This window comes from Mixophyes fleayi, chromosome 3, assembly GCF_038048845.1.
Source record: "Mixophyes fleayi isolate aMixFle1 chromosome 3, aMixFle1.hap1, whole genome shotgun sequence".
Lineage (NCBI taxonomy): Eukaryota > Metazoa > Chordata > Amphibia > Anura > Limnodynastidae > Mixophyes > Mixophyes fleayi.
Window position 1 is genome coordinate 77,344,451 of NC_134404.1, and position 72,089 is coordinate 77,416,539.

The following is a 72,089-nucleotide window of genomic DNA, read 5'->3' on the forward strand; positions in this document are numbered from 1 at the left end:
GCCTCTCAGCACTGGCTGTGGAAGTCAACAGGCTAAACCAGAGGATACCAAACTTTTTCAGTTCAAGGCCCCCTTAGGGTCTCCATAACTTTTTCAAGGCACCCCTAAGCCAAAATTATTACCAAGTGGTCCCCCGCGTTGCTTACCACTGGCCCTGGCCAAGGCACCCCTGTGAGATCGCCGAGGCACCCCAGGGAGCTTAGGCGCACAGTTTGGGAACCACTGGGCTAAACTGAAAAATACCAGGGATAAATGTATAGAATACTTATTCAAATAATTAAATACAATACAGAAGAATAAATCTACAGGGGTATTGTCATTTTGTCATTACATTTTAATTTCAATGAAATTTCAGGCAAATAGAGTTTTCCTGTGTAGAAGGCCATTTTGTTGAGGTGCCAAGTTCCAGTGATACAATATTAGAATGCTGCCTTTGCTTTGCCATTCCGCACTGCGCTTTGTAAATTCACATTTTGTAGAATTTATAGTCTATGAATAGAGCTGGAGTGACTATGGTCAATTGATTCTGCTGTGTGGAATAGTTGGATAGTACTGGGAAGGAACACATTATGGCAGGCCTAGCCAACCTGTGGTTCTCCCGTTGTTGTGAAACTACAAGTCCCAGCAAGCTTTGTAGATAGGCAGTTGATAGCTGGCAGGGCATGCTGGGACTTGTAGTTTCACAACACCTGAACAGCCACATGTTGACCAGGTCTGACTTAAGGCCAAATTCTACAGGAGAAACATTCACAGACAACAAGGCGAATATTTTTTATGCTCATATCTAATATTTTTGTATGCACTGTTCACTGGAACACACAACCAAACTCATGACCCCAACAAAACTTTAAAATGGACATTGAATAATTGTAAATGTTGGCCTTCAAAATATGTAATTGTGACAAAGAACAAATGAGACTTAATTAAACTGATTGCTAGTCATCATCCTATTGAATCAGCATTACTTCTCTTGGTGAATTATTAGTTCACATCAAGCTGGCTCGGTTCTCATTCCCTCTGTCTTTTGACGTGTGCAAGTGAATAGGTTAATCAACAAAGGCTTTATCAGCACTTAAGCAAGTATTCATAATAAAGCCCCATGATGGATATTGTTACGGGTAAAAAAAAAACAGCATGTAAAGAGCCGAGTCTTGGATCCCTGAGCCTACCTTTTAAATTGGGAAGGTGACAGAGAAAGGAACAGACAGAGAAAAGATTAGGCTGGTGTTTTGTGATAACAAATTACATCAACAGATTTCCTGACTAAAACATGACTCTCCAGACATCAAGTGAAGATCTGAGAACAAAACACTATTACACAGTGTTCCGCTGGAAGGCTTGCAGGGTGCTGCACATAGATATCCGTATGAATAACATTTATTTACAGCTAGAAATTACCCATCTGTGAATAGTTCTGTGTCCTTCTAGCTTACACAACAGTCATACCTTATCTGTGGAGGGAAAGCAGCCTAGGTCTAAATTATATATACTGGCATGTACTGGAGAGCATGTATACCTTGTGATGGCAGAGTGTATTATACAGGATGGACAACGGGCCTTTACAGTAACAAACCGTGTCTTTTCTTCTATGTCTGTTGGTTTCCTTGTCCATTCATCTGTATTTCTGTCTGCTCCTTGCTCCGAGGTGAGAAAACAGCATCATCGGTAAAGATAAACATTTTATACTGTAGAACATACTTGCCAACTCTCCCGGAATGTCCGGGAGACTCCCGCATTTTGCGAGAGTCTCCCGGACGAGTGTGGCAATCTCCCTGATAGGAAGTGGGCAGAATTCGGTTTAAACGCCGCGATTCACCCGGAATCTCGGCGTTTAGCCTCGCCCCCACTGTAAAATGACGCGATTTGCGTCATTTTGTCACGGGGGCGGAGCCAAAATGACACGATTTCGGCGCCCCACCCCCTGCACGCCCACGTCTCAGCCGGCATCTCCCGGAAAAAGAAATACAAATGTTGGCAAGTATGCTGTAGAACCTCTTTAGAATGTTAAAATAGTGCCCCAAGTTCTCATATAAAGCTTTCATGCCAAATAATTATTTTTCTATAGTGGAGACTCCTATCTGGAGATGTCCAAGTCATTCAAAACCTGATATGTGATTGGTTTGCTGAATTTGGTCAGGATTAGTAAATTCGCAAATTGATTAGTTGATTTGCCAGTTTAAACAGCATTTCTTACAGGAGGCTCCTGTCCAGCTCGGTTTTACACCGTCAAAATCATCTTTCCTTCTAGTTGGCCTAATGTGAATGGAAGCTACAGATCCTGTCTTTCAGTTTTTTATGTTTAAATCTGTACTTGTAATGTTTTTGCACTTCACAGATTATTTTTATTAGCAGTCATATTTGTTTATATTTAGAATATTGATTATATTAAAAGATCTCAGTCATACATACTGCAATATTTGAGTACAAAAAAAAGGCATTTATAAAACAAAGGATTGTCTGTGACCTTTACAATACAGTAAATTCCAATATTCTGAACTCTTTTTATACAACCAGGAAAATAAGAAACACATTTTCTGCATGACCATTATTTGTATTATTTAAATCTCATCTGAACCAAAGACAATTAAAAAATTTATTCATTGGACCCAAAATGAGGGATTTTTTTATGGACTTTTACTTCAGACAAGCTGGTTCGCTCACCTCTACTCTGAAGGAACTATGGGGTCTATTTATGAACCATCGTATTTTCCTCACGTTAGTTATCATCTCTTATCGCATTGATAAGAAATGATATAACATGCCTACTTATTAAGGCACACACAGAATTGCCAAGTAAGAAAGCACCAATATCCTCTCATAGCCATGAATGTTTAATGTCATAAAGGGGGTTAAGCTGAGCAAAGAGAAAAGTTTATTGTATTGAAAGGGAGGGATGTAAAATGGTTGGAGGTTGGACTTTTGAGGTAACTTTGATGTACTTTTTGCACAGTATGTCCCTTACTGAAAACTATGCATTATTTTTCACATATAAAGCAACACATCAATTGTTATGGAAAACCCATGTGTCTATGTACGAACATAAAGCGATCATTCAGGGGAACATAAAACTTGGCAAAATAGTGGATGGGTCATTGATAGATCATGGACATAGCCTGTAATATTCATGGTTTGATGGTTTGTTTCTACAACCTATATATATATATATATATATATATATATATATACACATATATATATATATATATATATATATATATATATATATATATATATATATATGTATATACGTATACACACACACATATATGTATATATACACATACACACATATGTATGTAAATACATATACACACATGTACACAAACACTGTAACACAATATTTACATGAGTTGATCTGCATAGAGAGATGTGTTCTGTGTAAAGGTGATTTGACAGAATTATTAATGGAAATGAGCAAATCTGAGTATATAGTTTTGTAATTCATACCAATATTTCACGCTATCCATTACCATTTGAATGTGAAGAAAGAACATGGTTGAATAGGAATTGATTATTCAGGAAAAACATTATACTCCCATCATTTAATCTGTGCATCCCCCAACCAGGTAGTTTTAATTCTCCACCAAGCATAGAAACCACACTGTAATTGTAAGCTTGTCTTTCCTGAATAGTTCCACAGCACTCACGAGGCAAGAACTGCCCTAAGCATAGGGTTAATACCTTGAAGGCCCAAAAAGTTGATCAAACATTACACCAATCTCATTTTACATTGTTGGGTTTTATACAGCTATTTATTAAGCTGAAATCAGTTTACTTACAGAGCAAGCTGAGAAGGCTATGTTAATCTCTCAGACATTAGTCACGCTGTACTAAGTAAGCGTACGTTGAAAACAGGCACTAATTGTGAGCTGTAACAGGCCTCACATTGGAAGCAAAGGGCTGCAAAATATTTGCATAAAATGCTCGACTCAAGTGCAAAGTCATTATATGGATTTTCCACTTCATGGATAGGTAATATTGGATGATTAATCATTACAAGTTTTTCTGTGCCTGGATTTAGTTTATTGTTCAGAGCGACAAGTGGGCTGCCTGTAACCCTTTATTAAGCCAATGCATTTGGATCAAAAGTGATCAGAGCCACAGGAAGATAAATAATTGTGGAACACATAATTGGTAATTGATAATATAATCTAATGCCCTCAGCTGTCTCAGATATGTATTAAACCTTGTCTCTTACATACTCTTATGATACCATGGACAAAGAAAGAGACCCCTCAACTATTGTTTCCTAAATATATCAAATGATGGTGCGCTCATGTAAATATAAATGTATTATATTTTGCCAAGTGAACAAATTAGTGATTGTCAGCAGTCAAATGCGGTGTTATGTTAGGCAGTAAATACAGTGAATCACAGGCTTCCTTAATAAACAGTAAATACTATATGATGCACTACATTTTTCTGTGTATATTAAAGAATAGAGCAATCAGTTATATCAACCATGTTTTTTTTCTTTTTCTTTCAAAGAGCTGTATTAAGCCACAACAGAGTGACTAAATCCCAGTCATCATCCAAACACAGGATTTGGAGTTCACTTGCAGCCTCAGCCGCATAATTTGACCTTGAACAAATCACTTCATCTCCCCATGTCTCCGATCATGAACAGATTACTTTATCTCCCAGTGTGTGACCTTAGCTGCTTGCAACTGAATGAGGATAAGGATATCATAGCTCTCTTGCTAGAATTATCCCCACCAGATGGCTGACCAATCTGGAAATAGATTTAGATTCCAACATCTTCCATACTAATAAGCTATTCTGGCCAAAGATACATACATATATATATATATATATATATATATATATATATATATATATTTCTAGAATTTATTTTACAGTCATTTGTTTGCTGACCTAACTTGGCATTTTGTTCTGCAATGTTCTGGATCTGAGCATCAGTAATGGCACACTGCTTCGCTGCTAGTTCATGGTGACAAATAGTAATGATCCAGAACAATGCTGTACAACAGGACTCTGTTGCAGTATGTGCCCATAGGTTTTATTGAAGTGCTTGCTATTACCTAGAACAGCACAGTATAGGATACACTCATCTATGTTCTATTCTATTATTCATAACCTTTCTACTGTTTCAATGTTTCTATTTTATATGCAAAGCATTATTTTCATTAAGATGCAATGATTTACATAAATACATAAATAAATAGTTATATGAATGCGCCCTGAATGGGAAACAATCTCATGATGTATTTTCAATCTTATGTCACTTAATAACCATCCACCACACAATCTTATTGGGGGAAAAGGCTGCACACTTTATTAAAAAAATATTGTCTTCATTTTTATTTATTAAAGTTAAATTAAAATGATATAACACATGCAACATAAATGACATTACAATTCACAACACTTAGAAAAGGTAATGGTTTAAGCAATATATAAACAAGAAAAGAGACTACCAAGGTAATTAGCAGAGCGTGCGCTTTTAGCGCTCTGTTAAAATTCCACTGCGATTACCATCCCCATGTCTGCGTGGGTTTCCTCCGGGTGCTCCGGTTTCCTCCCACACTCCAAAAACATACTGGCAGGTTAATTGGCTGCTAACAAAATTGTTCCTAGTCTGTCTGTCTCTGTCTGTGTATGTGTGTGTGTGTGTGTATGTTAGGGAATTTAGACTGTAAGCCCCAATGGGGCAGGGACTGATGTGAGTGAGTTCTCTGTACAGCGCTGCAGAATTAGCTGTGCTATATAAATAAATGGTGATGATGATGATGATGATCCCTGACCTGTAAGAAGTACAAGGGCAGGGAGAGGAGGTAATTTGCAAACATTTTAAAATGGTTCCCTGAAAAATGTCTATAGGAAGCCGAACTATTAGTCTAACCCCTAGCATGCCTCTTAACCCTAATTACCCCATTCCCAACCCAGTGAAGCCATCCCTCCTCATAGCTGGACTGAGTCCCAGTGATTTCTTTATGGGTTTCTTCTTTAATACATCAACTTCCCCAAAATAACAGGACAGTGGGTACACCACCCTTGGGTATCAGTCTTTTCCTACAGTTGATAACACTAATTCCAGAATTATGAAGGCTACCATGCCTGGAGAATTATTAATCAAATGCATGTTGATTTATAATAGTGTATAATACCCAATTAGATACATACAGTAGCTGCACCAATAAGGACATTAGTAAATTTGAAAATACATGTTATTTGCTATGTAAAAAGCTACTACAACAAGAACAGGGGCAATATGACTATTACTTCTAGAGTGCTTGCTGAATCTGTCCCTTCTGTGCCTAAAATGCCACATGCATTAGAGAGAGGACGGCACCAGATAAACTGCCATGGTTATACCAAGATTTCATTTTTCTAAGCTCACTTGGATAAACATTTCTCTGTGACAACATGGAGTAAATAGTTAATTTCCCATAAGCCCATTTTATAATCTCAGTTCAAACCATTGTGCATTCCAGAGCCCAATCAGCTTGCGCCCAGCTAGACCCTGATCTAATCATAACAACATGCACAAAAAGCTCTTAAAATAGACAGCTTTTAATACATTAACAGACATTAAAGATTGTGACATTTTGTTCTCTGATACAGGTAGTATGAGGTAAACATCTCTCTAATCTTAGACAGTCTATAACATTACCAGACGGTTAACACTTGATAGACTTCTCTCCACCATTTTCAGTACTGTCATTTACCCATAATCCCTCAGAAGATATACATATACATATATATACATGCCTCCATGCCTGAAAACTCTGGTCCCAATTAACTTTAGCTCGTTAGGGAATGTTTCTGCTGATGAAGCTCTGACTGTCAATAGGAATAAAAATAACCACAGCACATCATAATATTTAATCAACACTGAGATATTGTTGAAAAATGTTGTCTTGAAGTATCAGGTGTAAAACCTGCTGCAAGCGGCTTGTTGAAAAGACGTAGCTGACAAGGCATGAACGTGTAATACATGTTATAATGTAATCTAATGAGAAGGTAAAGTCTGCCTTCTGTACCTGGTTAAATATATTACATGCTCAAATAAATGTGTTAGTTACTATGTGCACAGTAATCATCTGGCAGCGTATATTCATACAAGGTACTGTCAAAGTTCCATTTTAGTCTGTAAAATAGATTTAGATATCGTAGATAATAAAATGTGTACTTAGCCTACCAAGACTAATGTTCTGAAGTGATGGGTAGCATAGGAGTATAAGGCACAAGTTTATCTTTATTCAATGAATCGTTAATAATCTGATGCATTCTATAAAAAAAATCTAATGGACCTACACGTCTTTCCATGTGAATATACATAGGGGCAATGTACAGCACTGTGTAATCATAGAAAACAGACCATAATGTGAGTCCAAGAGATCCAATTTCTTGCCATCCTGTGTCCCATGCATACCTTACATAGAGCCAGAAATGTGCCAAGCAAGTATAAAGGGTGTTACTACTTTTATACCCAGATTATCCTGGATCCACATAAACAGGTGTCAATCCAGTTCCTGCAACCACCGCATGATGAGCGGGAATCTAATACTCTGTTTCATTGCATGACACACCAGTGGTACTTAACCTTTTTTTAGCTGGGACATCAAGTGTCAATTTGTCGTTGTTCTAGAAGCCCAAGTGTTTTGGTTCTGCCAAAAGAGGTGGTTCACAAAACCGTGTACTGACAAAAAACGGACCCCAAAAATGGATTCTGGAAACCCCACCAGTTGATATGTGATGGTGAATTATCTGGAATGTTTAGACTTTTCTGCATTTTCTATAATTTGGAGAAACATTAATTTTATTTCGTTTTTCACCTTTATTTCAAGCCTAAAATATTGTAAATTACCTTTGTAATTTCCCCCATTGCCCATGAAATTCCCATCTATAATAAGCTGTTTAGCAGTGCTCCTCACAGTGACTACAGAAAGAGGCACTTTGTAGTTATTTACAGAATGTCTGTAAGACATATCACACAGACAGCAGCAATTTGTTGGTCCTCTGATCTTTCTAGATAACAGGTTTCTGAATAATAGATCATATACCTGTTTATATTTATTTGACAAACATTGCCATGATTGTGCCTTCACTTATCTTCTCTTATATTATTATTATTATTATTATTATTATTATTATTATTATATTTCTAATAAAGTCCAACAGTTGACACTACAGTACTTTATAATAAAGAGAGGGGTGTATTTTGTTTTCAATTACTTTCCTTAACTAAAGATTCTACTTTTGATTTTACTATTGAGTTGTATTTTTTTCTATGTTTTCATTATTTCTGTTTCCAGGTAAAAGGGATTTTGCTGTATAACCTAAAAAGTAGCCAGGCATCTAAGGTAAGAGCAAGTTGTATCTGTCATTGTCATTAACCGAAAAAAAAATCCTATTTGACATATAAATGAATGTATTGATAAAATACACATATACCTATGTGTAATCACATTGTGCAAACAGTATGCAGGGCTATAACAAAGAGGACTCATGGCAGCAAAATGTGGGACAGAAGATGTAACAGATGACTGTAGCACCCGAATGGACCATCCTCTGGCTTTACATCTGTTCCATCAGGCAACATGCAGATCTACATTAAGCCAATGATCGCACAGCTACTGCCTGCAGCCTGCACCTTAAATCATAGAATGGCTGTATGTTCACATTCTGTCTGTTCAAATACTGTATCAGGTACCTGGCAGAGAATACTGAGCTTTTATATTAACCACTTGGCTGCAAGATGGGAAATGAACATTTTATGCAGCTAAGGGGATTAGCTCAGACTACAGATCACCACCGCTGTGAAATTCACCCAGCCAAGGTACACTGGAAAAGAGGGGATACAGTGCCCTCCACTGGACTGCAACAGGAATTCCAAAACGTCCTTGAATTATCCTGGGAATAAAAATAAAAAAAAAATAAACTTGAGTCGTCCTTGTGTAAATTAGAATTTTATCATTAGAAATTACTCTTAATGTCCATGGCAGAGCTATCAGAAAACTGTATTTAGCTTGTTACCCTACATAGCCTCAGCTTGGTATTGAAATATGGGAGTACAGTGAGGGTAGAAAATAAAGTGTATGAGGACAGGAAGCGCGTGAGGATTGTATTTGTCATTGGATTAATTATTATTGAAGAGCATAATAGAGGCAGCCATTGTGCATGTTCATGAGATAGCAACTGACTAGATTCCAGGCTTGGGAACAATATATAATTTGAGCTGCTTTGATATATTCCACAGGGCTACATCAGATATTCCGCAGAGCTTTACAACATATCCCACAGAGCTATAAAATATATTCTGCAGAGTTTTAGAACATAAACCCCAGGGCTATACAACATATTCTTGGAGATAAAACAAACACATATTGGAACCCCTATAACATAACTTTAGACAAATGGTGTGAAGGCCCAGAGCTTACAATCAAATCTCTCTCTCAAATTCAATGATAAATGTAATGCTTTAACACGTGCACATTTTGTTGGACACATATGTTTGTTTTCATTATTCTTTACTACCACAGTAAAGTTTATATTCTTTCTCTCAGGGGTGACTTGACTTTTTTTCCCGTCAGAGTGAAGGAGGAACTACAACCCCCACATGAATATTGATGGGATTTATTACCATATAGGGTGCGCACTCTCCTCCATTGTCTGCATCAAATCACTTTATTAAACAAATTTCACATTTAGAGTATTTTTGGAGCACGACCCTGTTCCAAAAAATGGACAATTTTGTTAAAAAACTGACTCCTATCATAGGTCAGTACCACAAATGTCTGCATTTGCTGGATATGACTGTACATAAAGATATTGAACGCAGGGCCATCTTTTCCATTGGGCACGATGGGCAGCTGCCCGGGGGTCCCACGGGCAAGGGGGCCCCATAGGCACGGCTCTTAATGAGAATAAATAATCCTGCAAAAGAAAAAGACCTGCAAAAAAAACCTTCAAGGGTCACTAAGTACATCTATCTATTTCTATATATCTATATCTGTATATATCTATATATCTATATCTATATCTAGGGGCCCCGATGCACTGCTTTGCCCGGGGGCCCATAATGTTGTTAAGATGGCCCTGATTGAACGCAGCATTCCCACTTACTCGACGCATTTACTTCCCACCAGTGGAGGCACCCTACATTCAGTCCTACAGTACTTGCAAATCTATTTTGTAGACCACTTTAAAATGGCTACAGAGGGGGTTGGGACCTTGAGGACTAAGAACTAGCTCTAGTGTCTGTGATTGCAGCTGCTGATTGGTCTTTGGTCTGTGTGGTCACACCCTCTCCTGTCCCCACATAGCTCCTGGTACTTAGATGGTGCTGTGGGACAAACAACTGGGCCCCAGGAGAACTGACTGCATGAAGGAGGGGAATTCTTGTGTTTTGTGATTTCTTTCATTTATGTTTCCTCCTCTATAGATTATTGAAGACTAATATTTTCTAATTGCATGGTTTTTTTAGCATATAACTTATAATGATTACATTGTTTCCTATTAAAAGTATTAGAGAGTTTAGTTTTACAATGAATGAGCAGCAGGGTTTGTAGCCACCTGTGACTTTCTTTTATCTTAAATGCAAATAACAACTATTCCAAAATAGAACTTGCAGCAAAGCAGTCGGTAGACTCTGAACGCTTTGTCTCTATGCAGTGTTACAGTATCATGTTATAGCATCCGCCATAGTGTACGGTATAAATAATTATATGGCTTGGGATAAATGATAGCTTTGTAAGAGTTGCAGCGTGATTAATAGAAAAAAAAAAAAAAAAAACAACAACTTTTTTATCCATGGCTGTTGATTTTTCCCTTTCAACTCCAAAGCCAATGGATTCTTGCTATGCCCCAGATTACAGTACTAAATAGAATAAATTGCAGTAAATGTACTTGTTTCACATTAGGGGGCATCTCTAGTGTGTGATAGATATGTGTCAGATGCTGAAAGGAACGCTGGGGCATGAAACATACTGTAATTGAAATAAAAATAGTGACTAGGACTTCGATATACTGCATATTGTGGAGCAGCAAGTACACACGTCATTGGTTTAGTTATCAGTTGCTTTGTGAAACTTTAATACAATGCTTTCTTAAATTAATCATATTAAGTAATGAATTCTTAATTAGTTGCAACACCAGCTATTCTGTATACAATATAGCAGATATAACTTCTAGATTAGTGTATTATTGATGACATCATACACAGATGACCTAAAACATATGGCGGCCTCCAGTACTTATTGTCATGGAATTGGCTTTTATCATTTTGCAGCTGAAGTGCCCCCAAGTCACTTCTGAATGTAATTTCTGTAATAGCTTCAAGTCTCCACCCTGATGAGTTACCTCCAATAGTCTGATCTCCATAGAACAATACATCAGTATTAAAGTGGATAGCTAACACACACGTCCAAAACAGATTGTGGACATGTCATAGTGTATTGGGGTATAGCCTGTGAGGATCCGGCTTGGCCTATTTTGTCACAGTTTTTGAATAAGGAGAGGTATTATTTGCTGGTGGAACTGATGGTGCTTTGCCTTTGAGGGGCAAACTAGAGCTTTTTAGAAAATAAAGAGGAAGTGTAATTTGAGTCATAAAAATAAAATTTAAATATGAGGGATTGTAAGTGCCTATACCTTTATCCTAGCGAATGATGGGAACCTATAATCTAGTATCCGTGCTGTCACCTATTTAGAGACTTTCACTGAATCTTTTAAGCCTTATCTGCCCCCTTGATGACGGTCCTGCCCCTTCACATCTTGATTCCTATATGTTCTATATTTTATATACAATTACTCTTCAGTTATGGCCATCAAATAATGCTGTTTATGGAATTTTTTCCTTTCATACATCTAGAAAGAAAAGTGGTATACAGTAGCAGCCCTCTTTCAGATCTATAATCACAAATATTGCAACAAAGCCTAGTGTTAAATATAATGTAAAAAAAATATGTGTTGATTACAAAAAAAAAGACAGATTTCGTGTTTAGCTATGGACACTTAAGTTAGTTTATGTTTTCAAGGGCTGCAAAAAAATCACAAATTAAAGACCAATTATAGGTTGGATATCCATTTAGCTTTACATAGGTATTTTTCACTAACCTTCTATCAGCGTCTATGTAATCAGGAATATGTTGTATGGAGCCATGGAAAGTCATAGATTACAAGGATTACCTGCCCTAGCTAGCAGATGGCTCTGCTTTGGGAGTAATTAGTCAGCAGGAATTCACGTATCTGGTTCTATCTCCTGATTTACTGTTTATAAGAATACGTATGTAATGTGAGCCTCTTTGAAAGTGAAACTTGTTGGAAACCATTTCAATTTGTTTGGTTTCTAATTAAAGCCCAGATAAAGCACTTTTTATCCCAAGTGCTGAGTGCAGCAGATACAGGATGTCAAACATCAGTTGACATCCGACACTATCATTCTCCAAGATAACCTTGAGCCATAGAAATTGAAATGGGAAATGATAAAAAAAAATCTTCAAAATACCACTAAGATTATAAAAGGTCAAAGAAATACAATAGGGTAAAGTCTATAAAAAATGGAATATATATTTTGTCTTAAAGGACTTACATTAAATATTTTAGGCCCAAATATACATATTTGCTAATACGGTATAGAACAGGGGAACTTCACTTTGAAAGCTCTTGCAGTGTCTGGTCTCTTGTAGAGTAATATTGTTTAGTTCATTTTCTATTGGTAAGAGACACTGCCGTGCAGCCTTATGTCCAGGGCTGGCACTACCACTAAGAAACCTAGGCAGTTTCCTAGTGTACCAGGATGTAGGGGGCTCCTAAAAGACTGATTGAGTGACCTAATGTCACTCATTCAGTGCCTTGGTTGTCTGGTTATAAACATAATTTCTGAAGGTTTTAATGCAGGAAAAATCATAGATTTCCTACTTTAGTTGGTTATCGTAGACCCCATAAAGCTGTATGGGGAATGTGATGTTAGTAATTTATGAAGCAGCAATAAGCATTGGTTTTGCTGCATATTAATGCCATACCAGGATGGGATTAATTTACCTGTTGCCATGGGGGTCAAGGAAGCCAGGAAGGCTGTGCTTGTTCCACCGCCGGGTCAGATTCTATGTGTTTTTTTTATTCTTCTTCTGACCGTCTTCTTCTGGCGTCTTCACTCTTCTGTTTTCTTCTTCTTCTCTCTGGAGCTCTTCTCTGCTGGCCTCCTGACAGGCTGAAACTACGTTGCACAGGACAGCTATATAATGGCTGAGTGAGAACGCATCAAGTCTTGATTGGTGTGCTGCAGCGCCTAAAATTTAAATGATCCAAATTCGCTCACACTCATTGGCTGGCAGCGATTCGCTTCATACCTGCTTCCTGCTGCTCAGGTAAGTCCCCCGCCAGACACTTCCTCACAACAACATCAGGTAAATCTTGAGATGACTTTAATTCAAATTGCACCCAAAAACATATCAGAAATCCCAAACATAAAACCTGTGCCACTACTCCATTGATGTATCACCCCAATCATATGATAACATCTTCACTTACCAGAGATGAGACAACTTTACCAAGGGGTACCACTGGACCCTGTGTGCTCAGCTGGAGCCTGCCCCATCTGTCTATTGCATGCTTGAATCTGCAGGATGCACCTCACAAAGCCCGCTGTAAAATACCAAACATTGACACCTGGGAGTAAACGGCATGCCGGGTCTTCCCTGCCTTCTTCCTTGAGGGCCAAACATCTGTCAAAAACGCCCTAGGCTGCGTCCTGCTCTTCATGAAAAAACAGGGAAGGAACAACTCTGTGCAAAGCACAAGGAACATACTGGGTGGGGGGCAGCTCAATGAGCACACCATTAGGATCATGCTGTAGAGAGGACATGGTAGCATGCTGCGTACTAACTTGCATTACACGCACAATGGAAAAAAGACAGGGTGAGGAATGAGGGGAGGTGGAAGGCTGTTCCAACAAGAGCATGCTATTAGTCAAAGCAGGGGAGGGAGCCACCATAACAATGGAGCTACAGAGTAACATGTGAGCAGACTTAAGAGAGAGTAGCAGGGGCATGGGGCTGCATCACTAGCAAAACTCTATGGAGCAACGGGGTCGAGATCTATTGGCAGCTTCTACCCAAGGACTAGACGCAGGTGTGTTTGCTGTGGAAGAGGAAATGCAGGGCATGCGTTCTACATAATGGGTAATTGGGGGGGGCGCACATGGAGGGGGAACTACAGAAGCCTCGATGAGGCAATTTTTTCTGATACATGCAATAAGGACTCACACATAAAACTGCAAGATAACTGTAGCCATCTTTAAAACAGGAACAGAACACAAAACACATCCAGATCAAAGGTAAAGCTTGGCAATATTAACCAATAACATTGCACCAATAACACTTTAAGGAGGCGCCACCTGTACAATATATTAGGCTTTCTAAGTAACATTGTACAGGCAGCGGCTCCTTAAAATAGCAGTTTAAGAACAGGAAACATAATGTGCAGCTTGAAAGTGACGTCATCGTTATCTGCCAGCTTCTTCATTCGTCACCATGGTTTCTGGTCACTGTTTCCATCTGTCAGTATTACCAGTGTGGCAGGGAATGCACCTTCCGTGTATTCCTGTCGGCGTATCTGGTATCAGCGCGATGGTCATCGTAAAAAGGTACCACACCCATATCTATGCAGAGTTCTGTGTAGATTTAATAGGTGTTGATTGGCTGTGCTGAGAAATCCCCCATGGTGTATGTAGAATACTGTCATAGTTGAATTTTCCCTGTTTTCGCTAAGACAGCTCTCTGGTATGATGACAGGTGATCTTTTACCTTCCTGACCTGACAGTGGTGCCATTGGAATGCATGGTGCAGAACATTCCCCGAAGTCTGGCATCGCTTACCGTTCTGCTACACGCAGGTCCACACGATTGTGCCTCTAAAGAGTACCGTCCACAATATAGGAACGTGATGCAACCTTCCTCACATAGGAACGTAGTCTCCAGAGGTCGGTGCGATCTCCAGGACGGGGCATCATCCAGATGGCTTGCCGATGTTAAGTTCAGGCAGTTCCTTTGCTGATGAATCATATCCCAATTTTGAAATCTGCTTCCTCTGCTGTCGTTTCTCCGGTTCACCTTGTATCACACTCGACTGAAGTAATGTGTTGGCAACTGGCAAATATATCATTGACATCAGGCACTGCGCTGGACTACTCCCCATACCCTCATCATCGATCCTACTTTCAGGCTATACTGCCCATCAGGACCTCAGCACTTCAGTTCTCTGCAGCTATCACCTCTCCGTTGTGCTCGCATTACCTGTTTCACAATCAAGACCTGTGGCTATTCTGCAGAACATTGCATATCAGCATTGATCCTGCTTCCAGACTGTACTGCTCACCGGGATCTCAGCGCTTCAGTACTCTGCAGTTCATCGTCTCACCGTCTAGTCCATGTCATCTACTCTTCAACCTAGATTGGGGCCTGTTCTGCAAAACACCGCGCATCTTCATCTATCCTGAACCTATGCTCTATTACCTATTAGGATCTCAGCGCTCCAATGCTCTGCTGCTCATCCTACCTCGTTCCTCAGATCCATCTATCGTTGAACTTACCATCCAGTGCTCCAGCTCAGCTTCTCATCTCCTTTGTATCCTGGTTGCCACATCCTAATCTGTGCTTCCTAGAGGATAGTGACCTGCGGTTACAGAACAGCCAAGCCCATATTCCCTTGTGGGGATCCCTGGTGAATACCTCTCTTTCCATTAGACTCTGCACATCTTGAAGGTTAGTCATCACCTGAGCAGGGTTCAAGGTCTATTCTAACATCTGATACTGTGACAGCCAATCTGTGCATGTTGACACTAGTCGGCTCCTGATTTCCCATTAGCAGCTGCTGCTAAACTGAGAGTGTCATTGATGTTCATCTCAGGGCCTGGCTTCTAGATTACATTGAGGCTGTAATGCTGCAATGTGAGCATCATGCTCTGAAGCCGTTTTGGTGCACATAGGAGAGGCTTCTTGAAGATGGTAATTAGCAGCTTAAGATCTGTCTCTGCTGTGATTATTTCCTGACCATACAGATAAGTATGAAAGCTGTGACAAGCAACCACAATGTTCAAGGGCTCCTTTTTAACCTGTGCATAATTCTGCTCGGTTGTGGTCAATGCCCTGGAAGCAAATGCTATAGAATGACCCTCTTGCATCAGGCAACCTCCCAGTCAAGTTTTGCTTGAATCGTTATGTATAGTGACTGACTTTATAACATCATAATACTTCAACATTAGTGTTACTGTGACCAAACATTTCATTTCCCTTCACCGCTTCATCATGTTTTGGAAGCCATTGCAAGATAGCTTCCTTGTCCAGCAGTCTGCGGAGGGGATCACACACCTCTGAAAGTCTAAATTGGCAGAAACTTCACAAACCCAATTAAATTATGCATTGACTTCACATCAAAGGACTTTGGCATCTCCAAGACTACTCGAATCTTTTCTGGGTCAACTTTCAAACCTATGACCATTGAAATGGATCTCTTTAAGCTTAAATTGAAGCTTCTTTACACTAAGGGCTAGATTTACTAAGCTGCAGGTTTGAAAAAGTGGGGATGTTGCCTATAGCAACCAATCAGATTCTAGCTTTCATTTATTTAGTACCTTCTACAAAATGACAGCTAGAATCTGATTGGTTGCTATAGGCAACATCTCCACTTTTCCAAAACCGCAGCTTAGTAAATCTAGCCCTAAGTCTTAGTTTTACTTGTCTGCGATGCTCCATCGGTGCTAGCAACTTATGGTCACGGTTGTCATCTGCATCTCTGCCTGTCTGGCTACAGCCAACCACAAGATTATAATCTGCTATTCGTTCAATGTCACTAAGCCCAGTCAAGAGCTCATGTTGCTTTCAGTGGTAGACTTTGAGTGCAACTGAGACTACAAACAAAAGTTTAAGCCACCTTTCCCTGCCCCAGAGAGTCCAAAAGGTTGTCATATAGCTGAATTTTTTCATCCAGCATGCACTGCAGGAATGCAGCTCGTGCATCAACCAGCGTGTTTTGCAGCTTGTACAAGACATGTTGGCATTATGTAGTGATATCTCTGCAGTAAATGGTTTAGATGTTTTGGAACAATACAGATTCTAAGCTTCTCAGGCTTTTCCACAATAATCATGTTGCTTATCTAGTCAGTTGGTTCTGTCACAGGGGCAATATAGCCATCTGCTTCATGCTGATCAAGAAGAGCCTTCACTCTAGGCTTTAAAGCTATGGACACAAGTGCCCCACTGAAATGGTGGAACACTTGGGTTGAGTTCAAAATGTACTTCCCCTGAGACAGACTCCACTGGCCCTTTGAATACATCATCATAGACATTTATTTGACACTCTTTTGTCAGTGGTATGGAAAGATTATGTTCCATCTTGTGAAGCTCAGCTGGAATAGTGAATTGCATTAGTCCCAGTTGCTCACATGTAGTTTCAGACAGTAAAACTTTTTGTTGTGCTTTCACAATCTCAAATGTAAGCACATCTATACATCCACGAACATCACATTCTGTTTGGACCCATCCTAATGATTTCATCAGCTCTCCAGAATAAAGCTTTAGTTTGGTATTACTTGGCTGTAACGGGGTTCTAGGTGCTAGATTCATCTTGTCTCTCAAACTCATCACATCATATGCTGCACCTGAGTCTAACTGTCAGGGTAGCCTCTGATTATTTAAGGTGAGATGTGCAAACCACTTTTGGCCCACTGATCTCACAGTTTCAATACATTCTGTTGGTTACATCACCTTAGCACTGTGGAGGTCTGCGTCAGCTGGATTTCTTTCTTCTAAAGAGTACAGATTTCCTGCTGAATTCTGTCTCTTGCTTGTCAAACACACTTTAGCAAAAAGTGATTTGTAATGCCTTAAAATCTATATGTTTTCCCAAACCATGGGCATTGTTCTTTCTTCTATGCATTTGGCCACAGTATTTGCATGCGGTATGTTTGGCCGCTGATGCACTTCCTTGATGATACTACGGCGCTTGTCTATTAAAGAAAACACCTTTGCTGCACTGTTGTTTTGCTGCTGAATTGACATTGTTGATCTGCTGACTGTCCACTGCTCTAATCCTTTGGTCAGTGAGCTCTGCTGTGTGGCACATCTAAATAGCTGCTTGCAAGTCTAAGAGATAAATTTAACCTGCTGGGTTCAAAAGTGGAGATGTTGACTATCGTAAAACATTTGCATTTGTTATGATGGCTAAACATTCCCATTTTCGGTTTTATGTGCTGTAAGCGCAATATAATGTACAGAGGTTGTTTATGATCCATGCTTGTAGGGTAGGATTTGGGCACTTTCCAATGTAAGTCAACCATCACAGGTACAACTTCATGCATATTTACAAAATATGAATTTAGGCTACAAAGGAAAAACAAAGAAAAACTGCATGTGTGAATAAGCCCAGAGGCACAATATTAGCTTCATTACAGATATTAATGTAGTTCCCTTCAAGTAACATGAAATCAGAAAACTGATTTCATGTGAGCGGCATAATAATAAATAAATAAACAATGTTTATTAGAACACAGTGATCTAATAGGAAATGGTTACCCCCGGCAGCATTTATGCCGGCAGTAACCATTTAAAGCGTGAAGAGCCCAACTGATTTATTAAGTGGCTCTTCCCCTTTAGTAAATCTTCTCCTTACTGCATGCAAAATCTTCAATGAGGAATCCCTGCTCAGTGGTGTCTCAAAACCCTTTTAGCAAATGCACAAAAAGAGTTTAGAGTATGACGAATAAGACCTATACTGTAACAAAAGTTTATTATTAGGACACTCAGCAAACTATTAAAGTCAGAAGATGAAGGGAAGGAGTTGTAACCCATGTGTGTGTTGTGATGGTGCATAGATTAGGCAGGACACCTCCTTCTCTAACCCTGGCCAGCTCCTGGGATGGGATATAGATGATCAGAGGGGTCCCCAACAAAGTCTCTTTGCAGATGTTGGGGCATAGGTGATATAACTTGGTGGTACAGTGAAAAAAAAGTCACAATATGTTGAGCATCAGACAATCTCCATCACAAAATAATGTAAAATAAATATGTACAGCTCCTGTATCTTGCAGCACAGACCTAAGTAATATCTCAAGATAGCAATAATGCCATACACAACGCTTCAATTCTCTTGCACCATTCCTCAGGGTACCTGTCTAAATGATGTTGAGCAAAACCTTTTCCCACATATAGGGCAATTTCTTTCATCTGCAGCCCTGACACAATCTTTCTATGTGTATCTCACCCTTTGAGCTCTGACACTTTTTCACTGTGTTCTCTCTCAGCTATACCTGGATTTCTCTCAATGCTGCTACACTACATCTTGCAGCATTCCCCTCTTTCTAGGAGTTGCATTACCAAACTTTAATACCACCACACTGCTTCAGGCAGTGATCCCCCCTTCTCATTGGGGTCTCCTCTTTCACAATATTAATGTGGTCACCCTCCTTAGAGCAGTGACAGCCCCCTCCTTTACTCAAGGGGTTTGTTTTCTCCTCTCCGGTGCTCTGTGCAGCGGTGTCTGACCTCTCTAAATTAGGGACCTTCAGTGCATGCATGATGCTACATGCATAAGACCCCCTCTTTCTCTCTTGGGGTTCCCTTTATTAATGTGGGTTCTCCGCCTTACTGGGTTTGGCGACTCCTTCCCTCTTTATATGCAGCAACCCCCTTTTCTCTTTTGGGTTCCTCCCCCTTTTTGTCATCTCAGGGGCTCTTTCTTTATTATTATGGGGCTCCTTCCACTGTTTATATGTAGCCACAGTCTGAGGTAATGTATCTCTCAAATCTGTCCATTTCACTCATATTCTCTCAGCAAGCCATAGATCTGCTCCCAAATTTGCAAGGAGAACCTGGGGCCTCCTCCGCTCCATTCCGGCTCCCTGGCTGTCACTCTCCCCACACACTTCAGCTCAGCTCATACCAGTCTTATGATGCTAAGCAACTATTCCTGGTCAATCTCCTCTGGAGCCACACATTCAGTCACTGAGAGGTGTGAACAGAGGGTGCGTTACAAAGTGAAGAGGGGAGAAGTGGAAAATAAGGATAAACACACATACAGGGGAAGACAAACAAGAGGGAGAATGATGACAAGAGTTGCCAGGGCATGAGATGGAAAGTCAGGGCAGATGGGCGGGCTGTGCTTGGACACGCACTGGCCACAGCCATTTGGAAGGAACCACTGTGTACTTTTTGTTCTACTGGCTCTACTGGCCAGGCCTATTACTGTGCACCATGGACCCAGAGGAGCTACTCATTTTGCCTTCTGCAATGCACATCAATAGGCATGCAAGTGTTCTAACTATGCCCGCATATGTGTACAGCAGTAAAGGAATTCAGGACCACGAGGAGGAAGTCATGAATTTCACCCGCCCACAGGAGCACAAGGGACTAAGATGAGTGGTAACACCAAACACCCAAAATATATTACTTATAAATGAACATTAAGAGACTACCCTACCTAGGGTAAAAACAGCTTAGCAACAAATAATAACTTAAAGCAACTTAACAAATAGAAAAGGGCAATTCAGAATTATCTAAGGAAAAAGAGGCAAAAATCACATTAATAAGCCTACCATGAGACATTTTAGTAAATCCATGTGCCATTTAATGGTGATCAGTATATATTACTACGAACTATTTAATCTGAACTGTTATAATGTTTAGCTAGCCTTAGCCTAAAAGACAAATAATAGTTCTTTAGGTCTGTCCTTTTATTCAATAAATTTACTAAAAATCGTGTTTGGTGGCGGTTTTAAACAGCCGTATTTACTATAGGGCAGTTTGCAGCTGCGATGTACAATGCCTGGCAATGTGTGGCGGAGTGAAAACAGCTAAATCAAACCTCCAGGAAAAAGAGAGGTTTTTCTATACCTGCTTCTGATTGGCTTAATAGCTTAAACATGCTGACTGAGCCATCTCGCCATTCAGAAAATAAGAGGAAGCACTATTGACATCTAAATTATGGGGGCAATCATTATTTATTGACAAAGGGGCAAAATTAATTTATGATGAACTTATGTGGGTAATTTCTTTTTTTTCATTATATTAGGGTAACAATATTATTGTATTGTTATATTGGGTTGGGTAACTTATAACGATGATGGAAATCCCAACAGCGGATACTCCGACATGAATATAAAGAAGGTGTAATTCCCAACATACTGCAATTAGTGACAGCTGGAAACACACACCTGAAACACTTCCGACGAATGAACGTCCCAGCAGGCATTACTATTAGCAGTATGTTGAGGATTACATATTCGGTGTATTCATCTCGGGGTATCCATTGTCGAGATTTCCATCATTGTTATAATGACTACCACGGGTTATATCATGGGGGCACTATGTAGTGCCACATGTGTGTATCATAAATTATTTTTCCTCCCAATAGCAAACAGTTTGTCCACATAAAAGTTTATGTTTCCTCAATCCTTCCCCTGCTTCACCCAATAAATATCAATCCTAGTTTGTGTCCTGCTCCTGAGTTCATGTTCTGGTCTGGGGCTCACTTCTCTCTGATTTGTGGTTGGAGAAGCTTTCTGTCTAAATGTTGACAACCAATCTGCTTAAAAAGAAGTTATTTCAATTTGTTGCCACCATTTCACATGGATCCGAATCGTTGGCACTTCTCACCAATCATATTCATGTAAAATGCTTGGAATTCACTTTTATTTTTATTTATTATTCATGTCTATTACACTGCATCAAGATGAGGATTGTCTGATTGTTACTTTGGGTCAAAATGAGAATTAAATACATTTGCCGAGAATTAACTTGGGTCAAGATAAGAAGTAAGGGTATAGCCGTAAAATTAATTCATGTCAAAATTAGGATCAAAGGTATTGGGTTACTTTGATTCAAGATGAAGATCAATGGCCTTTTTTAAGCATTTACTTTAAGTCAAGATAAGGATTTTTCCGAATACTTTTTTTTTAAACCGACATAGGTAGGGTGTATGTGGCTTTTATTATACATACTTGAGTTTTTGACTTTGAGTTTCTATTTACTATTTTAATGGACATACAATATGGGTGTGCTGTGCGTTTTACCAGAATCATGTTAGTCAGCCCAGACTAGATCAGTCATAGGAACAGTGAAGAGGTAATGGTAATCAAATCAGGGCACCGTTTGGCCGCTGTATACCTATTACAGCAAGATTAGAATATTGCAATGTACATAATGGCATTGCAGAGATTTTCCCGTCTCCTCTTGTCATAGCCTGTTGCAGAATACTGAAAAGCTTCTACTCACCACACGCTGCAAAACTAGGCATTCCTTTTAGGCATCGTTGTCTAGAAATCTACATATGGTTGCTAAGGACTGTAAAATTTGAGAGTGGTGTAATCAGATCATTAGGAATAGGGAACCTAAGTGTGTCCGGAAAAGACAATTATATAAATGTTCTGCATATTGGTAAAACTGTTCTGTTTCCTTTACTTTACACCTATTCTACAACAGGTTTGGAATCATGTGACACCAGTTCCACATAAAGGTCACTCATTGCATTCTCATAGTCAGCATCTAATGGCACCATCACTGTGCAGTGCTACTTGCTAAATATTTCTCTCATTTAAGTTAATATAATAATTACTATTCATCATTATGTGGAAATTGCCCTGTTGTTATTTATAGATTCCAAAACTCCCGAGATCCGACGACGTCTCAATGACGTTTTGCCTCATTTTGGAATCCGAAAAACGCGAAAGTACCGAGCCGACTCGACTCGGTACTTGGATCCCCTAAGTTCGGGTGTGTTCGGTTTCCGAGGAACCGAGCATGAGCATCTCTAGTTTTACACCACTGCACCAAGATGGTTCCTCTGATGCACGTCAAGCTGAACACCTACTCTCTACTCTCAGAAAGTGCTCCTAAGCGTATGGAGAGGCGAACAAACCAGAAGAGACACACTGTGCAAAAGTTTAAATGGTCACATGAAGCTACCACTTTAGTACCATCCTTTCTATTGTATAACACTTTTCAGTTTGTTTTCTAAATAATTGCTCTGTTAAACTTCAATTGTGGCTTAAATGAAATGAGTTTGAGGGAACATCAGGATTGTCCGTATTACATGTGACACTTTTGTGTGTTTAATATTTTTTTTTTACATTGGCAAAATAAACCTAGAAATGCTCTTTTCTTTGCAACTGGAAGGTGACAAATGTATCATTTTCAAAGTATAGAATGAGACACGATCTGTGACAGCTCAGAAGTAGTGTAAAAGTCAAGCTGTTGGCTTGTGTGGAAATGTCTGTGTGCCATACTTACCCACTTTTGAAGGCAGCTGTCCGGGAGGGGGTCCGTCGAAGGGGGGTGGCCACGCCTGGTGCATCGTTAGTCTCCGCCCCTGTCAATCTTATGTAATTTCGGCCAATGGCAGCAGGGGCGGTGCCACAATGGCACGTTTAGCCCCGCCCCATCCATCTTCAACAATGGGGACAGCTGGATCCGGGAATTTTGACTGCTCTCTCGGGTGTCCAGGAGAACTCACAAAAATTCGGGAGTCTCCCGGACATTCCGGGAGAGTAGGCAACTATGCTGTGTGCCCCTCTGTTCAACAAGAAACTCCACTAAATATGCACACTCTCCTCCCCTCTATCTCATTTAAATAATATCACACCATAAAATCAAATCTTGTATTTGCACTGCTCCGCAATACTGGACGCACTTAAATCTACTCTGTAAGGAACGCCCAAATCCTGATACATCAGAAATCTAAATCCAGTTATCCAGCGCCACCAAAGATGATTCTCTTCCGTATCTCAGCTGTTCTGTGCTTTATAAATGAGGCCCAATGTCTTTCTTTGTCATGTTACTTTTTTTCCTCTGCTCTTTATTTCCCAAGAAAAACAAAATATATAAAGCAATGATATTCCTATGACTAAACAAGACCTGGTGCATGTTATAGTACTATGTGTAACAATTATAACATTTGGCACTCCAATAGTGGACTGTCTATGTCACACACCCACAGAACCCAGCTGATTTTCTATCTCTCATGGAAGTGGGAGGGGGCACTAATTATACAAGAGATTAGGCTGCACAGCAAATGAATCACACCACTCACCCACATGCTCTTCAGTGTCATCTTTACTACCAAATGTCAGTCTCTCCCCCTCATCAGCACAGGCTACAAAGCAAACATTTGGGCAGCTCATGGTGAGGTCTGGGATGAGCTGTGACAGCGTAACCTGCAATGAAGCTTTTCCTTGATATCTGATCTCCTATCAACATGACCCAGGGTTCAGGATTAACCGTATTCTGCTATCTGCATGTTGTCCTGCGTGTGACAGCCACAGTTGGATTTCTTTGATCAGGGATAATTCAAAACAGGGAGTCGGCAGCGCAAGACCAAACGTTAAGACAACGTCTGGTCGTAACTGCTGGACCATTCTATAACTCCTGGGTTGATTTTTTTATTTAAATGTCAATGCAAATAAATTTCAGAATGAGCTTCTGCTGGATACAGGAGATGAGATATTACAGCCAGGTGCACAACACATAGAAAGGCTCCATCATCTGGTTTATGGGAAGTAACTCCCTTCACATTGCAACATTTTACAGAGCATCCTCTTTCTGTGTTACTGAGGGGCTATGGGCATATAACACGTGGAAACATGAAAGCGTTAAATGTATATTTTAAATAAAAAGTTCTCACATCTATACTATAATACAATTAATAAATAAGGTAAAAGGCAATGTTAGCCTAAAATTAGAAAAGATTGTAATTCAGTGTGAAAGATAAACACTGAATTTAATTTGCCATGTGTTCATTTTGTAAGATACTTGAGATAGAAACATAGAATTTGACGGCAGATAAATACCTCTTGGCCCATCTAGTCTGGCCATTTTTATAACCTATGGTAACCTCCAACCCTATGCAGATAGCTAGATATGTTCATGTTTATATAGATGAGTATTGTCTTTGTCAATGTGTTCTTATGCTGGCTGCAATAATAAATTCTGGGATTTGATTCAAAATTATCACAATGCTCAATAACGATCTATTTTTAATTGTTTGAATTGCTAGTGCCTGAAATTCAGATTGGTAGAGGAACCTTAATGACAGTGTGTGTGGTCGTCTTCCTACCACATTAACAGGCACCATAAGATCTGGAAAGGGATCCGGAATCTAAGCCTGAAAACCAAATGTCAGAATGGCATTCAGTTCAGCCAATATAAGTGGTCAACTTCTAATGTGATCCTGTCACTTAGCACTCTGACCTGGCAGCACAATCTGCCCAGGTGTATACCTAGCTTTAAGCTGAACATACATGTTGTAATCTATCAAATTACTACAACAGGAAAATAAGTGACACTTTTGGAATCATGAGCATTATGGACGCTCTTATGGCCACATGTGGGTAGGTATATCCACCTGGTGACAGGATCAATGCCCAATTTATCCACAATTGTAGGACAAAATACAAGAATGGACGAGTGACTAGATCACTTCTGACATGACTGATGTTGCACACACAGGATAATAGCATTCATTTCCAGTTAGTTTCAGACTGATTTTACCAACATGCCTCATAATGATTCAATAGATTTTGGTTTGATTGATGTAGGGCAGAGTGGTCTTTTTTGGGCCACAACACACTGTGATATCAGGACAATTGCCCATTATCAGCTGCAATTCCCTAGGCATTGTGCTGAACAGGCTGGGCTATGTCCTACTATAACAGGGGGACCCCACACTGCATGATTCACCTATATGGTGTGACCAGCCCAGCCTGTCATAGCCTTGTGCAGGTTGTGGCTTTTGGTGGGGGCCTCAGACTGTTGGTCTCCCTGCTTTAGAGGAACCCAGCCCCAGCCTATGAGAGCTGGTGCTTAGACCACTTTGGAGGGGGCATGCTTTTTTCATTTATCTATTTTCTTTTTTTTCTTAAATATTTATTAAAACGACAGTCACTATCATCAAGGTATGTTTAATGCATATCTAAATGTGTTTCAACATATCTTCCTGCATATACATTTAGCACACTATCTAAAGACACATGAAACTCAACATAACCATGTAAATGCACCATTTTGTGGCAAGCATTTTACATGTAAGTTTTAGACGCAGATGTGTCAAACTCTACATGAGGCCATTACTGAGCACCTCCATTGTGAATGCAGCAGACTGTATTGAATTTGGCATAAAGCGAACGTGTGTGTGTACAGGTCCATTTAGTTACAGAATTTTTTTGGACCATAATGTTTAAAGCCCTTTTTCCAGGTTTGCATATAGTGTATTGAAAGCATTATATTAACACCCATGTGCACAAACTCTTATTCTTTTGGTAAAATATGTCACACAATGATCATCAAACTATATTCTATGAGAAGTTAACTGTTAGTGAAAGCTACGATTTGCTATTTCATTAATATAACTTCTGACATTTGCATTTGGTAGCACATTTGCAATATATGCTACAATACTGAATCTCCCATAATACCAGCAGAACTTTTCAAATCACTGGTCCCATCTAAAAGCTGAAACTGGAAACCAGTTAACAGGAAATCGTGCTGAATAATTTGCCAAACAAGAAGCATGATGAGTAAACAACTTACCAATGTCACAGTCAAAGGAAATGGTTGGCAAACCTTGTTAGAGAAGCCTTCCAGCAAAATAGAAAGCAGAGACGGAGACTGAAATAATACAAGGAAGCAGACACTTGCTCTGCTTGACCTCAAAACCAAAGTGTTCAGTCTGGGCCACCAGACGTGTAGAGTGCAAGTGCCTGATCCTGGCTGTGCCAAACTTGTATGGAAACATGAAATAAGAAGACTGCACAGCATAGAAGATGTGTGTGTGTGTGTGTGTGTGTGTGTGTGTGTGTGTGTGTGTGTGTGTGTGCTTGTGCGTGTGCTTGCGTGTGTGAGTGTGCGTGTGTATTGTGACAGAAGCTCTGGGAAAGGGTTAAATGGCATGTACATAAGTCCCAGATTCCTGTCATTTATATTTTAAACACCAGGGAGATTGTTTGTGTCGGAGGAAAAGGTTCTCAATAGGTTTCTCCGCGTCGGGGAAAAGCTGTTAATGGGTCCCTGGTGTTTTGTATGGAGAGAGTAGGGTGGGCTCCATACAAAAGGTCCAGCACGGGTCTTTGGCTCTGCAGACTCCGAGCAGAGTAATCAGGACGTACACCTGTGTGGTACTTATAAAAGGCTTCAGCCCTGATCTCTCTCTCTCTCACACTGTCTGCGGAGGAGATCAGATGTGTCCTGAGAGAAGATGGAATTTATGCTGTGAGTTCCACTTGTTCGAGTTAAAGTGAGGGATATTAGGCTCCTCACTCTAGAGAGGGCATTACACTGTGTAAGCTAGTTGCCAGATGGCTAGTATTTTGTTTATGACTTTGTTATGTGTTGCAAAGCTGGTGAATAAAACTAGCAGAGGCTATTAACTGTTGATATAATAATTGAGGCCATCAGACTGAACATCTCCTCCTCCCCTTCTCCCGCCTCCCTCTTCGCTTCACCTCCCACCAACACCCAACTCTGGTGCTCCTTCGGCCCTACAACAGGTGAAGAAGTTCGCTCTCTCATTCTTTCCTCTCCACCCTCTACCTGCCCTCTCGATCCCATCCCCTCTCACCTCCTTCGCTCTCTTTCTCCCACTGCCTGCTCTTACCTCGCACACCTTTTCAACCTATCACTCTCCTCTGGTGTAGTACCCCTCTCATTTAAACATGCTCTCATCTCTCCTATCCTCAAGAAACCCAATCTAGACCCCACATCTCTTGCCAACTATCGCCCTATCTCTCTTCTCCCCTATGCCTCTAAATTACTTGAGCGAATTGTCTGCAGCCGCCTAACCAGGCACCTCTCGGACAATTCCCTCCTTGACCCTCTCCAATCCGGCTACTGCCTCCTCCACTCTACCGAAACTGCCCTGGCCAAGGTTACTAATGATCTCCTATTGGCCAAATCCAAGGGTCATTTCTCCCTACTCATCCTCCTTGACCTTTCCGCAGCCTTTGACACCGTGGATCACCCCCTCCTGCTGCAAACTCTTCTCTCTCTCGGCCTCTCTGGTTCTGTCCACGCCTGGTTCACCTCATACCTTGCTAACCGCTCCTTCTCTGTATCCATGTCTGGTTCTTCCTCCTCCCCCTACCCTCTCGCTGTAGGAGTCCCACAGGGCTCCGTTCTCGGCCCTCTACTCTTTTCGCTCTATACTTCCTCCCTTGGTGCTCTCATCTCCTCCTTTGGCCTTCAGTATCACCTTTATGCTGATGACATTCAACTTTACATCTCTTCACCTGATCTTTCCTCCACCCTCCTCTCTCAGGTATCTGACTGCCTCTCCGCCATCTCCTCCTGGATGTCGGAGCGCTTTCTCAAAATCAACATTTCCAAAACTGAACTCATTGTCTTTCCTCCTCCCAGCCTCCCATCCCACCATAACCTCTCCATTGTCGTTAACAACACTACCATCTCCTCTGTCACCCAACTTCGCTGCTTGGGTGTCACCCTTGACTCCTCTCTCTCTTTTGCCCCCCACATTCATTCTCTTGCCAAAGCCTGTCGATTCCAACTACGCAAGATCACCCGCATCCGTCCCTTTCTCTCTCAGGAGGCCACCAAACCATCATACACGCACTCATCATCTCCCGCCTGGATTACTGCAACCTCCTCCTCACCGGCCTCCCCCACTCCCGTCTCTCCCCCCTCCGCTCTATACTCAATGCGGCCGCAAGACTCATCTACCTCTCACGCTGCTCCTCCTCTGCCTCCCCTCTCTGCCTTGCCCTACACTGGCTCCCCTTCCCCTACAGAATTCTTTTCAAACTCCTCACCACCACTTACAAGGCTCTCTCCCACTCTACTGCCCCTTATATCTCTAACCTTCTCTTCATTCATACTCCCACCCGCTCCCTGCGCTCGGCCAATGACCTCCGCCTCTCCTCCACTCTGATCACCTCTTCCCATTCCAGAATCCAGGACTTTTCCCGTGCAGCCCCCCTTCACTGGAATGACCTCCCTCGCTCCATCCGCCTCTCTCCTACTCTGTGCTCCTTCAAACGTGCACTCAAAACTCACCTCTTTCTCAAAGCCTACCAACCATCCACTTAACCCCCATCTCCTCCACTCATTCTCCCCTCTCTCCCATTCCCTCAACTGGCTCCTCTTGTGCCTGGTCTGTTTAACCCTCCCTTAGGATGTAAGCTCGCTTGAACAGGGCCCTCTTCCCTCCTGTCTCCTTACCCGTTCTTCTGCTCCGTGTCTATTGCATCTGCCTGCCTGAGTTTCTGAAGTATTGGTACAATTTGTTTATTGTTCTGTACTGTTATACCCTGTATAGTCTACTGTTTGTACTATGTGCGGCGCTGCGGAAACCTTGTGGCGCCTAACAAATAAATGATAATAATAATAATAATAATTAATTCTACATAGTGATTTTTCTTAGCTGTACCCCTACAAATCATTATCTCCATAGATCTCATGCCTGCCAGTCACACACACAGAGTCCAACTCTTAGCATGTCATGTGTAGCCAGAAGGGAGAGAAGGAGGGCGAGGAAAGGGTTAAATGGCATGTACATAAGTCCCAGATTCCTGTCATTTATATGCACAGAATAGACAAAGCTCAGAGAAGCATTCCAAAGCCTTTATGCGAACTTTATTATGTGCCATGTGAATGTGGTTGTCATGGTAGTCACATGACACTGTTGAAATTGTGCAGAATTATAAATCAGTAATAGCAGCCTAAAGAAACAAATCAAGAAAAAATGGCTAGTTCTCCTTTGCATTAAGGACAATCTGATGACACCATGCTATATCACACTTACCATAAGAGCAGTGTATCTGCTTCTTCTTCCATCATAACTACTAATTGTGATAGTATCAGGTCCCTAGGGAGAATCCATGGGAAATTCCAAAGGCTTCTCCAAACAGGTTGAGATGCCACTACAAGCATTGATACCACTACAATTAGCAATACTGATGAAGCCCTAATTGGATGACCTTGAATAGCATATCATGTTATTGCATGAATGAAGGACTGCAATACATACAACACAAAATAACTGGAATTTTGAAAGTGCTGACTTGGTTGATTTTATTTTTATTTTTTGGGGGGCAGGGGGGGGGGCAAAGGTCATTATTTTTGTCTTGCTGCACTAAAAAGAACATTGCTATGTTCAGCTCTGTCAGTGAAAGACAGTGCAGAAATTGAAAACAGTGAGGCATTCCTGGGCATAGATGGTAAAGTTATTGTTTTAAAACAGATCATATATCACCTGTCCCATCTCACACCTGGTCACACACTGTCTGGAACTCCCTTCTGATTTCAGTCTGTGACCTATCTCCCAGCCAATCACAGTACACTATTGATCTTTCCATAACTTCTCAATAGTAGAGCTCTTCTTGTATTCTAGCCATCTATGCCTCCACAACAATGTCACTCCTCTGGTTTGGTTTTATCAGATTCAGCAGTCTGTCCCTTTGGTTAGTTCAAGAATAAAATAAAAGTGTAAGACTTTGGACTTTAAGAAATGGGATTTAAACCATAAATCATAATAAAAAAAAATATATTTCTGATTATCAAATAAGTGAGTATTTTTCATTAAGATCCATCTCTAATGACTAAAATATTTTCTTCTTCAGTTGCTTTGAGGTATCAACCTGCATCTTCATCAATGTTCAAAAAATTCAAGAATTAATGTGAAATTAATGATATGCTAAAATTACCCATCACTGTCAGTGGCTTCCCGGCAGATGACTGTTGTACCAGGACTCTGCTTGGCAATGTTCAGTACTTTTACTGTGGTCTTGGTAATAATATATGCTGTATCAGCATTAGGGCTAATATGTGTACTAGTTTCCTTGGCCAGTCCTGGATTTGCCACTTTAAATCAGTAGCGTTGAATGGGGGCAACACCCCCTTTACTAAATAAACCTTCTGTGGGTGTCTCCTGCATGGGACCTACGCTTTATCCACATAGCAGTCTTTGCCCAGTGTGAAAATGAAAGTAGGAGATGGGGACTGGGCATGTCATTCACACTGAATAGGATGGGAGCTGGGTGTGTATTGAGCATTGGCTATCCAACTAAGTGCCCCATTCAATACATATCTCCATTGCTATCAGCTTGAATCCCTAAGTTCTCCCTGAGTTCTTCAGTTCTGTAAAAAAGAGAGATACTTTTCCTCTTGGGACTGAAAAGGGACTTCTGTAAGGTGACTTTAGGGATTCACTGGGAGCAGTTTCCCCTCAAATGTTTTTACTGTGGAGTTACTTAGTAAACAGAGATAGACAACCCATTTAATAGGATCTTATAATTGCAATACTGCATGTGGAACGTAATAAAAAGCAAGAGGCGTCTTTTACAGCGTAGACTGAGAAAATGTAATTTACCATGTGTGTCCAGTTTGCTACAGGGGCAGATTGGGAACTCAAAGTGGGCCTGGAAAAAAATTCTGAAAGTGGCTTCATGTAGGCGGGACCAAAGAAAAAGCGGATTCCTATGAACGCCATACAATACAGAGAGCATTCCTATGAACGCCATACAATACAGAGAGCATTCCTATGACTGCCATACAATACAGAGAGCATTCCTATGACTGCCATACAATACAAAGAGCATTCCTATGAACGCCAGACAATACAGAGAGCATTCCTATGACGGCAATGCAGAGAGCATCCTTGTGATCCCATATAATGTAAAGAGCATTTTTGTCACTGCCACACAATATCCCACCCCTCATCATGAATTAACCCCTCCTCAAAATCAATAACGCCAGCCTCATCATAAAAACTCCTTCATCATTAACTTCTTTATAATCATTAACTCCCTCATTCAGTTTAATTATTAAACCCCACGTCATCAATTAATTCATTAACCCCCTCATTACCTCCCTCAGTTTCATCAAAAAACTGTGTCCCCAGAGTGTCTGTCCCTGTATATGTGTATATGTGTGTCCAGTGTCTGACCCTGCATATGTGTGCTCAGTGTGTGACCCTGTGTGAAGAAACCAGGTTTTATAGCCCAATGCTACTCACTACACACTGGCTGGCCACCCACGGGTACCTTCCTCGGCCAGGGAAGTCTACCCAGTACCTTCTAGGATTCGTATAGTTACTCAGGCAAATGCAGTTAGAAAGTAACCCAATACATTTATTGTAATAAAAACAACACTAGATTAATATATACACACAGTAAATAAATGCCAGGCAGGTTTACCACTTCATATGTCCCTTACCCCACTAGCTTAAGGAGTTAGTCACCTGGCTGTCCAGACTTGATGACCCATGGATCTCTCAGCTGCATATGTAGACTCTGGTAGAGAACGACAACCCAAAAACCAGACCTTGCACCTTCCATGAATGAAATCCCAGAATGAACACCACCTCCCCCCCCTGGAGTGGCTCCTTATATCTAGGGTTAAATTTCCACAGTGCTTTCCTCTCCATAGGCAAACCCCTGGGTCTATTCTTTTTAACCATTGGTCAGTGCTGGACTCGGGAGTGTTGGAGAGGGGAGTGAAGATGAGATGTCCTTCCACAGAACCTCCCCTGCTAGATGACCTGTCTGAAATAGTCTACTGAGAACAATGGACACTAATTAGTTTGTCCCCGCCAGTATCTTTCAACCTGATCCCTTCCCATAACCCCCCTGGCTTCACTTTAAAGACAATGAATAACAACCTCACTGCCAGGTCATCAATATACAGTACACAATATACATATTTACACTGAACTACAATGTCCCCTTAGCCACATGTAATTAGACAATGCAGTTGCAGTCTGGTGAGCTGGGGAACAAAAGCATGGGCTATAAAAGTACTTGTTATAATCCACATTATGTGAGAAACGAGAAACAGAATGGTTAGTGTTATCACACTCATTTCATCACACCCTGCATATGTGTGCCCAGTGTGTGACCCTGCGTATGCGTGCCCAGTGTGTGACCCTGCGTATTTGTGCCCAGTGTGTAACCCTGCGTATGCATGCCCAGTGTCTGACCCTAGTTATGTGTGCCCAGTGTCTGACCCTAGTTATGTGTGCCCAGTGTCTGACCCTGGTTATGTGTGCCCAGTGTCTGACTCTGCATATGTGTGCCCAGTGTCTGACACTGTGTATAGGTGCTCAGTGTCTGTGTGCCCAGTGTGTGTACCTGTCATTTCTGAAAAATGACTTACCATAAGATTTCCAGGCATTGTCTGGGATGGCACAGTGTGGAAGAAGTTGGTCCCGCAGTTTGTGGGCAGGAGGAGCCATCAGAGAAGAGATAGGGGCCATGCATTGTAGCAATAGCTGCACAACCCCTACGAGGCAAGGCGGAGGGATTAGGATGGCGCCGAGTTGCCTTAATCTATAGTCCAGGAGGCTGCAGACTAGCTCAACTAATTATCTCAATTTCCACAGTCAAATATAAATAAATAATTTTTCTTTTCTTTTGATTCCTCCTCTAAAAAATTTAATTAGGCGCCACCCTGAAACCACCGGTCTATCAGGAAAAGTCCTGATAGGCTCTATGGCCAATCTTCCCCTGATTTGCTATACAACCGGCCTGTGACTTGGGCCACATTGGTGTGAACGGTGACTGGGATGTATGCCCCAATTGAGCAAGCATCATTTTAAAACAGGAGGACCAGCAGTAGCAGTAAGCTCCCCAAACATAAGGCATGTGGTCAGAGCCGGATTAATTTAACGGGCTGTCTGGGCTACAGCCCGGGGTCTCAGGTAGCTTGGGGGCCCTAAGAAAGATATATATACATATATATATATATATATATATATATATATATATATATATAAAAAATCATAATGTCAGCTTTTTTGCCCCCGGCCCTGACTGTCACTGTATGTGGCCATTCCCGTTAGGCAGCTAACAGCAAATCTGATGCTGTTAGCTGCCTTGCTGTCCCTGTCAGTGTGAGCACGGTGCAAAGTGTTCTGCTTACTGAGGAGGTCTCGTGTGACTATGACATATTTATGCAAGTAGGTAAGTGCTGGTTTTTTTATATATTGGGGGGTCGGTTGTAGAGGAGGAGCGGAGTGTAGAGTTGATATTTTGGGGCTGGAAGGGGAGGGGGGAAATGTCATTTTTATGAGGGGGACCAGCAATTTCAGATGGGGGCCTCACAGTACCCATAGCCCAGGGACCTACAATTTCATAATCTAGCCCTGCATGTGGTCCTAGTGGAAGCTGGACCTCTATTGCTAAACTCTTGCCTTACATATGTTTTGTGTTATAGATGCATGTGTACAAGTATTAACTTAAAAACTGATAAACCTGAGTTCATCTCATAAATTTCCAACATCCGAGCCATTGTTCCAGGCTTGACATATGTAATTGTACTGGAAATCAAAATGGTTAAGTTCAGTTGTGTCTTGACAGAAGGAGTAACTCAGAGATTAAAGGTATAACAATGTCTCACGAATCAAAAACTAGATTGTAATTCAACTGGGCTGAAGAACAGTACTTAAGTAATTCAGGTTAAGGAGCTATGTAAAATTAAATGCATTATGTAAAAAGTAGTAAGTAAATAGTTAACTTTATTATTTACTTCTCACCTATAACAACAATTCATTGTTCTCTTGAGTCATGAGTCTTAACTGTATTAATGTGCAGTTAATGTCCACTTTATGTACTCTTAATACATAAAGTGGCAGCATATTTGATATTTCTATCCAGTGGACCAAGTGCGTACATGACAAATATATACAAGAGTTTGGAGTTCTGTAGTTCTGTTATATACATACATTTGCAGCTTCTCATGATCCACTGGCTGATGCCAACGTTTTACAATGTTCACCATTTGCAAGTGAATGCCCAACATCTGGAATTACCATGGAAACATCAAATACTACTTCATTTACACTGAGTGTTTCATAACAATTCATTCATGCACAGCAACCGAGACCATAAAACGTTGTTTGCGTGTTTGGATTGGAAAGGTTCTGCAAATAAAAAAATGTAATGGAAGTTTTTTTAGTAGATATTTTACTTCTGCAATTCAACAGCTGTGCAGTGAGAACAGAGAAATAAACTGTTTTTTTTCTAGACATTAAGAACATACAAGAACAGGCCTATCTTTGTGCTCTAATCCATACAGCAGGGATGTACAACTTTCAATATCCCAATTCTTTTCATACATCGTCACCCATAACACATGAGGGGATGTTATCCTGAAACATCACTTAGCCTGAAGTTGTTTTGTTGAAAAGTTATGGAGGGCGTGCAGTGCATTTCATTTTATACAAAGGCACCTTTATGCCCCCTAGCCCATACATAGGTGCATGCCTTTTTCTACTTTTGGGAACTACTTTAAAAATTTCAGGTTCAAAATGTGCATGGTGCCAAGTGTAAAAATCTCAAAGTCCTGCTTTACATCACTTTAGAACCATTCATTAAATTCAACTTTTCCTTCCTTCTCTCTCCGAAAATACTGCTCAGCAGAACCTCATTTATGTTACATAAGTTAAGAGACTGAGTGGCTATTGGAACTGTGCTTATTACAAGAGAGTCCCTATAGACAACGCAATTAGTGACAGTGTTTGCATTTGATCTTACACTTACCTTGAAGGTGTTAACTGGGGTTTCAGGCCCGACCAATGAATGTCTCAAGGGAGGGTCTTGGGTTTCGTTATAGGTCCTCTCATTTCCTGGTTGCCTCATTCTGCTTTGCAAGATCCTGTGGGAGAACAAGCATTGGAGAAAGCTAAGGATTTGTGTTACACATTTATACCTTCTTTCTGCTGTCTCTTCTTTCTCATCTCTTCAATTTTTTTGTTCAATCCTAATACTTACCTTTCCTATCTTTGCCTATTCTTTAATCTCCATTCCCCCTACCCTTCTGCCCCCCCCATTTAACTCCTTCTTAATGCTTTATTGATATTATATTCCCCTTTCTCCCCTCTCCCCCATATTATATCCCTTGTTTTCCCTCAAACAATGCCCCGTCCTAAGAGAGTAGTCGCCTTCGCGGCCAGATTTGGCACCCCCCCTCCCCCCCTGGCTCCGTCGGCTGTCATCTTGCACCCATTCCCGCGGGCTCGGCCAGTTTCGTTGGTAGGGGTGAGTTACCCAGCCCGGGCTTGCATGTGGCAGGCTCGGGCAGCTTACCTGGCAGGGGGAGAAGCAGGCGCAGCTCCACACGCAGGCCAGCGGTTTGTAATAAACTGCCGGTGACCGTGTGTATGTGCAGATCGTGGGCTCCAGCACGGGGAGCGATCCCCAGAGATGGAGCAGTTGCATGGCAAAGCAGCAGGCGCAGACTAGCTACGAGGGGCAGTGTATCTCCCACTAGGGCAATAAACCACTCTTTCTACCTCTGGCACGCTACCCCTCCTGACCCCACCAACGGCCATAGGCAATACCAGGCTCGGCCACTGGGGGAACCTCTTACCAATCTAGGTTTAACTCTAGATTAGCAATTCAATCAACCCCTCCTATGCCGGATTTAAATAGACACTCATCTGTACAACAACGCCAGGCCCCAACTAGCTATTTTTCCACCAAGCCCATTTTTATCAAACAGAAGTAGAGGCTCTGCATGGGGGGCACAATTTTATAGGAGTCCCTAGCATGCACGAAGATCACTATATCAACCGCAACATGGCCAAAACGACGCAATTTTGTCTCGTTGGGACCACTCCCATCAAAGTAGGCGACTAAATGTTCGGGTAGAAGATACCATATATGACACCCTAGGGGTTTGCCACAAAGGGAGTTGTCCATGAATCATTATAACAGCCGCTTTTTGGGTTATGCACCCTACACCCCAAGCAGGTGTCGATTACAACAGCACAAGTTATCGCTCCCCTTTTTTATCAAATCAATAAGAGCGTAATTGCAGACACTGCTAGATTTCCACGGTTACAGACAGGGCTCAGCACAGACACAGCAAACCATTCCGCATACGACAGTCTCCGTTTCAACCCTACAGCTGAGAATATTATTGATTATCACCACAGCAGTGCTGATAACCAGTCCCAGTGGCCATTTCCCCCATTAGATTTTCTTGACCATAGCAGGCATCAAGTCAACTTGTCTCAATCTCAATTCATTATCCTGTCGACACGTTATAGAAGCAGGGGCCCCTACAGAAAGAGATACGTACCATATTCCCTCATTCTTACACACAGCAGGCCAGTTGCCACATCTACATTCTCTCAACCTAGTTTAGCTACGTATGAGTTGACCCGAGTGAATAAAATACGCCCCAACTTGCCAAGCACTTACTTTATTTCCAACTTTATTTCTAGTCTTTATTTCCAGTTTCGCAGAACCAACCTTCTCCTAGAGTGTTGGCTGTACCCCAGTTCTCGAGGGGGTGTGCAGGATGAGCAGAGCCAGCCGTTCAAGGGGTTCAGGCCCTACCAGCTGCTTTGGAGGAAGTGGACGAGCAAGCGAATATCGGAAGTACGTGTGTCAAGCAAAATTTAAAGCGGCAATGTTGGGTCCCCTAAGGTTAAGTGGTTAAACACTTAACCGAACATTGCCGCTTTAAATTTAGCTTGACAGACATCGCGATGATGTCAGGCAGCAGAGGCGGTCAGTTCTCCAATCGGAAAGCCTTCCTGTCATTATGATGCTGTCTTCGGGGATCTCCAGCATCGTCTTCAAGGTAAGTCTAATTATTTTCTAGTCGTTTTTCTATTCTTACAGGGTTTTTTGGAGGCATGACAGGTGTCGGAATGGTGGTAACCGAGAGCCACAGCAGGGAGGAATTGGCCACATGCAGCAGTTCGCCTATCAGTGGAGATAAAAGATGATCTTACAGTATGGCTGACTTTCCTGAAGGATTTTAACGGCAAGAGAATATCGGTGGTAGTCACTTAAACGAACCGCTGTCTCCTTAAATAACGACCAGAATAGCAGGAATGACAGTGTCGTGCTCTCTATTGACGTAATTTCGGACGGACTGCCTTTTGATGCTCCGCATTTCTCTGTAGTCTCTTTTGCAAGCTGACGGGGGAAAACAGTATTGGTAAGCTCTCCATCGGAGTTCTCATGTAGGCGTATTTGGTGTCAGGGTTTAGGGAGTCTTAATTTAGTACCCAACCCGAGAATATGGCCCACCCCTCCAATCGATAATTGTAAACTTAATTTGTTCACCGACGCTTCAAGCGCTCATGGCTTTGGTGCATATTAAAATGGTCAGTGGTGCGCCGAGCCTTGGCCAGAACCCTGGAACAAGAGCGGATTAGTCAAAAATATTCTGGTCCTTCAGCTATTTCTCATTATAGTGGCCGTTGAGCTGTGGGCTGTCTCCTTGCGAGTCAGATACATAGTTTTTTTGGTGTGATAATTTGGGGGTAGTTTATTCCATAAATAGAGTGTGTCTTCACCTCAGGTTGTATTGTTGTTACGTCACCTTATTCTACCCTGCCTGTAGAATGAAATAACATATAACGCCTGCCATGTCCCGGGGGTCAATAATATCATAGCTGATGCCCTCTCTCGCTTTCAGTGGCGTAGATTCAGAGAATTAGCCCCACAGGCCAACAGCATAGGCACTCCCTGTCATTCTTGTGTTTGGCAGATCAACATGCCGGAATAAAGGAACTGGTGGAATGCGGGCTAGCGCAATCCCTTTTACAGGCTTACCGAGCGGCTTGGCACCAGTGGTCCCAATTCAACAGAATAGGGACACATCAGAGGTAGGTCGGAGGGATGCAGTCATAGAATCTAGGTGGAAGAAATTTAACGACGGGGCCTCTAAAACGAGTATGTCTGCTACGCTGGCCGGTATTCACTTTATGGCACACCTCAATGGCACAATTGATTTCACAAGGGGTTTATCCTATCAAAAGTGCTTAAGGGCTGGGTGCAGGAGAGACCAATCCCAGCAGACCCCCTGACATCCAATCTCTTTACAAATGTTACCACAACTGATGCGTGCCTTGCCAGCAGTTGCTAGAGATGGTTATGAGAAACTTTTATTTCGCACCGCTTTCACACTGACGTTTTTTGGTGCTTTTAGGATTTTAGAGTTAGTCGCCCAATCTAAAGCACAGAGTGCATCAGGATTGTTTACCAAACATTTGATTATATGGGACGATCATCTGAATTGTAAAATAACTAGATCCAAAATGGACCAGGCTCTCAATTTAAAAACACATATGTATGGCCCAAATATATGGGACTCTCATTGTTTAGAGTAGGACCATCCTATTAGCAAAAGCGCCTTGGCGTGGCGGATGGCTTAAACATACATTTGCAAATGTGTGCAACAAAGATTTTTGCATTTTTATCTACAGTAGAAATAGCAGATCTGTTGCTGGCTATAGCAGTGTGCTGGGGGAAAAAATGTTGTGTGTATGTTCCTTGCAGGATAACCCCACCCTTTCAAGCACCTGTTATGGCCTATAAATTGATTTGAGCAGCTTCCACTTCTGTATTTGTCTGAGAGGCATGTTGGTGTCAGTAGCTGAGAGGGGGTACTGGCACTGAATTGCTGTTTGGAGGCTTCTGGGGTACATCTTTGGTAAGTTGGCTCTCAATTTAAAAACACATATGTATGGCCCAAATATATGGGACTCTCATTGTTTAGAGTAGGACCATCCTATTAGCAAAAGCGCCTTGTCATGGCGGATGGCTTAAACATACATTTGCAAATGTGTGCAACAAAGACTTTTGCATTTTTATCTACAGTAGAAATGGCAGATCTGTTGCTGGCTATAGCAGTGTGCTGGGGGAAAAAATGTTGTGTGTATGTTCCTTGCAGGATACCCCCACCCTTTCAAGCACCTGTTATGGCCTATAAATTGATTTGAGCAGCTTCCACTTCTGTATTTGTCTGAGAGGCATGTTGGTGTCAGTAGCTGAGAGGGGGTACTGGCACTGAATTGCTGTTTGGAGGCTTCTGGGGTACATCTTTGGTAAGTTGGCTCTCAATTTAAAAACACATATGTATGGCCCAAATATATGGGACTCTCATTGTTTAGAGTAGGACCATCCTATTAGCAAAAGCGCCTTGTCATGGCGGATGGCTTAAACATACATTTGCAAATGTGTGCAACAAAGACTTTTGCATTTTTATCTACAGTAGAAATGGCAGATCTGTTGCTGGCTATAGCAGTGTGCTGGGGGAAAAAATGTTGTGTGTATGTTCCTTGCAGGATAACCCCACCCTTTCAAGCACCTGTTATGGCCTATAAATTGATTTGAGCAGCTTCCACTTCTGTATTTGTCTGAGAGGCATGTTGGTGTCAGTAGCTGAGAGGGGGTACTGGCACTGAATTGCTGTTTGGAGGCTTCTGGGGTACCTCTTCGGTAAGTTGGCTCTCAATTTAAAAACACATATGTATGGCCCAAATATATGGGACTCTCATTGTTTAGAGAAGGACCATCCTATTAGCAAAAGCGCCTTGGCATGGCGGATGGCTTAAACATACATTTGCAAATGTGTGCAACAAAGACTTTTGCATTTTTATCTACAGTAGAAATGGCAGATCTGTTGCTGGCTATAGCAGTGTGCTGGGGGAAAAAATGTTGGCTATAAATTCACGAGCAAGAAGATAGGGAGATATGTCCAGTTACCCTCGCATCTCAATTTAACATAGTCATACAGCCCGGTTTTCTTAGTTCACCAAAATGGTTTACACATCACTAGGTACCAATTTAATGCCATATTGAAGCAGTCAATAAAATATCTGGGTTTAGACCCGTTGTTATATGGCACCCATTCCTTCAGTATTGGGGCAGCTGCATCCGCAGTTTTGGTGGGATCATCCTTGGAGGCCATAAAGGCGTTAGGTAGATGGAAGTAAGCAGCCTACAAGACTTACATTAGGCCTAAAATGCTGTGTGTGTTTGTTGTTCTAATTGCCTTTGTGTTTGTTTTCTTTATTCACCGCATTTACTCACGCCATCTGTTTTCCACAACTTTTCTCTATACCCCCACCCTCCCCCACACCCCTCCTTCATTGGAATTACTCCTTAACTCACCTGGTTACCCAAGGCTCCTCCGCTCTTCGTGTTAAGCAAGGGCATGAAGGTATTTTTTTCCGTTTTCCCTGGATCAATGCCTGATTAGTGGTGAGCCTCCAGGGTTTAATTTGGGGTTTTACCTTCGTTTGGGTGACCTACTCATCCCCACTCCCCCTCTCGTTTTCTCCATTTAATTTATTCTCCATTCTTACCATACTATACGCTTTACGTCACCCTATCTAGGACCACTGTGGTGCATTCTTTTCAACTCTTAATGTCTATGTTCCGGTGCATAACACATTATCTCTCCCTGCAGGTTTTACTTCAGCTGCTAAAAGCATTTGGATCATCGGCCATTCGTATATATTTTGGGCAGCCAAGCAGGCGAGGGTTAAGACAAGGTTTGATAGATAGGGTGATGTTCAGATTACTTGGCTAGGTAGACGGGGTCTCTGTTGGCCCGACCTCCTGCCATGGTTAACTCGGCAAGCAGAACAATGGGGTGCCCCTGACATTTTGGTCATTCATTGGGCGGTAATGATTTAGGCAAAAGAAAATCCCTGGATTTTATTATTCATATTAGAGATGACCTACAGGTTATTAGAACCAAATGGCCGGCCACAATGATAGGCTAGTCTGCTTTAATCCCACGACTAACTTGGATGTCAGCAATCCCATTAAAAACTATGCTAAGAATGGCGAGAAAGTTCAATAGCGCCATTCGGAAAAGTCACTAGGTCCCTAGGGGGTTCTGTCATTGATCACTCAGCAATAACAGTGGGTAGGGAACAGCTTTACAGGAGAGATGGTGTGCACCTATCGTATGAGAGGCTAGATATTTTCATGGAGAGGAGTCAGATTGGTTTGGATGGTGGCGGGCTGCTTTGCCCATAGGACAGCAGCGTGGTAGGAAGGCACTGCGATCAGCGGCCGATTCATACAGCACTATCGTGATTGGCCGCAGATCTCTGTCCCCTTCAAAGCAACGGTAATTCTAGGCCCTTCAGTGGGGAGGGCCTTATCCGGCTCAGTGAGGAGGGCATGTGAGTTTAGAGGAGATGTAGGCACTCTGACAACAGGTTAGCGCTGGCCAGGCATTTAAGGGGTATTTCCATTTTAAGTAGATGCACGGCGGTTCGCCATGTCCACGCTTGGTTTTGGGTATCAGTCTGGTAGCTGTCCCACAGTGCTCTTTCTCCGCCACCAAATTTAATTAATAAAACTGTGACTTTAGCCACTTTATATATTTTTTATTATTTTTAGATAAGATAGTTAAGTATTTAAAAGATCTTGTGAAGGAGAAGAAGGGCAAACACAGTGAACTATTTATTACATGTGTAACACTTTTATGCCTTTGCATTAGTATAATTGTCTCCACAATTTGCTTCCAAATAAGAGGTGTCCTCAAAAAGCAGTCTTGTTTAGCTTCCACAGTGTGAGAACTTGGCCTTTTGTATTTACAGGGGAACACACCGGAAGATGTAGGGATGCGAAACTGCGAAACATAGAGAGGTTGTCCCAGCAGAATAAACTGAGGCATTTGACACTGTAGGAAAAATGCTGAGTGTACAGCTGAGTGTACAGCTGAGTAAGCTTGCGAGCAGGGTTCTCTTACCTCTCTGTCTGTATGTATTACCCAGTATTGTCTTATCAATGTTTGTTCCCAATTGTAAAGCGCTACGGAATTTGCTGGTGCTATATAAATAAATGTTGATGATGATGATGATTGGTAATGTGCAACAAAGTACACAGAGCTTGAAGGCATTGCCTGGGCAGCACGTAGCATGTACTAAGGTACACAAATGTTTTGCCACTAGTTGGACATTGCATAGCGTGCAATAAGGTACACAGAGGAGTTGGCACTGGTTGAACAGTGTGTAGCATGTAATGTAGTACATGGATGTGTTGGCACCTTTTGAACATCACGTAGCATGTAATGAGGTATATGGAGGTGTGGCCACTGAACTGCGTGTAGCATATAATGAAGTGCATGGATGTGTTAGCACTGTTTGAACAATGTGTAGTGCACAATAAGGTACACAGTAGAGATGCTCAGACTCGGTTTTACAAAAACCCGAACATCGCCAATCCGACTTTCCCGCTTCCTCGGATCTGATTCGAGGCAAATCGTCATTGTTTCGTTGTCAGATATCGTGGGTTTTTGACTCCATAAGTCCCTACCCAGGAGATCATCCCTAGTGCACAGAGGTGTTCTCACTGTTAAGGTCGTAAATAAATGGATTCAAAGGAGTACATCACAGTGACCCTGTAAATATCAGATAGACAGCAAGTGTAGTGCAGTACACACACAGAGGACAATAACTAGCAGGCAGGATTGGCACAAGCAAATACACTGACTTCACCAGGGAGTAGCATCACATATCTAAAAATTTCAAAGCAATGGAACATATTTTTAGGCGTACCCTTGAATGCTGGGTTTGCTGAAACAATGAAACCAGATGCTATGCCCAGCTTTTGTGAGCAGAGCCTTCGCCCATTATGCTGCAGCTGGACCAATACTTGTGTATCTCAGCTTCTTAACTTTTCTCTCTTTAACCCCATGATAAACTATTCTTATTTCCAGGTCTAACTATGTGACTTTAAAATTATGTTTTCAGAAAAGGCCAAGGCTTTCATCTGGTAGAATACTGGATTCAATATATTTCAATGGGTATTAAAAAGGTAAATTCATTACATAGTTACTTTTACAAATATATCACAGCCAAAATAAAATTCACTCAAAGTTTGATAGTCACGTACTCCCAAACATGAGAATAGCAGATAGATAGAAATACTAATATCTTTTGGTTTGAGGTAGTTATAGCATCAGTGGAAATGATATGATTATATATAGCACAACCAGCGGTGTTCATGTTTTGTCAAGATTTTGCAAATTTGTCAAAGGGCACTGACACCTCGTTCACTATAGAGTTCAATGACCTCTGTTTTTTAGAACTGTTCAAGCTGTAGTATCGGTACCTGAAAACGTGACTCAAATTGTTTAAAAGTCAGTGTATGAGACTAATGTGTTTTGTGTTAGCCTTTCCATTGCAAAGAAAAAATATAATCATTTGGAAATCTACTGATTACTATAATAGCTGTTAGTGCACCTAGTTAGAGCTGGGAGGAAACATGAGGTAGGTGTCTCAAGCAGCACATTTTTAGGTATAGGGATTAATGAAAAAATAAGTGAATACATTTTTTCAAAATGTTAGTTTGATACAAAGTATAGATTAGCGATATTTACATTGCTGACTGATCAAAAATGCCTTGTATAATAATGTATTTTGGCGATTATTTCATTACTGACAATTTTTTTTATTGCTGATGATAATTGGCAAATGCCAGACTCCAGGCATGCTAAAAAAAGCAAATTGGGGACCCCGAAGAGCTGGACTGGAATTAATGTACCCCCTTACATCCTATCCTCCTTAGCGAGGGATATTCAGTAGTTCCTCCACTGAATATAGTTTAAGTGCTCAACAATATAATGTGACAATTAACTAGAGAAACAATATATTATAAGAATTCAGTATAATAAAAATGTGGCTATTCAATTATTTAAAAAAAATTTTTTTAATTTACTTAAACTAAAAATAATGGTCACAATTATTATCACAATATAACTATTCTGTTTAACAGTCAGTATTTCAGACTGTGTGTTTGACACAGGCATTACTTTTAATGTAGGATTTTATGCTCCTTTCTGAAAGACTTGATGAAGTCTGGGTCTGAATATCCTCCACTGAATGGGATTGGTAATGTCTCACAATTTATCTGTGGTCTAGACACTGTATCTTCTACAAATATATAGAATATGTCTGAATTCCAGTCCCTGGCAATGAGTAAAGCAAACAGTGTTCTTGGTTATTACAGAACAAAACAAGAAAATATGCAGTAGATAATAATTTTATAACTGAGTAGCACTCTTTAAAGGAGACCAGAATAACAAACATAATAGTATCTCAATTTCCCAATTCATTTGTTTCTTTTTTCGTGCCTGTGATTAGTCAAGCAATTATTTTAGCAGTATAAATGATAAAATATGGGATAAGAAGGGCATTAGTTTGAGGAGATGCTCTCTTTACTGTATTGTATCAGTTTATTTTAGTATATAGTGTATGTGTACCTCCTCCAATTGTAAAGCATTGTATAAAGTGTTGATGCTTTATAAATACTTGATTATAATATTGTTCAGTCAGATACATCTTATTTCATAATTACTAATGTGCTATTCCCATGTTTGCTTATAGTTTGTAGAAGGTATATAAACTGCAATTTGACAACGTGAGATGTAAACAGTTCATATATTTCCTAGTTTAATCTGACAAAGTGTCAATCAGGGTCTTTAGACCTAGGTGCCCTCTTTATTTACCTCTATGCAGCAATGGGAATGTGTAGTGTTATTACAGGTAACTGCTAGATGAGATTACCCTAACACCATTAACAAACCAAATTGAAAGTAAATATCTCAACTTTTATTTTTTTGTAGCACTCCAAAGAAATATTTTCCATGCTTTGGCACACACTTAGGCTTTTTTGGCTATCAGAGCCCATTCTTTATTTTATAACAGGGTGAGGGTTTGGACACAGCAAAACATAGCACATAGGCTTAATGCACCTCCACACTGTTTGCTTGCCAAATTTTAATCTGTCCTGTAGAGGAATGCTTTCCTTTACCTCCATGCAATGCCAATCACCCTAGCGAGTTGCACACAGGCATTGCATTGTTCCCTTTATGGAGAGAAATATGCTTTTTATTATATTACTGATGTCTAATATAGTAGATTGACAAACCACAATTTATTTACACTCAGAACAAATTGCAGGGCAAGTTGCAAACAAAGTATATTTTCTAACCAAAAAATCTTCCATACTTTTCCAAATACACAATACTACAAAAATAAAGATGTTTGAAGGGGGTAAACTCTTTCTAACCTTTCCTTGGATGTCAAAGCACCTTTGTTTTCTCAGCCATTCCATGTTGTTTACTGGATTCTGACACAGGGAATATTCCACATACACTCCGAGTCAGCACCAGTACTTTACAGTAGTGCAAATCTGCGGGACTGCTGTGCAAATATCTTTTAAGTGCAGTGAATGCTTCTTATGCTGGGAGTCGCTGGGAAGATGAGGTGCTCCTTGCTGAGTACGTTCTAGGCAAATGTATGGTATGTCCTTTAGTATTCTGTATTGAGGGCCTTATGTAAAGTTGGACGCAATTTGCGTCTAATACACAGCCTGAAATTGCATCCCAAAAAATGCCACATTTTATTATTATTTTTATTATTATTATTATCATTATTATTATTATTTATTGATTTATTTATAAGGCGCCACAAATTCCATAGCGTCAGATACAGAAGCAAGTAACAAGTAATTGTACAGGGGTATGTTGAGCCAGACACATCTAAGCTGACCACTTAAGCCACCAGACTGTATTATATGCTGAAACGCTATTTGCGTCCAAGGCGACCTGAGGCCCTAAATCCAGACTACAGGCATTTTAGAGCAATATAACATTACTGTTACATGTTCATCTATATTCACGCTCATGTGGACTAGCTTAAAATTTGTAGTCATTACAACAAGCTTTAGAGGAATAGAATGACTAAACAATGAAACAATTAGATAAATTAAACCATCAACATCTGTGCACTGAATAGTCTCACCGTTAAAAGTTGCCTGTACATTACTGTGGCATAATTCATCCTGCACAGTGATGTATGGCAGATGTTTTTGAGTCACGATGTTTTATGTAACTTGAACAACAATGTATTTAAATTGCATTGCTACTTATATTTCTTATATTTTCTGTGTTTTAAAATACAGCATCTATTACGTTTCCTTATGTGATTATCATATTATGTCAATTACTGTGCGTCATCAATACATAAATGACACACAGTAATTTTTTGCTTTGAATCATTTTTTCTCCATGTCTGAAAAATAAGAGTGCTATAGTCTTGTACAGTGATTGGAAAACAGACAGCCCCTTTTCATGCAGCCCACGAGCCTTCACCTACGGGCCCCCAGTTGGCTGTTTCTTAGACACAAGGAGGTGTGGTCCTTTTGAAGGTTGGAGAGCCGCAAATGTGGCCCTCAAAGAACATGAGGTTGCCCATCACTGGTCTAGTAGCTTATTATTAAACTACTAGACTGGTTAACGAATGTGACTCCTTCCACTCATCAACAAGTGCCCCTCCGGGACTTTCCGATGAGGGTATTAATGGAGGGGGTGGGACTTGCCAAATCGTATATACGTTTTTCACTCCGCCCCCATGACATAGTGAAGCGTAAGCATCATTTTACAGCAGGGTGGGACAGAAATAACACAATTTTCTGAGAATCACGTCATTGCAGCTCTAGTTCTGCCCACTTCACTAGAAAATGGGTAGATGCAGGAGGATTCCCTACACTCCTGGGAGTCCGGGAAACCAACCCGGAATTCGGGAATCTCCTGGACATTCCGGGAGAGTTGGCCAGTATGGCCAGATGTGAGCACCCCACTACAGCAGAAATAAACAACTCTGTCTGTACGGAAGTACAGAAGGAAAGTAGAAAGTAAAAAAAATCATCATCAGAGTCAAAGAAGGGTATGCACCAAAATATAAGGTCAATTGAAGATGGACATCCACTTCAATTTAAATCTAACAAAAGCTCAAGGGAAAAAAAGGAGGTTTAATAAGGGGACAGCCTGAGAAAGGAGCTGTTTTAACCTATTGCACAGCTGAAGCACAGGGGCAATTATAATGCATGTGTGGGCACAACAGCACAAAATCAAGGCACACTTCTTTGATCTCTGCTCTTGCCATTTAAAATTATTCCAATTGACTTGAAAAACCCTTAATTTGTACAGTGTAGGATTGTTTATCTATAACAAAAGTGCAGAAACCTTTATGGTTGAGGGCCAAATAACAGATTATACACCTTTAAAGGGGCCACAATAGAATGGTGGTAGTCACTTAAACTACTCCCTAAACCCCGACACCAATTACGCCTACATGAGAACCCCGATGGAGTTACTAATTTCTCTTGGTTTGAAGTAGTTATAGCATCAGCGGCAATGGTATGATTATATATAGCACAACCAGCGGTGTTCCTGTTTTGTCAAGATTTTGCAAATTTGGCACTGATACCTCGTTCACTATAGAGTTCAATGACCTCTGTTTTTTAGAACTGTTCAAGCTGCAGTATTAGTACCTAAAAATGTGACTCCAATTGTTTTAAAGTCAGTGTATGAGACTAATGTGTTTTGTGTTATCTTACCATTTCAGATTATTTTGCACAGAAAAACTATAATCATTTGGAAATGTACTGATAACTATAATGGCTGTTAGTGCAACTAGTTATAGCTGGGAGGAAACATGAGGCCACAATACAATGGTAAATTACTTAAAAATTTAAAATATGTAGAATGTTCCACAGGAAGCTTTTTGCAGTTATGCCAGACCTCTCTACATTGTGTAAGTTCTTGTGGGGATAAAAGTGGTGTAATGCCATGTAAGGGGTAGTCATATCACACGGGGCGTGCCATATCCCTCCCGTGTAACACATTTGGGTCCCCCTCCCTGTAGCACATATCTGTCCTCAACCCTGCCTGCTTCTTCCCTGGTTCTGTTCCCCCGGCCTGCGAAATTATCACTCTACCTACCTGTACTGAGGTCAGGACCAAGTGGTTCACTGTCACTGAGTGACTCGCTGCCAGACTGTCTGATGACACTGACACAGTCACCCCACAGCCGCAGTCAGTGAGTCAGGACAGATGCAGAGGTCCTGGTACACCAGGGCAGAAATACCATAGTATACAGAGTGCTCCTCTATTTGTTCTACATCAGACAGCAAAAAATTATATTGTGCATTTACAGCATGATCAATACTATCTGTAATAAATGGGACTAGAAAATTTCTCAGTTTTTTTTTAGAATCATAACAATCCATTTAGAATATATAATAATGTTAACCAGTTTTTAAATTTTTCAATTTGTAAACAATTTGTAATATTGGCCTACTAAGTGACAATCGGAACAACAAAACTGTCAGGGTAAACGTCATTACATATTTAATTATTAACTACTATTATAAGTAAGTGTACATTTTACATTTATATGTTGCAAATCAAGCAATAGCATTACATTGTGGCTGTTTTTAATTTCAAAGAGTTCAAAGAGTTTATTTTATGCCAACCATCCAAGATGCATATCATGTGTAATTTCACATTGACATTTATTAAGACTGAAATTTCGTCTAAGTAAGTATGTATGTGTTGTAATACTTAAAAAAGAGACTTCAGTCCATCCGTGCATGGCGTAACCAGAAAATGCCCATTTTGTTATTGATCTTTTGGCTGTGGAATTCCAACAGCAATTATGGTTTACTGGATTGAATTACATGTTTTACAGGAGAGAGTTAAAGAGTTCGTGGATGGTTAAATGGTCCAACTCAACACAAAGAAAAGGTTAGAGTCAACTGCGTCCCTCACTGGGATCCATTAACTGGATAACCCATAACAGGATTTCTATATCGTAGCAAACTGTTCTGTTGTGTTTTCTATTGTGTACGGCCAACTATTAAGACACTGAAAAATTCATACTAGCTTTATTAGAGCAAATGAATAGTAGATATTATTCAGGGCTTAGTAAAAAACGGTTATACTCACAGCTGGGGGCAAATGTATCAAGCTGAGAGTTTTCCGGCGGGATTGAAAAACCAATCAGATTTTAGCTATCATTTATTTAGTACATTCTAAAAAATGATAGCTAGAATCTGATTGGTTGCTATAGGCAACATCTTCACTTTTCAAACCCGACGGAAAACTCTCAGCTTGATACATTTACCCCTTAGAGATGTTTGCATTGTTTCATGAACCGGTTAGTCAAAGCGGTACAAAAACTAGAAAATTTGCTGGAATTCCTTTGACCAATTAAAAACCTGTTAAACCACGTTCAAGCTTAAATTGATACATTTGAACTGGTTTTACTGGTGAACTCCAAATTTTTAACACGAATGGCAAACTGCTAACTAGAACACATTATTTTTCACATTTTGAATATAAAAAATTAAAATATGTTTAATCATTTCAAAACTTATTTAAATATTGTTTAAAATCTATTTAAAAAATTTGATTTTAATACAAACCGTGAACAGCGAAAGGTTGTTATAGAATGTGAACTGTGAATAGCAAACTTGATCTGCAAATTTCAATCCAAAAATTCAAATTGGGGATTGTATTGTGAACTTCTTCACAGGGATAGAAACAATGAAATCCAATCAAATTAGTGACATCTTTAACTTTTCAATAGTAAACAATGACCAAATCGAAAAAAAATAAAAATTGCTTTAATAAAGTTTTCATATTTACTATAGCTGTACTTTAATAGAGATGATAATAACTTTCCACAGAGCATGTTATCCTTTTTAACCCAGTAGGAAGCAGATAATGTGAACTAAGAAAAGTGACTGACAAATGTAGCCAATCAACTTCTACATAGTGTCTCTTAACACTTATAGTTGTCCATGTCATCTAAGGGAATTGTTTGTGGCAAAAGGCAAATACATAGTTCTGTATAGTAAATACCCAGCTCACAACTGTTGTTGAACTATGAGGCAGCTCTTGCTCTGCTAGTTCACTTCCCTCATTCTGGTGGACCACGATTGGTCTAGTAGATTATCAACAGACAATGAAAAGATCAATGTTGAACCAAAGTAGAATATGAGTGACGTTGGTGAGTTTGGAAGGAAAATGTTCCCTACACTGCAAGGTCCTAAATGGGGATATTTACTTCATTTTTCCTGTAACAAAAATGGGTGAGATTAGATTTCATATGTTTTTATTTAACATTGATATTTATGAAGGTCGTATGTTTCTTAAGCCTACTGCAATGGTTCCAAACATTTTGCTTGTGGCAAACCACTTACACCATTTTATTTGCACATCTGTGCTAAATAGTAAGATAAATATGATCTGAAATCATAAAAAAAGAAGAGACAAAGGCAATTCCTGGATATTTCTTATGCAATTAAATTAAAACATATTTGATTTGTAAGTTAAATTGGTGTACCATATTTTTAAGATTTATCTATAGCATTAGGCATTTTTTCATTTAATTTGCTCTGTCCCCTCAGTTGTCATTTTTCTTGGTTAGCTACATACCTACAAAATAAGACCGTCTTCAGTGTGGAATTGGGTTTTGCAGGCCCCACCATTAAATCCACTTATAAGGGTCACTGTTGAGATGAAAATAATTTTATGCAACACAGATTGTATATTATAAATATACAATATTCTGCATTATGGTAGTTCATTGTTATATGAAAAACTGAGACAACATGGTCCAAATCCAAAAATAAAATTCCCCAATCCAATAATGAGAACATCCCACACACACTAGACCCTGTTTCCTGCCAGTCACAAGCATTTTCCGACTATAGCCATTAAATGAGAATCCCGACTTTAAAAAAAATTAGAGTTGCTTTTATGGGGATTTTTAGCGATTTTTTTTATATTGACAGGCCAAGAACAAAAGAAATAAGGTGTTTTTATTACTGAAAAAAAAGTTTATTTCATTTTAATCTTCATGTTCGGGTGGGGATACACTTTTTTTTATTAATGGACAGGGGTCTTAGGGACTCATGTGTATTATACTAGGACTACTGAGGTGGAAACGTTGCCACTCCAGCGGTCCCAAGCCCTGGTCCCCACAGCTGGTTGGTTACCTCTATAAGTGGGGTGGAGGGGTTGCATTATTTTTTTGCCCAGATTTTCGTCTCTAACTGCTATATCGCAAAATCTGCCACAACTCACTAATTATGAGACATAATTTCTCTGTTTATAGTGAACAGACCTTTGGGGTTTTTATTTCATAGACTGCTTGCTGTATATAGTATCAGATTCTCTCAAAACCTTGGGTGGGTGCAATAGTGGATGTAACAGGTTCTATAACTGTAATTAATAGAACACCAAGAAATCAGGGGAAGTCATTTGGAACTTTTATCAGCTGCTGTATTAATCTTATCTTCCCAAATGATTTGCTTCCACAGCCTAGCAATTATCCTGATGCAGAAAGTGTTTATTGATTAACCATGGGTCCTGAACTTGTCTTTATTATTCTTATGTATCTCATAAAATATTAATTAACCTCTCTTGTAATCAGATGTGTTTTTTTCATCCTAATTTCCCTCCAATTTATTTGATTTCCATGAAGATGTTACAAATGTTCTCCTAGCAACTTAAATACACATCCTAGGCTAATTTACTGCTCTACTTGTTCTTCTTACATCTGTATTTAGCAAAAACAAACACAGTTCTAGTAGACACACTTCACTTAAGACAGAACCCGCCAGTGCAAAGAATAATAGTGATGTTACCTAATTATAAATTGTATTCAAATTAGCATACACCTCTTTCAAAAGTTCATTTATTGTTAAATAATTCACAATTAACCAATATATCTCAGGGATCCTCAAATGAGTATAGACACAATAGATAACAATTTTAAATTGCAGTATAGCATAATTAAACCATTGTTCTCAGAATTGTCCTTATTGCGTCCATAACTTGGACACCATGGACAACAAAGTACATATTTGTTCAGGATAATAATATTCCCAATAAGTAGGTAATTGTTCAGAATAAGTAATTGCTGACAAAGCTAGAAAGAATATCACCCTTCATAGAAAGAAATAAACACAGTGAGCTTCATTTGTAAGTGGATGTACATTCTGTTTTTTTCGGTGGTATTCGTTTACCCAACGGCATTTACATCGACGATGAGGAGACCTACAGAAAAAAAATGATAACTGTAAAAACGACAAGAATATAATACAGACTTACCTGTAAAACGAGAAAGCAGATTTGCGAAGAGAGCGGCATGCTAAAAACTAGAAGTTCTGATGACAGAGCTGGCCGGCACTTCACGTTGATGTCAGTTTAAAGAGCGACATAGAGGTATGTGCATTTAAAGTGGCAATTTTAAAGTTATTTCGTAGGTCTCGTCGTTGCCGGTGTAAATACCATTGGGTAAACGTACCCAACCCGTTTTTTGCATAAGATATGTATTTCCGTACTGCGCAGCTCATGAAAAATATTTATGCGTACGTCTGTATACACATTTTTGCAGCTTGGTATGGCTAAAGAGGTGAAATGTTGAGATGGTGTTTTTGCAATTTGCAACACAATTAGACAACAATGCAACTGCAGATATACCTTTTACAAAGCATATCTATTGTGGGTGCTGGAGCGATGCAGCAAAGACATGCAATAATGATGATGATGATGACCAATGGCAGCACTAACTACCTACTCTGATTGGCTGATTGCATATTGGCCTCTCTAGCTGATAGTACTTCATTCATAAGTTGTGGCTCTATTTTCTCAAGCTGCAGACATATAGTCACATTCCTTATTTGTCATTTTTTTATTTCTATTTAGGTAATAAGTTTCCAATTTAACTGTTAAATGACAGATATGGGGATGTTTTTCTTTATTACATTATATATAGATAAAGCAATTACACATTTACAACTAACACTGTAAACATGCTATATTGTTTTGTGGATATAAAACTAATATATGACTTTTATGACTATGCTAAAGTAACTTATTGTGAATTGTATAACGTGATTATCACATTTACAACTAACAGTGTAAACACACTATTCTGTTCTGTCGAGACCATACCTGTGTAATTCACCAGAAAAACTTGTTTTTACAGTGAGGTATTTTGAAGATGATGAACAACACTTTTCCTTGACTGCATCACATAAGATATTTCTATGTTGTTCATTAGAGCAGGACTGTTAAGTTATAGTATTAGACAGTAAAGATATATTATTAGTTTTAGTCTTATGTACAAGATTACTTCCACTAGAACATAAGGTGCATTTTTCAAATACATGTATGATATATTCTGCAGTTATGTCATGCAAATATGTCTTATATGTATAAACTCTGAATGATTATATGTCCGTAGCATGTCTTCAAGATGTGTTCCCTACATTAAACTTAGTTTATGTTTTAATTTTTAACTTTATTTTATGAATTGTCTTGAACAATTCACACATAAAACACCATTCCTCAATTGTTTGTGTTCTTGTTTCATATAGACTTATTTGTTCATAATTGCTATCTACATTTGGGAGCTCCACCAACAGCAGCTAAGGCCAACTTATCTAAAGGTTATGGGTAAGTCTGTTTGGAATGCATAACACAGAGAGGAGAAACTTTTTCAGGTTCCCAGCTCAGATCATCATTGAAACTTTGAAGACTGACTGTCACTCACCGGACCGTGAGTGCCTCTGCGCTGGTGCGTGGCTCACTAGCCTTCCTGTCGGCACCTATCCTGAACCGCGGCCGTCCGCCATCCTGATGGTCTGCGCATGTGCAGCTCCCAAGAACTCTTGTGACTGTTGCTTTTAATCCAAATTGGTTGATCAGGCAACTCCCTATTTAAGGCACCTGTGTGCATTACCTCATTGCCTGATCTTGGAGTCTCATTCCCTGTGAGTCTCTGAAGGTGTTCCCTGTGTTCTACTAGTGCCTTCAGTTTCCTGCTGATTCCTGATCTACTCATCGCTGATTTCCATACCCGCTACTATCTCCTGTGTACTACTAGTGTCTTTAGTTCCTGTGGATTCCCTGTGCTACTCATCGCCGGTTTCATACCTGTTACAGTCTTCTGTTTCCTGCCTGTGTCCTCAGCTGGACTCTGATTACCGGATCTACTCACCTGTGGTTCCTACACTCGTCTCTGCTGTCCAGCGTCTCTGCTGTTCCTGCATCTCCCTGTGGACAGACTGTTCTACTGATTAGCGGTGTGCCTATCTGTTATTGACTTTCTTCGTTTACTCTGCGTATCCGCTAGGACAAGTTTCCACGCTCATCAGCGGTATCCATACCCGCTATAGACTGTTATTGTTACGCTACATACCTGTTTGGTATTAACTGTACTACTCAGTCATTATAGGCATAACTGTGATTGACTATCCATTATTGGCCTGCATATCTGTGCAGAGCAAGTCTCTACCAAGCAGCGCCACACATACCGTTATATAGACTTTGTTGGATACGCTGCATACCTATTGGGATCAAGTTCCTCTGTGCTCCCAGTGTCTGCATCCTATTATCTTTGTATGTTTCCACTCATCAACACTTGTACACCTCCTCACCTATTAAGCAGTGGTACAACTTGCTATACACAGACCACTGACTTCCCCGCTACCTACCTGCACCTGGACAAGTCTTCTCACCATAAGCAGTGGTACAACTTGCTATACGCAGACCACTGACTTCCCCGCTACCTACCTGCACCTGGACAAGTCTCTTCACCATAAGCAGTGGTACAACTTGCTGTATGCAGACCACTGACTTCCCTGCTACCACCCTGCATCTACTCACATCCATCCTGATCTCCGTGTTCAAATCTACCTTTCCACTATATCAGCTAGTCGCTGATTTATTGACCAAAGATTGCTGCAAGTCACTGACTTTCCTATTATTTATTGGCATTCTCTCTCCATCTGCTGTGATATTTGTTCCGCTAGTCACCCCGCTACCAGAGGACCGTTGTGTGAACTTCAATACTCTGGTAAGCCCAGTCATCTGGTGAAATCCTGGGCAAGACTCCTAGTGCCCGTGACACTGACTCTCTCTCATAAGCATTTACACAGCAACACCACCGCTGTCTCAATTGTTGGCTGAGTTATATTTCTGTGCATCTATGTCATTCCAGTCCACAGCAGCTGTGGTGGCAGGGATGTCTCTGCTTGTTTCTAGTGGGTTACTAAAGCAAGTCATGTGGGCCTTCCTGTCGCACATTATCCAACTCATTAATTTGCTTTTGGATGAAGTCTTTTTTTTTGCAGATAAAATAGCTATTACTCATTTTCCGCAATACATACGGGCAGTTGAACAGACGTAACCCTTGCCAGCCTCTTCTCACATGTTTTCTTTTCATTATATGTGGAAATGAAATACGAGATAATATTAAATCAACTGATTTGAGTACTTCTACACTTCCATGTTGGAAAATTTGGATTTCACTTTGTTATTTTCTTAACAAAGCCAGCACAATATTAGGGAGCTCCTTACATTATTTAAATGCAGCGTAGTATATAAAACATAGAGGTCAAAATAACACTAAACTGAACAAGTAAAGATAAAATGCTAAACATTCCTAATGCCTAAATCAGTGGCGGAACTACTATCACTGCAGGGAATGCGGCCACTAAAGGTCCAGGAAGGGATTATTAATGTCTGGCAACGACAGCACCCGAAGTGAGAGGAAACAGTACCAATGCTCCCATTTTGCTCTTAGAAGAGCAGATCAGTGGCCTCTTCCCTGTGCATGCTCCTGACCCGCACAAATCTTGTGATATTTCAGAGGCTGTTGGTTGAGGAAATGTGCAGATCTGTATCAGCTCATCTGCATAATGAGGTCATCAGTTACACCCCTCGTAAAGCATGTCAACCAATCACTGTCTTGACAGGTTTTTTGAGAAAGTTGCAAGCGTGAGAGCAGACAACTTCACGAAGTAACGCCTTATAATGCCAAAAGAAATGGCCAGGTACCTTGCAGGCAGCTTATCTGTCACCAATATTATGAAACATTGGGCTTATAGGATTGTGTGATGTAAAATTCGCACAGCCCTAGTAATTACCGAGAAGGTGGAGTGACTTGAACAGGAGACAGCCATGGGCACTGAGGAGAAGGATTAGGAGAGGTATGTAAGACAGTTTACCATTTTTACTTTCATGTTTCTTGAACCACAATCATCATAAAAAGCTGACCTTGTTACTTTAATGATACAAATAATGCCTTAATAATATCATGATCAAATAAAATAATTTTGCATTGCATGATACGAGATCATGAATATAATATGTCTTTAGGAATTATTTTGCACAAAATCATAGTTTTTCACGTGTCAATAGTTTTGGAATAAAAACATATAAATGTGCAAGATATAGATTTACTGCAATATGGTTCTGATGTATTGCATTGATGCAATTTTTTACACCCATAGGGGCACATTTAACGTTGGACATACTTTTTTTGCATATGATACGCCGTTTCATACAAAACATGCAGTCCAAAAATGTTTCTGAATGTATCTGTATATAGTATATACTTATAGCTTTGCATATCATTGGTTTACAAGTCTGGAGAGGTGGTACGGTGGAGGGAAGGAACAGGCAAGGCTGAGCATATTAAGGACGAATTCCGGTAAATGCTATTCCTTTAGACATGGACATCTACCCAGCTTGCCTGTCAGGAGGCGCATCCCTTGTGAGTGCTGGAGGAATGGTTCAAAAATATTCAATGATGATGATGACTATCAGCAGCAGTAGCTTGCTGCTTCTGATTGGCTGATTGCATCTTGGCCCCTTTTACTGGCTTAAATCATTAGTGTGGTTACTATATTATATTAAGCCACAGCCGTCTATTTTATTAAGACTATATCTAAGTTTTCAATTTATAAATACAATAATACACAGAATTACAGACATTAGGAACACATAAAGAAAGAACAAAACCATAATTTATCTGAGAGTCATAAACCATTTCAGTGCAACAAATTATGTGACATCACAATGGCTTTTAAATATCATTTGGGAGTGTGAATGACTTAGGTACATGTGCGTAGGCACATGCCTGTGCGTTTTAAAAAAGGTTAATGAGTGTAAAAGAGAGGTGAGAAGGAAGGGCGGGTAAACTGAGGCTAATCTCAGAACCTCAACAAGCCAGAGTGAGTGTACAATTCTTTGAAGAGAGTCATTAGTATTCATCAAGTAAATCTTCAGATAAACACATGACAGTTACCAAAGGGGATTTATAAGACCGCTAGTGTGGGGGTTAGAAGTTGTAATAATACCATAGGCTTTAAATCTGTGCGAAATTATGAGTCATATTGTTCCAGTAGGCAGAAATTGTCTCCGTGGATGCTAAGTACCATATTTTACTCTGCACCTGTTGTGAAGGGGTGATCTAGTTTTTTACAATGTTGCGCTATCAGCCATCTAGCTGCAATAAGAATGTGGGTGTAGACCCAGAAGAAAGGACAATGGGTCTTTTGTGATAGGTGTTAAGGTTATTTTAGAAATAATGGTAGTTATGTTGACCCAAAATTTCTTGCACAATCTAAGGGTAGGTTAACCAAATGCAGTAGAAGGAATTCACACCTGTCTATTCACGTTACTTAATTGATATTTCCATTTCAACTTCAGCAGGAAAGAAGACTCCCATTAAATTCTTAAAGAGTAAATGACAGTTGTTTGTTTGCAATTGTACTTTTTATGGTAAATGCAACTTTCATTCTTATTAATAACACTGTCCGGTCACTATTATGTCTCGTGTATATATGACACCTAATGACATTATCATTATGAATACGTAGGGTAATGTGACTGGAGCATTTACTATTAACACTATTAAGCAACACTGCTTTGTAATCCCTATGCTCTCTTTACTGTAACGTGGGTTGCAAGTTGCAACACACATCCTACACCTGACATATGTCTGACGCAAATGCTACTGGTTTTGAGACAAGCGCATCTCAAGATAACTAAACATATACGTGTAAACACTCTTTTATATGTGTCTTCTCCTATGTACATTAAGGGGGGAATTCAACTGCCGATGATGTAGTGCGCGGATATCACGCCGTGCACATAGCCGGCAATTACAGTAGAAATCTCCGCTCATTTATCCTTGCACCTCTATGGGAAAATGGGTGGAGATTTCTTTGAAATCTCTGTCGCGAAGTGTCTCACGGACATTCCGGAGACACTTCGCAGCTAATTGAATTCCCCCCTAAATGTGTAAACGGGTCCAACTCAACATGACCCTCATAAAGTAAACTGTTATGTAATTAACAAAATAAATATTACACTACAACAAGATTTCAAAAAGTTAGTATGCAATACACAGACAAGATGTAGAGAAAAACACTAAAGTTTTAATTTCTCATACTAATGAGAATATGTGTGTCAGTACTGTTGTGACTGACTATAAAACTGAGTGAGCAAATGCAGGAAAGAGGTCACAAGTAGAAACATTTGTGTCTGAGACTCTGCCCAATTACATATATACAAAGATCGTGAGGCTACAAGCACAACAAGGTGTACGCATTTAAATGGATGCCTACTTTAATTTTGAAATTGAGTTGTTCGTGTAGGTATCCATCTATATGTAGTCACCCTGTTGCCATAGATACACATTCACAGATTTGGAAAAATGGGCACTAAGAACCTTATGTTTTATAGCAACATGAAATAAGAATATTCCTAAATTCTAAAATGCTAATGTGATTAATATGTGATTTGTATGTGATTCGTGGGCCAATAATGAAATCAGTGTTTGGGGGGAGATTGTTGCAGGGAATGTGGTGGGGGGGGGTGTACTGTACCTCTACCATGAGCAAAGAAATATATCCTATGGAAAGTTCTTCCTGTAGTAGAATACATTATGAATCTTATTATCACATTGAATCCATCCATTTTAATAAATGGCCATACCAGTGGGATAAAAACTAAGAATGGGGATTTGATCCCTCTGTTTATCATTATAATGTTATGAATATGTGTGTCAGTTACTAAAACATAGAGCATGTTTAATGGAACCCACATTGTCCGCATACTACATAAAGCATAGCTTTGAGAGAAAATGCAATACCATTAAAAAGCGCTGTAATTTGACTATAACTATTAGAGGCAGGAGTATGCATCAACCATTACAAATGGCTTTTTGGTAGGAGCTGGCATAACATTGTATAAATATCCTTCAGCCTTCAGCTAGCAGCACAGCCATCTTGTGTGCAGTTGTGTCCCTGGCTGACTGACTGGCTTAGTTCCCGAAAATGTCAGGGCCTTTCAAAGCAGTATCCAGGAAAACACTGTAACACATCAAATCAGGTAACACTATGAAGAGAGAAACTTCCCCCGATTAAAGCAAAGTTTATAGCTCCAATTTCTTCACCTGGTTTGCTCCAAAATTCACTTTTGTAATTTCTTGGATACATATGTACTTTACATTGATGGCTCGTAAGACACAACTATGACATATGGGAAAGCAAGAGAAGGCAGAGATAAATAGATTTATAGAAGAGAGTGGAAATATATAAGCAAAATAAAGTATAGATTGTGTTTGAGAATTTATAATGCTGACATATATACAATCTAACCAGCAAACCAGGTTGGTTTTCCAGAGAAACGTCTGTGCTGAAGATGTAAAATCAGGATAGGAGAAGAGAATTTGTGTCATCTGTGGCAGAGGCAGAACTAACCAGCTGTGGGCCCCGGTGCAGGGAAGCAGGGAGGAGGGAACCGGGACCCACAGCTCGTTAGATCCCCCGTGCAGTGGGCCCCATTATCTCCATGGGCCCCGGTGCACTGCAACTGCTGCACCAATGCTCGTTCCGCCACTCATCTGTGGTGAATCTAAACTATGTAATGTTCAAATCACTAGGAAAGAGGAGTCAGACAAGGATAGTGGAGAATTAGTTACAGTAGAACCAATTCTAGAACCATCAGGGACCACACTTCCCAAAAGATGACTTTTGTTTTGACTATAGACTGATCAGTGAAACAATTAGAAATGTTACCAGAGATGACATTGAAACTGTAGCATGAGATTTAGGAGGAGAATTAAATAAGGGTGGAATCCAGGATGCCAAATTGAGTTTCTTTAGAACAAGAGCTTGGTTGATAGTATAACACTTAGATTGTGGTAATAAGGTGTGAATAATCCTTTCCAGAAATAAAGATAGACACGGTCAAACATCATTAAGACAGTTTTGATCAAAGGAAATAGAGTGATGTAGTTTGGGCATAAATGAAATGGGGAACGTTTTCTTTTGAAAATCATGAACTAAAATGCCACAACATTTGGACACACCAGTAGATGAAAGGGTTTGATGAAGTAAAATGGAATGTAATGAAGAGAGAATGTGACAGAGGGGAACAAGATCGCATATATGAATAATACATTCTGTGACTGGAGCCCAGAAGAGCACGTGGGGGGTTAGTGTTAGAGATAGGAACATCAGTAACATAATGCCAGGACACAAAACCTGTACTATTATACAAATGAATGAAATACTGAGTGTGAGCAAATAAAGCTGTTTGTAGATTACAGAAGAAGTTCCTCAAAAGATATACTGAAGGTCTCTTTTAGAGTTGGCCATACGTTTTTGTCAATTAAAAATACATCCATATGTAAGTGTATCATGTCCCCTGGAGGTGCAGCCTATTTAGCCTGCTTAGGCGGTATTATTATTATTATTATTATTATTATTATTATTAATTTTTATTTATAGGGCGCTACTAAGTGTCCGTAGCGCCGTACAGGGACAAATGAAATTACAATACGAGGAGAGACAGCACAGTACAGTAAACAATAAGCACAATAACTCTGAGAGCTCAATGGGAGCTGATGATGAGTACACCGGAAGCACTAGCTAGCCACTTTTGATTTGCTATTTGTGTATAGGCCCATCCAGCTGATAGTACTTCATTCACTAGCATAATTGCTATATTATGTCAAGCTGGATTAGGATTGCTTATTGGTCATTTCGAAAACTGCAGGAAAGAAAATTCCCATTGGATTTATAATGTGGCAAGAGACTTGGGTGGGGATATTTGTATTTATTTACATCGCATATGGAAAATGTGTTTTTTGTGTTTATCACTAATACTGTAATGCACTATTATCTCTTATTATGATATTGTATTATACTATGTTCTTTATTATTTTTATTATTATTCTTTATTAATAAAGCTGCAACATATTACGCAGCACTGTACATTGAGGGTGTCATAAAATAGATAAAAACATACAATAAACTGAAACATAAGGTACAGATGTTAGATATTTGAAGACAGTCCACTGCTGGCAACCATGACTGTCCTTCATCATCTGTCTTTTTTCTGGTTCTGGTGAAGACTATCCCTTTTATGCTGCATTGGCTCTCGTGTCGTTATCCGCTAGCTCAGAGTACCTATATGCCCAATATTTTCCATTGGCATCATGCTCACCACTGGACAAAGAGCACTTAATCGGTATGCTCAAGGAAGCTGTGTTGGTCCAAAGATGGCAACAGGAATGATTATTGAACTCACTCCAGTCCAGAAGCTAAATTGAGATGTTATTTAAGTAGGTCTTCAAAACAACCATGACCTTGGTGTGTTGGCGCTTTCCGGTACTAATGATTTTACAAATTTTTAACTGTTTAATATTTGTGAGAAGGTGTTTATGTGGGAGGTAGGGAACAGAGCTCAACTAAAGTGCAGCCAACTCCAACTGCCGGCTGTCAGCCAGACCGATGATTAATGCGATTTTCACATTAGTAAGTATATGCCAGATGCATTTTTACACCTGACATAGAAATAGTGCTGTACTTTGAGCCATAAAATTAAAGATACTTACCTTGGCGGTGAGCTGGAGGTCACATGCCGCACAGGTCTCTCCTCTTATTATTCAGCCTGTTCAGAGCAGCCCAAGTGAGTGTCAATGCCCCTTCCGTGTGATCTTTCTAATTGTATAGATGGTAAGTGTGGTGGCCGAGTACTGATGGGATTTCCTTCCCTTACCTTGTCCTCCAGACACTATTCAGGTTCTTTTTTATTCGGACATCCGGTGGTCAGGAGATAAATACTTCAATGAGAGGGACAAGAATTGGTCAAATAACTTGGGTTTATTAATAATGCGGTAAAGATAATTTTGGTAAGCCACCGCGCCACTGACCCCTTCAACTCAATGGTAATAGCAAAATATTAATTTGATCAACATTGAGCATAATTGCGATTAAAATCTTTAATAACAATAAATCAATTTTAGGTAAATCACTTAACATTAACATCATCTAAAACATTTGGTGCACCAATATTATCCCTGGTAACGTTACCATATTTTACACTCAGTCCTGGGCTGAACTGTGCACAGGAATTTTGTAGAATTGGTGTACGTGGTTGGGGCCCATAAATTACTTTTTCACGCCAAATAAGCTGATGATCTTTTGTATTACACAGTCTCTTTTTTGTGTATTCACAGACCTCTCTATTTTCTCTCCTCTCACACTGTTCTCAGTACATAGCTCAGTCTGTTTAGTGTGATGTCACAGATCTCTATACTGCTTATTTGTTTTCAGTACTTTCCTTTTTACTCACACCTCTCTTTGGCTCACTTCTTATCTTCTTCTCTTCTTACACTTACTTCACTTTTAATCTGCTTATATATCACTTTGTCCGATTTTCATTCTGTTCCTATTTTTCTCTCTCAATCTATGCAGACACAGGGATCTCTCTCCCTCAGAAGTCTAGAACTTTCCTCTTCCCACTGCCTTCTGGGAGTTCACAGTTATTACCAAAGTTAGTGGACTTGTTGCTATGCCACACACTCCTCCTTCCTGTTACTCCCGGCAACCACCAACCACTCCCAACTGTCACTTCTCCCTAAAGAAAATATATATATATTTTTTTTAAATCTTTATAAACACTTTTAACAATTAACAAATTAAATTAACAAATTAAAAACATATAGATACACCCCAGGGTACTCAGATTTTGGGGCACCACATAAGTCTATGAGGATATAGGTAACAACCTCCACTCATTCTGTTTGAGGCTGAGAAATAAACTTAGAAAGTATAGCTTTGGACCATTAGAGCCTTGAGGAACAATGGTAGATTTGGCAATTGGCGTGCACAAGGTAAGTATGCTTCTACTATATTTCCTATATTATATCTTTCAACTTCACTCAAAACTACATTTTTCTTTTATAAAGTATTAAAAGCTCAGTTGTGTTATTTGTAAACCAGTTTCTCTCTTTTTTGTTATTACTACAGATACTGATGATCCATAACAAACAGGATGCAATTAATGTAAGTTAATTTTTGTTTTTTTATGAAGTGATACTTATGAAGAAGCTTAGTATATTTCCCTCTTGTGATATACTCAGAGACTAAAAATACCCAGCTCTTAATTTAATACTCATGTACTGTATGCAAATAAATACAAGTACAGACATTAGAAACTTAACCAGGCTCATACATAAATTTACCCGAGTATGGTCAGAACATTGGGTCAAGTGCCAAGGATGTGGGATCAAAAATTTAAAACAAGGAAGTCAGCACTCAAGAGCGTGAGCAATAAAACTTGTGTATCCCACTCACTATGAATTTAAATGCAAATTCCTTGTCCTTGGGGTTAAATGATCATTAATCATAATAAGAGGAAGCTGTAAATTGCATAAAATAGACATTTATTTCTGGCTTAAGGATTCAGTGATATTAAATATCTGATATCCCTTTGTGCAGAACCTTTGTGTTGTATTGAGAACTTTCATTTGTGGGATGTTTGTTGGTTGTATGTGTCTGTACAGTTTGTTCAGTCTTCCTTCTGTCGAAACTTGATATGTGTAAGAAGCTCTGTGGACCAAAGATATTTCCTATTGAAAATGTCAGAGTTATCCACTGAGACAGTAATTCAATGTTCTCTCTTGCTGAGAGAATGAGAGAAAATGAGGCTATCTATGTACCGTGTGAGGACAGACACAGTTAACCGAGGATCCAAAGGTTGTTCTTATAGTGCTGTTAGATTGTAGGTAATTAATGTATTCATGTTCATTATTTATAGTTCTTTAGGCACCAAACAGAACATCATTTCCCAGAACAAAAGGATATATATACATATACATGCCTTGACAAAAAATAAAATACATAACATTAAACATGATCTTCAGGTGCGTTTACCGGGACCCAGTGTGCTTCGCTCTGTCTCACAGACAGAACCGCAGGGCAGGTCCTTCCTAGGTGCAATTGTTGTACTCCATTAATGGTGGTCACCATCGCCCTTCTCCTAATGGCTGCAGCATAACCACCGCCTCCGTTCCCCTAGACTTTTTGTGGCAGCTGAGGCTTCAATATGTGCCAGAACTTAAAGTCTATGCTAGTTGTGCTATTTGGACTGTTTGGCTCCTATTTCAATGTGTTCCTAGTATTATCATCTATGCCGCTGTGTTCCTAGTATTATCATCTATGCCACTAGATTCCTGGTATTATCATCTATTTAAAATGTGTTCATTGTATTGTCAGCTGTCCCAGTGTGTTCCTGGTATCATCATCTATTCAGCATATTCCTGGTATCAACCAATCATGTGTTTTCCTGATATATTTATCCAGTATTACTCTGGTGTCTCCACTTATATCTGTTCTTGGTTACATTTACCTGCCGGTCATGTCTAATATCTGTACGGAGGGCTGCGAACTGCGTGAGGTAGCAGCGAAGACCATAATTCCTTGTGGGTTCCCTAGCGAACGCCTACCACATGTTAAACTCTGCATCTCAACTATAGGTAGTGTCAAACCAGACTGGCTGATTTGAGTCTGGAATACCTGATTGTTCCTTACAACACTTGTTTCACCCAAAATTCAAAATTCAGTTATACGATATCTGACAGGCTCCCCAATCTCATACACCTGGCTCTGCTCTCCTGCCTCCCACTGACATTGTGTTGTCACTAATTAAGCATTAGAGTCCTCTGATGCCTACTGCAATCTTCTTTCCCTTGCCAACCCAATCATGTTTCATACACACAGAGTGTTGACCACCAACAACATTGGGGGATCTGAAGGAGTGCTGGAACACGAGACCACCCCAAGTGAGAAGCAATCTTTTTTTTAACTAGTGAATAATAAATTAGAGACTCAAAATATAACTCTGCTTTCACCACTTTTTTCTGCAACACAATTACACGGCCCCTTGTACGTTTTCTTCATGATAATTATCAAATTGTGCCCAGAATCAATGCATAGATCCCATGGTATCTTTACTTCATTCCTAGTAATTTGTCCAATGGAACATTGATGTGTTGAAAACATGTTGGGCCTGATTCATCAAGGTACGCATACTGAGCGCAATGGGCATTTTTTTCAGCGCAAATGTTATTCGGGTCTGCGGATGCCCGAATTCAACAAGGAATGGATCTGAAGCAGGGCCGGACTGGCCATCTGGCACTTCTGGCATTTGCCAGAAGGGCTGATGGCTGTATGGGCCGGTCCGGGCCCTGCGCTTCATGTCCCGCAGCTTTTTCTTCTTCTTCTTTTTTTTTTTTTTTTAACTTCCGCGCGGCTGCGCGATGTGACGTCATGACATCACGCAGCCGCTTAGGAGCTGTCAGTCTGTTGAGCGCGCGGGGTTGTTGAGGTGAGTTGGTGTGTCCGGGGGATAATGACAGGTACTGCAAGGGAGGGGAATGAGTAAAAATACACGGAGGAAGTAATTGACAATGGCTGCAGGGGGAAGGGGGGTGTGTGACAATGGCTGCAGGGGGAAGGGGGGGTGTGTGTGACAATGGCTGCAGGGGAAAGGGGGGTGTGTGTGACAATGGCTGCAGGGGGAAGGGGGGGTGTGACAATGGCTGCAGGGGGAAGGGGGGGTGTGTGTGACAATGGCTGCAGGGGAAAGGGGGGTGTGTGTGACAATGATTGCAGGGGGAAGGGGGGTGTGACAATGGCTGCAGGGGGAAGGGGGAGGGTGTGGCAATGGCTACAGGGGGAAGGGGGGATGTGACAATGGCTGCTGGGGAAAGGGGGGGTGACAATGGCTGCAGGGGGAAGGGGGGTGACAATGGCTGCAGGGGGAAGGGGGGTGTGACAATGGCTGCAGGGGGAACAGGGGGGGGTGTGTGACAATGGCTGCAGGGGGAAGGGGGGGGTGTGTGACAATGGCTGCAGGGGGAAGGGGGGGTGACAATGGCTGCAGGGGGAAGGGGGGGTGTGACAATGGCTGCAGGGGGAAGGGGGTTGTGTGACAATGGCTGCAGGGGGAAGGGGGTAGTGTGACAATGGCTGCAGGGGGAAGGGGGTGTGTGACAATGGCTGCAGGGTGAATTAGGGGTGAAAATGTCTTTATGGGGGGCAATGGCTGTAGGAGGGGGAAAATAAAAAATGGCTAATCTGTGTGGGGAACAGTATATGACTATAATGTGTGTGGGGGGTACAGTATATGACTGTAATGTGTGTGGGGGACAGTATATGACTATAAGGGGTGTGGGGGGACAGTATATGACTGTAATGTGTGTGGGGGACAGTATATGACTATAATGTGTGTGGGGGACAGTATATAACTAATGTGTGTGGGGGGACAGTATATGACTATAATGTGTGTGGTGGGACAGTATATGACTGTAATGTGTGTGGGGGACAGTATATGACTATAATGTGTGTGGGGGACAGTATATGACTAATGTGTGCTATTAATTAAATGTGGGGCTGTTTGGGGAAAATTAGGTATATTTATTAAATGAAATTATGAATTATTTAATGCCTGAGATGGTTGTGGGAAATTTTTATTTTTATTAAATATAAATGATATTTAATTTCTTGCTGGGGTTGTTTGGAGGGAGGGAAAGCGGTTTATTTATTAAATGGGAATACTATTAATTTAATGTTGGGGCTGGTTGTAGGAAAATAGGTCTATTTATTAAATGTATATACTATTTAATGTCAGGGCTAGTTGGAGGGAAATAGATGTATTTCTCAAATGTGAATACTATCATTTTAATGTTGGGGCTGGAGTAAGGCCTAATTTTAAAACGTGGGTGTTATATTGATTTAACACCGCTGCTGGTTGGAGTTTTCTAAATTTCATGTAACCATCTTTTTTCCAAATAGGGCCCCCAACATTCCAGGATCCAGACAAGCAGCAACTGATCTAAAGACACCAGCGGAGACAATGACAAGACAGGTAAGAGAGACCAGGACATTCTGCCAACTGTCCTGAATTTGGTGGGTGAATGTCCCGCTTAGTCAGGATTTGGTCTGACTACAAGGACAGTTGGGAGGTATGTACTGCTTCACATTGTACTGCTTGTGAAGGCAGAACTGTGTGCACCTAATAGTAGTGCTCACACTATTGCCTATGTATTTGTTGAAAATGTGTCTAATAACCATATTACATCATAGGAGTCTCCCTGTCTTAAGTGCCTAGGGCCCCCCGAGCCTTAATCCAGCTCTGGTTAGCAGGAGGGAGCGGATAGCTACTCCCAGTTCCTGGATAGGACACAGCCTGCAGAACAAGCCGAGTAGCTCTAAGTCTCATGAGATTAATTAATCTTGTGAGACTAAGTGCATCCCTGCTCACTCTACAGGAAGTTCCCACCATGCTGGATGTCAGCAGCATCAGAAGCATAGATAAGTGCAGTGGGCTGGGGGTGTTGTAATGTGTTTCTGGGGTGGGGTGTGGTATGATAGGGAGGGCCTGATTAATGTAATGTTTTCTTATAATGTATGTATCAATGCCCCATGTTGACCACGCCCCCAACATAATGTGGGCACGCCCCTGGCGGCGCCGCTACTGCGCAGCGGCACACAGTTTTGTCCTGCTCATCAACAGAGATGGGCCTGTAGCTTGAAATGCCAGGGCTGATTTTTAGTCCCAGTCCGGCCCTGATCTGAAGATACGTGTGATGATGAATTTGGGTGTAGGTCTGCTCACCTCTACTACACAAGACACTGCAGGATACATCCAAAACCTATGTGGAATACAAATTCTCAAAAGAATGCTCAGAAAAAAATTATTGAAAGAATGTCTCCTGGTAACAATATAGGCATTAATGACAAAACATTAAAAAAATTTAAAAAAATATTTTTTTTAAATTCCCCCCACAATGAAATACATTTATTAGAATGTCATTACTATCTACTGTACATAAAATACAGTTGCTACTGTTTGCATTCACCTGTTCTAGCGTGCAGATCCAGCTGTCATAATTAGTAAGCAGCACTTCATCATCATCATCATCATCATCATCATCAACATTTATTTATATAGCGCCAGCAAATTCCGGAGCACTTTACAATTGGGAACAAACATTAATAAGACAATACTGGGTAATACATACAGACAGAGAGGTAAGAGAAACCTGCTCGAAAGCTTACAAACTATAGCACTTAGACTAACCCTGTAGCTGGAGCAAGAGATATTGCTGAAAAACAAGTACTTCTGTGTCATCCAAAAATGGATGGCACAGAGTGATGAAGGGAGGGGGAGCAGGATGGCACAGAGTGATGAAGGGGGGGGAGCAGCATGACACAGAGTGATGATGGGGGAAGTAGGATGGCAAAGTGTGATGAAGGGGGGGATGCAGGATGGCATAGTGTGATGAATGGGGGAGCAAAAGCAGCATGGCACAGTGTGATGAAAGGGGGGCAGGTGAAGGGGGAGCAAAAGCAGCATGGAGGGCACAGTGTGATCTTAAGGGGAATAGCATGGTGATAAAGGGGCAAAGTAATGTGTGTGGGATGACACAGGGGGCTTGTGGAAATGTAATGTGTTCGATGGCACAGGGTGCTTGTGGAAATGCAGTGTGTGTGTGTGTGTGTGTGTGTGTGTGTGTGATGGCACAGTGGGCTTGTGGCAATGTAGTGTGTGTGTGTGTGTGTGTGTGTGTGTGTGAGGTAGGTGGTGGATAATTAATGGGTGCTATTTTGTTTGTGGGGTGATAGTGGGGCAATTTAATTTTATAGTGGGGACTATTAATTTAAGATGGGGTGGTTTGGAGGCTATTAATTGAATGTAGGGCTGAGTTTGGGGAGCATGAGGTCTATTTATTAAATGTGAATATGAATTATTTAATGGCAGTGACGGTTGCAGGAAATAGGTATATTTATTATACGTAAATGCTATTAATTTATTGCTGGGGCTGATTGGAGGGAGGGGAATAGGTTTATTTATTAAATTGGAATTCTATTACTTTAATGTTGGGCCTAAGTATTAATTGTGGGTCCTATTGATTTAACGCCGTGGCTGGTTGGAATTTTTTAAATGCACCCATTTTTTTTTTAAATAGGGCCCCCAACATTCCAGGATCCATGCAAGCCGCAACTAAAGAAACCAGTAGCCACAGGTGGTGAAAGTGACAAAAACAGCATCAGAGAACAGGATAGTCTGTTAAATGTTCTGATTTTAGTTGGACAATCCTGATTTTTGGTGACTGTTCTGCCCAATCTAAGGGGCAGGTCAAGACTGTGTACTCTTTATATACACACTATATTCTTTATATACTACATTATGGTGCTAGCTGTCCTTCGTGGGCTTACCACACCCTCTCTAGTGGTTTGGTTACACCTCTCTAGCGGCTGGCCACACCCCCTCTGGTGGGCCTCGACCTTTGTATTCCCCCCTGTGAGCCACTCATGTCCCAGTCCAACATTGCATCCAAGTCTAACATGCTACATGTACTGATGCACACCTTTGATATATATTAATATTCCACATGCATGCCCAGTTCTCCGGAGGTGGCACATGTCCATAAGTTTTGTTCTACTCTTAATTCGGGTGTTATTTTATTTGTACATGCATAGTGTAGCAAATCACATTATTACATGGTGCAAATGTACTTACAACTCTAAATTAGGCTCTTAATGAAGTTGACAAACTGGAACTACCAATCAAAAAAATAATGCTAATGCTAATAGGGGAAGGTAAATGTAAATATATACAAGAGGCCAGGCCTACTTTACTCACAGGTAATGGCATCTAGAGAGATTAATAAGCCCAAAGTACCATCTCCCTTAGCATAGATGATGATCAAATTGTGCACATATGCAAATGTGAAACTGCAAAGGAAATGTAGACAGAGCTTTTGAAAATGCACGAAAGAACAAATAGTGTGATTAAACTATAAGCTCCAATGGGGCAGGAACTGTGTAATTGTCGGTGCTATAAAAATAATTGATGATGATACAATTCTTGTATCGTCATCAATTATTCTACTTTCAGAGCAAACAATGACAATGAGCTGAGAGTAGAATCAACAATAAGTTTGAGGCAAGAACTATAGTTGGCAATCTAAAATACATTACTTTGCATGCAAGGCAACAGAACCCTATAGCTCAACTGCCTGGTTTAAAAATCTGGACTGATTCAACATAGGATGCAAAATATTCAACAGAAAGCAAAAACTGTTCTAAGAAAGGATAAGAAAGCATAACAAAACAGCTATTGAGGCTGCCTTTAACACCAGTATGTGTGCATTATTTGATTCACAATAAATACTTCTTCTCTCATTTTGATCAAACTAAGACAGAACGAGTTACCTCAGCTAATGCACAGTATATAAGCTCAGAAGAAATAAGGGAAGGTTACCTTCACTGCTCAGTCAGCCCTATACTCACCAGAAATATACCAGTAAATTATGTACTTGCCTTGGAAGCAACTTGTTATCAGTGAAGAAACCCACAAAGCAAGGCAATGTTGTGACGGAGAATTACAGCTGAATAATCACAAAAGGAAGTCATGCTCTTCCAAGAAAAAGAAATCATTGATGAATTGTACAAGCTCATCTGCAAAGCAGCAGCTAACCCTACCAAGCAGAACAGACATGTGACCTGCAGCCATTTGTGGCACCAATGTCAAGTATATAGGAACCCCGAACCAATAAGGTATCAAGATTGATCTGTGCAACCAGATGATAAAATACACTAGCTCCTTGAAAGGGACAAGGACGAGGAAATCTTAACATAATCAGCCGTAGCATTTAACCACCAGCAAGAAAAAGGTATTTTATTACATTTATTGATGTTCAGCCAACATGTCAACATGCACAAATAGTAGCGCAATAGTCTACCTGCTCCACTGCAAGGATGATGTACCAGAGATATTGAAGGGACAGGATGCAGGCACAACATATGTATATGTTGAAAGTTGACATAATTTAGTTTAAATGAGTCTGCATGGATTTTTCTAATGTAAAGAGGCCAACTATATATACTGGAGATCTATGCTGTTTCACAAGGTGTTTAGGAGTATACACGATTGTAACCAGATTAAATTATTTCCCTCACGCCTTCACCTCACCCCTACAACTTTTTCTTCTTTTTTAAATTATTTTCTTTCTGAAATATTTGGTGTATTTCAAGTTATTTGTTAAGAAAATTACATCCAATTTTTTTTTTTAATGGTCTTTTGCATGTAACTAATGTAAACTGTCTCAGAATTGTGCTTGATAAAACCTGTGAATGTCAATTGAGGTCAATAAAATATTTTAAAACCAGACAAAATGCACACAACGCTAAGACTGAAAAGAAAACAAACCTGAAGAATTTTTCAAGGTGATTTATCAGACTGTTCCAGTTGCACAACTGTGCACTAGATTTAGTAAAAGTATATTCTCCAATAACTTTATTAAAAAAAAATCCCACACAATGGTAATCCTTTCTTTATTGAATAATATAACCTG